General features: G+C 58.5%; 1 protein-coding gene across 1 annotated transcript; it reads right to left on the bottom strand.

Annotated features, from left to right (window-relative positions):
- Window positions 1-15,789: 15,789 nt before the first annotated feature.
- On the bottom strand, window positions 15,790-32,206 carry METRNL (meteorin like, glial cell differentiation regulator). Its single transcript, XM_030923506.1, has 4 exons — window positions 31,816-32,206; window positions 25,824-26,209; window positions 17,574-17,633; window positions 15,790-16,538 (listed from the first exon to the last, which is right to left on the bottom strand). The coding sequence occupies exons 1-4, from the start codon at window positions 31,983-31,985 to the stop codon at window positions 16,219-16,221; spliced, it is 936 nt and encodes a 311-aa protein (XP_030779366.1). The 5' UTR covers window positions 31,986-32,206; the 3' UTR covers window positions 15,790-16,218.
- Window positions 32,207-69,725: the final 37,519 nt, after the last annotated feature.

Genomic DNA, 69,725 nt, shown 5'->3' with positions numbered 1-69,725 from the left:
CTGGTTTTGTTATGCCGTGTTCCCCCAATGCATAATGGTGTCTGTACAAGGCACATTCTTGGTGCATGGCCATGCCTCCGTGCCAGAACCCCAGACGTCTTCCTGCATTCCTGGGCTATGACACCACCCCACAGCCTGGTGTGTGCACTCGGCCAGATGTGTGCGTGGAGCTGGCCGTGGTGGCCTGGCCGGGCCTGGGGCAAGGGGGGCCCTGTGAGGACGTGGCTGCAGGGCTGAGGGGCTGCCTGTGTCTTGTGGCCAGTGGGAGGCCTGCTGGGGAGCCTCTGGCCCCCAAACCCGGCCTTGACACATCCCGCCCAGATAAGAACCTGCCCCTGTGATGCTCATGGCCGGTGGCCCGAGGGTGGCCGTCCTGCTTTCCTGTTCAGCAAAGGGAGGCCCTGCGTGGTCTGAGGTCCAAGCACCCCCAGCGATCCCTGAGCAAGGGTGGCCAGCGGGACTGAGGCCAGGCCAGGCTGGGGTTGCGGGTGACCGTGCTCTGGGGGCTCTGAAAGGCGAAGTGAAGGGTGAAGACACGCCTCTTCAGGCAGCACCAACCAGGCAGATCAGGGTCTTCCCACCGTGCCCAGAAGGCCAGCCCAGAGAGGACCCCACAGGCACAGGGGGCACCTGCATGCCAGGCCAGCACCACCAAGTGATGTGACCCCAGGAGCAGCCACCTGGCCAAGAACTGTCTGCCTATCCCAGGGCCTCTGAGCTCCTGGGATGTGGGAGAGGGGCGGCCTCTCTTCTGAAACCCACTGAGGGGACAGGGACTCAATGGTCAACGTGGCTCGAGATCCATCACATCCAGTCCATGTGTAACTGTCCCAAAGGCTGGATGAGAATTCCTAGTTCCCCCCTCACAGCTACGTGCCCTGGGCCAGTGGCTCACCCTCTCTGTGCTGTGGTTCCTCCCTCGAGCAGTGAGGAATAATGGTGCAGTGATCATCTGTAATGATCCTGCAGTGAGGACTGATCCTGCAGTGAGGAATGATCATGCGGTGAGGACTGATCCTGTGGTGAGGAACGATCCTGCAGTGAGGAACGATCGGGCAGTGAGGACTGATCCTGCAGTGAGGACTGAGCGTGCAGTGAGGAATGATCATGCGGTGAGGACTGATCCTGTGGTGAGGAACGATCCTGCAGTGAGGAATGATCGGGCAGTGAGGACTGATCCTGCAGTGAGGACTGAGCGTGCAGTGAGGACTGATCCTGCAGTGAGGAATGGTCGTGCAGTGAGGAACAATCCTACAGTGAGGAACGATCCTGCAGTGATCATCTGCAATGATTGTGCAGACCTCATTGAGCGGTTGCGCCACAGACATAACATGGGTCCAAGTGCACTCAGCACCAAGCGGGGCCTTCCAGTCACTCATAGTCATAATCCCATTTACCCAAACAGAGTTCAGAGGCTGAGAGATCTGGTCTGTCCTGCTGGTAGAGGCTGAGACCTGCCTGTCACATGGTGAGCCTCCCTCTGCTTATTCTCGCCCAGAGCCCCGTGCCCCCCTGCCCCCACCAGTGCCCACACTGCCCTCGTCCTCCACCCAAAGCAACAGCTTTGTCACTAAACTCCCCAATCAGAAAACCAGAGAGTGCTCATCTACTTAGGATGCTCAGAGCCACTGTTTAACTCGGGTGCAATTTTAAAATGTCATCTGTGTTTATCTCTAGGTGATGGGATTTTAGCTAACTTTGAAAATTTTGTCTTTCTTTCACAGCATACTTTGTGCTGTTTGAAAATTACAAAGCCCTATTTTTAAATCCTTCTGTATCTTCCTCTCCCCTCTCCTCATAGACCTTCTCTGCTCTGGTCAGCCAGGTCCAGGGGCTGCCCCACCCTCTGCGCTGGCCCTCAGCCCACTTCCTGTCCAGCCCCTGCGTGTGACACCGCGTGCCCGTCTGCCCGCCCCCCTCAAGCCTGCAGTGGTGTTGCTGGCACAGCTGAGTCCACCTGGAACGTTCCTCATTCTCCACGGCGGCTCCCAGAGGGGCAACAGGTGACGGCAAAGGAAGAAAACTCAGGCTGGGGACGAGCCTCATCCCAAGCTCCCCAGGCTCCTCTCCTTTGAGACTTGGATATCCTGAGTCCATATGTTGTCCCGAGGCTCCTGGACCCTGCCCCCAGCAGAAGCCCTAGGCTGGAATGAGGGCAGGATTTTACAAGCAGCTCTGTGTCCTGGGCAGCCCCATGAGGGCCCTCTCTCCCGAGGGCAAAGGGGACAGAGGGACCCCCATCCCAGCAGGGGCACCTTCCACTCCTGCACCAACACCCCCCGAAGCCCCCACAGTCCTGCTGTCCAGCATCCAACCCAGTCAGGTTCCCGAAGCCCCCAGTGCAAGGGTCTAATCCAATACGGCAGTGAGTGGCCCCGTGCGTGACTGTCCCAGCACTGCTGGCGCAAATGACCACAAACAAGGTGGCTTAAAACAACAGAATTGTGCCGTCTCACGGCTCTGGAGGCCAGAGTCTGCAATCGAGGAGTGGCAGGACCACGAGGTGTCTGCCTGAGGGAGCTCCCCACGGCTGCTCTCAGGGGACCCTGCCCTGTGTCTTCCTGCTTCTGGTGGATCAAACGCTCCTGGCCTTTGGCCACAGTGCTGCAATCTCTGCCTCTGTCTTCACGTGGGCCTCACCCTCTGTGTCTCTGTTTTCTTCTCGGAAAGACACCAGGCTTATTGGGTTAGGGCCTGTCCTTATGATATCATCCTAGCTTGATTACGTCTGCAGAGACCGTGTTTCCAATACAGCCACATTCACAGGCCCCGGGGGTTAGGACGCGAACATGTCTTTTCAGGGAACACAGTCACACATAATTCCCTCCCATCACCATGTTGAATAGCAGATCCAGTGACTAGTGAGTTTTAACAAAAGGAAACATCTGTAAAAGGTACAATTAGGCAACTGCAAAACCCTACCACTGGTGCAATGCTTTATTCTCTTGGGCTGGTCTTTAGTTGCAAACAATTAACAATTCTTAAGGTCTACTAAATTCTGTTTTAAAGATCTTCAAAATCAGTTTCATGAATGAGCTAAAATGTGCACCTTTACGAAATAAAAACCACGTCTCAGAGTTTACACTGTCACGCTGTTTAAATGTTAAACACAAAAGTGCTGAGGTCACAACAAATCAGAAAACGGAAATAAGTTGTTTCTTCACTTTTCTAGTCACAGTGCTGTCGCTGTTTATTTCTACTGGACTGTTTTGACACAGAAAATGTGGTATTGAGGTCGGAGACAGGCAAGCCTGGTCCCCGGACCGACCAAAGACAGGACAAACTGGAAGGGATGCCGAGGCCACCTCCAGTCGCTCACTGCCTTTGGCAACACCTGGAAGCGACTGCCCATCCTCCAGCTATATCTGAATAACCTGCCCCCTAATTAGCATGTCATTAAAAGTGGTTATCAATATGACTGCAAGTTGGTCCTGGGCGGCTGCACTCTGCACACTGCCTGAGGGGCAGCCCCGCTCTGTGGGAGCAGTCGCAGAGCCGGACCACCACCCGCTCACCAACCTCAGCCAAGCTGCTGGCTTCCCCACCACCTCGCTCCTGAGTCCCTTCCGGAGGGAGCCGAGAAGCCGCCCAGCATCAGTGCCCCAGGGCTGAAGACGCAGCCGCACCCAGAGCCAGTGCAAACGCTTCTGTGGCTTCGAATTTACTCCTAAAACCAGTGCATGTCGCTGAACCCCACTGGACTGGGACAGCAGCTCTAACTGGGAGTTCTACAACTAAACACCACAGAGAATGTAGTGTTTACTGAAGCCTACATGTAATCCTGTCATTGCTTGAACGTGTCTCCAGGAAAGATAAGATGAAGTCCTAACTCTCAGTACCCACAGGGGGAGGCCTCACTTGGAAATCACATCTTCAAGCAAATTCAGATTTACATTCAATCAAATTCAAATTAGGTCATTAGAGGGGGCCTAAGGCAGGGTCCCGGGCAGGAGGGGTGGGGGCCACATCCCTGCCTCCTTCTCAGACAGGACCTGGTCTCAGGGCTCAGCCTGTGAGCTCTCTGCCCGTGCTGCTGGCCACTCGGAGAGGCTCTCCGACACACACTGGTCAGCCCCTGCTGGCCAGCCTCACCCTGAGTCAAACCCAGGAGAGACAGTGACAGAAGCCACCCGGCGAGGGTGGGGCTGAGAGGGAGGAAAGGCCCAAGGGAGCTGGCGGGGAGGGTGGGTGCCGGGACGTCTCTCACAGCAGGCTGCTCCCTTTGCCCTCGTTTTCTGCCCATGAAGCCACTTTCCAACTCGCCAGGAACGGGGAACCCTTGGTAGGAGATGGGACGGGTGTCCCAGAGCCGGGACGAGCAACTGCAAGCTCAGATCCCTTCTGTCTCCTGTGACTCTCACTGTTTTGAACCCAAAAGGCCCACAGATGGCTGTAACTGTGACCACATCTCCCAGAGTCACCTGGGTCCCAGGCCCGACCACTCTTTGGGAACCGGCTGCCACCCGTCCACTGTCATCGGTTCAGACTCAGCAGCCTCATTACCTGGGATGAGCCAGGGCGTTGTGTCGGGAGCCGGGGGGCTGCATGAGCCCCAGTCCCTTCCAGTAAGAAACCCCTCCTGGTCCCCACGCTCCAGCCTCTAGGCTGTGGGACTCACCCTTCAGGTGGCCAACACTCCTATGGTGGCGTGATCCTTTCCTCTCCCCATGCAAACAGACGGCGCAGGGACCTCGTGCAGGGCCATCACCGCCCAGAGGACAGTCCGTGCCTTGCTGCTGACCGGGGGCCCTGAGGCATCGGGCGTCCTCCCATGCATCCCTCTCCCCTATGCCTGGGCCTTCCAGGCCCCCACCCCCACCGCCTGGACCGGTGGACACCTCCCCATCGCCCCTCTGATCCACAGCCAGCACAGGGGGAGGCCCCTCCAGAGGGTGGAGGCCGTTGCCCGAGTCTAGCTGCCAAGAACAACAAGGAGAAGGGGAGTGGGGCTCCCCTCCCCCAACTCTCCACCCAGACCCCACTCAAGGGGCACATTCACCGAAGACAGGAAGCCCCACATCTGATGCCTGCCGGGCCTGCTCACCGCTTCCCGGAACGTGCCCCTATCTCATCAGGAAACACCAGGCCAGGCCTCTCCTGTCCACGCTCTCTGAGTGGGAAGAGGCAGGAGCTCCTCTCTCAGGGCCGGGGCCCATGAGCAAAGTGCTTCGCTGCGGACCCTGGCGAGGAGGCCCCTCCAGGGCAGCTCGGTGGACCCTTCCTGCAAGTTTCTGCCGATGCCTCGATTCCTCCGCTTCCAGCCTCCGACCCAGGACGGCACCAGCCCTCCACCGCAGCGTGATTTCTGAAAAACCAGGATCCCGAGACGCCCTGCACTAGTGCAGACAGGGTATGCCCTGCCTGTTTCCTTCGATTCCGTGTCCAGTGCTGGTGCACAGCCTCAAGTCATCCGCCCGCCTCGGCCTCCCAAAGTGCTGGGATTATAGGCGTGAGGCACCACACCCGGCCTCCCAAATTCTTCTGCAACCACCATCCTCCCGGTGCCCTCGGCCCTGAGTAGGGAGGCTGGACCAGGAGGAGCACAAGTGGAGGGGAGGGCAGGTCCTGTCCTGGGAGAACAGATTCCAGACCCCGGCCAGGAACGGGTGGGATTCCTGGGAAGGGGGCCAGGGAGTGGACAGAAGTGAGCCTTGGTCTGCCTGGGGCCCAAGTGACCAGTAGCGACCCGAGCTCCCTCTCATCGACTGGGGAAACTGAGGCATCCACCACCCATGGTGCCCCAGGCAGAGCCCAGCCTGCCCCAAGACACTGCCGCTTTGCTGTACGTGGGGCTTTTCAGGCGAGGCCGGGGTGCGTGCAGGAGATCCAGAGGGGCAGGGCCCTGGGGAGATACCACGGCCCATGGGGCAGTGCCACAGCCCTCCCCAGGCTTCCCTGCATGGCAGCCCTGGCCTGAGGCAGCCAACCCGTGGGCTTCCATCTTCACAGCCAGAGGGAGGAGTGAGCAGGGCTGGTCTGCAGCAGGACTGGTGGAACCTGGGCCAGGGCCTTAAACAGTCACAAGACCCTGGTGGGTCACAAGGATCACCCACACCCTTCCCAGTCCACCAGCACAGGTGGTGCTGCGAGAAGACCGATGGACGCCCCGTGTGGCGGCCCCTCGGCTCTGCAGCAGGGACAGCTCTCAGTGTCTCCTGACCAGGCCAGTCCCAAGGCCGTTTACCATCTGGGGGACCAGGGTCCTGGCAACACAGGACGGGGCATCATCACCACCCGGGAGCAAACGCTAAGCCACACGTGTTAAGACCCTGCAGGGCCCCTGGAATGATCGACCTTCCCACGGTGACCTCTCAGACCCCTGGGGCTCAGTTTTGGGAAGTAGGTGGCACGTCTGTGACAACAAGGTCCAGCAGCCACCACCCAGGCCCTGCCCAGCATCATGCCCACACACGGCAGCTATCTTGGGCGGCTCGAGGTGCCACAGCTGCCATGGGGGCTGGGGCTGAGCTGAGGGCCATCATGTGTGGGGCCAAAGGCCGCAGGGGCCCCCTGGGAGAGACCCACCTGCTCATTTTCTTTTTTTTTTTCTAGACGGAGTCTCGCTCTGTCGCCCGGGCTGGAGTGCGGTGGCGCAATCTCGGCTCACTGCAAGCTCCGCCTCCCGGGTTCACGCCATTCTCCTGCCTCACCCTCCCGAGTAGCTGGGACTGCAGGAGCCCACCACCGTGCCTGGCTAATTTTTTTTGTATTTTTAGTAGAGATGGGGTTTCACCGTATTAGCCAGGATGGTCTCAATCTCCTGACCTTGTGATCTGCCTGCCTCTGCCTCCCAAAGTGCTGGGATTACAGGCGTGAGCCACCGCGCCCGGCCCCACCTGCTCATTTCTAACCTTCAGTATCGGCCACAGCAGTGTTTGAGGTTGAATTCTACATTTTTATGGTTTCTCAGCAAAGCAACGCTTCCTGCTCACGGTTTGGGCTGAGCCCCTGGGGTTTCAGGGCGTCTGGAGCCTGTGCTGGGATGGGGCAGGGCGTCCACGCTATCTTCGTCTGAAGGGCTCTCGCCAGTGGACGTCAGCCTGACCTCCCGTCACTCTTGCGGCCCTGCCACCAACGCTCCTTCCCTCTGCAGCTGGGGCCACTCCCCCTTCGCACTGCCCTGAAGCTCTTCCTGCGGGACCAGCGCCAGGCCATGGTGGGGGGTGTCCCCGGAGGAGGTTTCCCAGATGCACCCCAGTCATGGCCGCATCTGGGCCCTCCCTGGAAGTCGCCCATTCTCTGTCCTCAGTGTCCTCCGCCCTCAGCAAACACCACAGGCCTCTCGCAGACGGCAACCCACGTGCAGCAGCCATGATCGGCACTTCCCAGCACTGCGGGGCCACGGCCTGGGGTAATACCTGGCCCCAAGGGGCTGTTCCACGGCGGGGAGCAAGCCCTGGGAGGCAGCTGGCTTCGGGAAATCAGACAGAGTCTGCTCCACAGGGAAAGCCGCATGCAGCTCAGCTAGACTCAAGCTCAGGGTGGGGGGAGGCAGCTGAGGCGCCTGAAGGCTGGGCTGGGGCAAAGCAGCTGGAGGCCGGAGAGAAGGGCAGGCCCTGACAGCAGGCGAGCGTGGCATGGACCCACCAGGTTCATCTCCTCACCGGACTGAGGCCCTCCCTTCCCCACCAGGCTGATCTCACCGGACTAAGGCCCTCTCTTCCCCAGGTCCTGGGCCAGCCTCCATGTCCTACACCACTCAGCTTCGGTGGGTCACTGGACAGACTGCAGGGACAGTCTCTGCCTGCCTTGGGGTTTTTCCTCCCCAGGTTCCAGTTCTCCCACAAACGCCCTCTGCTCACCTCTCAAGGTACAGGAAGAGCCGTGCTCAGAGGTCCCACTGGAGACCCCTCCAAGGCACGGCAGGTGCCAGCAACAGCAATACCAGGGCACCCTGCCTGGAAGTGGAGCCAAGTGAGCAAGTCTGGGGGCTCTGGAGGTCCAGACAAGACCTTCTGGGGGCAGAAAAGTCAAGTGTCCTGGTCAAGGACACACCGTGGCTGGGACCAGGGACCCCTCCCCACCACCCTGGGAAGCACAGCTCCCTACGCAGAAGTCCAGACCTGAGTGGAGCTCAGCTCGCACCGGAGAGGCAGAAGCCCCAGCAGTGACTTCTCCCTGAGCTGCAGCTGCAGCGAGGCGTCCCCGGCACAACCCCACGGCTCCAGGTGGAACCAGGTAGAGGAGGAGCCTGGGAACCACTCAAGAGGAGCCGGGCGGGGAACACGGCCCCTGCAGCGTCTCCTGGGCAGAAGCAGGTGTGGTCAGGATGAAGGAAGCACCTGGTCTGTGGCCCAGACAGTGTCTCCTCCTATCCACATCCAGAGCAACACTGAGGTTGAACAGAGGCTCTGGTGGACAGAGACCCGTGGGCACCACCCGGTCTGCCCCTGCCCAAGCTGCTTCTTACAGAGCCCCACTGCACGGCACACACATCGCCTCACGGGTCCTGCCACCCTCGTCCACCCGCCCACAGACCCACCACGCCCCTCACGGGTCCTGCCACCCTCGTCCACCCGCCCACAGACCCGCCACGCCCCTCACGGGTCCTGCCACCCTCGTCCACCCGCCTACAGACCCGCCACGCCCCTGTCAGGCCCAGGGAAGTGCAGCGCCTGTGGGTGGGCCTGGCAGACCCAGCCAACGTGGCCAACACCCAACCTGGCAGCCGCTGCAGCCAGAGACCAGTTATCTACCATCAAGAATGTGCCCTTGACTATTTTTATGTCATCTGTGTTTTCTTTATTGCCTCAGTTTTTAGTAAAGCTCCTTGTTGGACATGTTAGTCCAGCTCAGCAGTGCTAAAAGGGGAAAGGAAGGGGCGCTGGGCTCTTTCTGGGCGGAGAGCGCTGGGCAGAGTGGCTCCCAGCCCCTCACCCTCCCTGGGCCCTCCGCCCCCCCCCCCCCCAGCGCCCTCCCCCTCACTGGAGCCTGGTGTTTTTTTGTTTCTTTGTGTTTTAGCGTATTTTTCATCTTGCCCCTGATCAAGCTGATGGCCAGGAAAGTATGTGGCTTGGTAAGCAAAATTCTTCTGAAGAAATTCCAGAGCCCCCAGCCGCCGTGACCTCACCGCCCTGATACCAGCCAAGCCTCCGCTGTTTTTATAAATCACGGCCCGCCTGGGTGGCAGCACACAGTGGCCCAGTGTTGACTCCAGATTCCTCACGTTCCCTGGCATCCCCCGTGGGGCCCCTGTCCCAGCAGTGGGGGGAGCAGAACAGGCAGCTCAGGGTCCCTGGGCAGCCATCCCCTCCCCGCTGGGTGAGCCGGCGTCCTCCCTGCAGGTCTGCGTCCCCACGTCCCGCTCCTGGCTTCTGCCCCTCAGAACCCCTGCCATAGCTGCACTGCCACGACCTCCTGCTGTTAGTGGCCGCCCCCACCTCCGGAGCCCAGCCTACTCTGCTCTGAGGTTGCCTGGGTGGGCACCCACCTGGAACCAAGGGTGAATGGCAGAGCCCGTGCTGGCTGCAGGCCAGACACCAGCAGGGCTGACCAGGCCCCAGGCCGCTCCTCCAGCAGGGGCAGCACCCACTGCGTGCTGGCACAGGGGCTGCACTGGGAACCAAGGCTCGGCCCTTCTCCCAGGACTCAGCCCGGGCTGATGTCCTAGAGGGAAGACCTGGGGGTAGGGGCATGGTGGGGGAAGGAATGGCGTGAGGGGAGGGGTGTTGGGGGAATCCCACAGGAGAGGAAGGAAGAGGCTGAGGTCACAGGCGCAGAAAATCCCAGGATAACAGAAGGCTCTTGGGCCTCTGAGCGCTGCTTCCTGGGCCTCTGCTCACAGCCCCGTGCCCTCCTGGTAATGAGGAACCCACCTGCCATCCTTCACAAGGGCTGGTTTAATCCCAGCAGGCAGGTTCCCGGGAACAGTAGGCCTCCCTCCATGCTTGCCCAGTGAGTGGTCAGGGAGGAGGACCCCAGGGTCTCACCAGCTCCTCTCAGGACCCTCACCACTTTTGACCACACAAAGGAGCAAAGAAGGGTTCCCGAGGGCGGCCAGGGCCGAGACCCCACCAACACGCCTGACGGATGAACTCCGGGGGCCGCTGCCTGCACAGAAGGGGAGCGGATGGCCCGGCTGGGGCCAATTCCCACCACGCCGGCCTGGTTTCTAAACAGTTTAATCAATTAGCGAGGTGGACGCCCTCAGTGTCAGCTGCAGTGCTAATGAGGGGCCCCGCCCCCACCCGTGGGACCTGAAGCCAGACTCTGGCCCCTCAGCAGGTCCTCCCAGTGCAGTGGGGGCCGGGGGGGGGCCAAGGAGGGGGTCTGGGAACCCAGCGGTGCAGCCTCCACCAGAGGCTCAGCCACAGGGTGCCCAGTGCCCGGCCCTCCCTGCAGCCAGCTTTCCTTCTGGAACCACAGGGAACCTCTGACAAAGCCCTCGCAGCAGAGGAAGCTCAACTCCTGCGAGAGCCAGGAAGGGGGTGGCTCCATACGTGGGGGGAGTCGAGGTCGAGGGAGGCTGAGGGGTGAGCCGGGACTGTCTCTGCCACCCCAGCGTCCCAGCTGACGCCTCTCTCTCACACACACAGAGACACATGTGAACACGGGCCACATTCCTGCCCAACATGACATGGCTTGCACACGCGGGGCCTCGGCCAGCCCCATGACAAGCGGGAAACCGAGTCACAGCTCCCATGGGGCCCAGCGTTTGCAGATGGGGGACCAGCGTGGAGCTGTGGGCTGCGGTTGCTCTCAGCTTCTCTGTCGTGGCCATCAGTCAACTGGACCCCCAGGGTGAAAGGTGGAGGTGTCTGGGCATCCAACAGGCAGGAGGCCGCCCACCACCCAGCACAGGCTGCCCCCTCGACCCGGAGAGTTCTTGGAAAACCTCCAGGGCTCCCCGGAGGGAAAACGGCAGGTGGAGGGGGCAAGTGGGGGCCGGAAAAGCAGAGGCGATCCTCACTCTGGGAGCAAGGAGGAGCCTGTCAACCCCCCTCCCTTATGGGGGGACTGACAGATATGGGGCTACGGGGAGAAGCCACCACCCCCAAGGGCTCCGAAGCCTCCGACTTGTCTTGGGAAAGTCTCGCTGCTCTTGGAGCACGTGGGGGACGATGGGGGCCACCCTGGAGGGGAAGCAGTTGCTGTCCAGGGCAGGACCAAGTGTTCAGCGAGGACAGCGCGGGCTGCGCTGCACTCCGATGGCCTTTCTGGTCGCTCTCTGGAGACGAGTCACCCCCTGAGCCCCGGCCTCCTTGCCTTTGTGTGGAGCTCCCCAACCCTCTCTGGTGGCAAAATCCAGTGAGCCAGGACCCCCTGCATTGGTGATGACCTAGTGAGTCTCCCCCTGGTCACCTGCACCTGCCCCCACTGGGCTCCCTGCCACCCACCCTGGCCTGCCCAGGTCAGATGCCCCCAGCAGATGGGAACCCTCAGGGCTGGGTGTCGTGTTCACCCCTGGGGTGTCAGGCAGGACCATGATATCAAGTCCCCAGGAAGGAGCTGGGGGTGCAGATCTGCAGGCAGGGGGGTCCTGCAGAGGAGAGAGCTCAGGGAGAGCCCGGAAGCCACTTCCAGATGCCGGGCTGCAGGCGTGGCTCAAAGCCCACCTCCTCTGTGAAGCCCACCTCGACCCTCATAGTTAGAAGTGAGTTCTGCACCCCTTAGCACCCACACACTCAACCCTGACCCTCTCTTTTTCCTCGGAGGACATGTGGATCCACTGTGCGCATGTTCACGGCCGTGGGCTCCTGCAGGAGGGCAGGTCCCAGAGCTGAGCAGGCAGCTGGACCTCACAGCCCTGTCCTGGCCCAGTGAAGAGATGAGGCCCCAGTGCCATCAGGGTGTCCTGCTGCGGCAGTGGGGCATGGGGGGTCCACACATGGCTCTTGGGGCTCCCTGGCACCCCAATAAGCAGGGCAGGCAGGCGTGGGTCCCCCAGGGGCCTGTGCCAGGGGCCCTGACTGACGCTGCTCGGAGGTGGGAGGAAGGCGGACACCCCTGAGCATCCATGAACTACAGGGGCCTGAGGCATCCCATGGGTAGGAGGAGAAAACTGGGTCCAGCGTCCTCACGAGTCCCTCTGTCCCCAGCTCTAATGTGGGGCCCTGCCTGGCAGGGTTGTGGAGGAGAGGTGAGGCTGCCCCTCTGCAAACAGACCAGGGAGTGCAGTGACCACCAACTACTGGGCAAACCCATCAGGCTGGGGCTCCCTGCACTAGCGTGTTTGAAGAATGTGGTGAGAAAGGCGTCCGGGCCTCTTAAAACCTTGGGATTGGACCAGAGGAGGTGTCGGAGGAGCAGGACAAATGGAGCTGGCACTAAGGGAGGGTGGGTCCCTGAGCGCATTGTGGCCTGACACCTGGAGGCTCTGGGCAGCAGGAGGGCATGGGTCAGAGGGAGGTCAGGCGCTTTAGCTGCTGGGAAATGTGGATCTTCCCACTGCCCTGCAACCAGCAGCCGCTGGGGGAGGCTCCCTCGTGGTACTAGGCTCACAGGCCAGAGAGGAGAAGGTTCTCGTGTGCCAGCACCAGGCGCCCACCCACAGGCCCCGAGGCTGCCTCTCACAACAGCCTCCTGGAGCCCTCCCACCTCAGCACCTGCCCCCCACCCCGGAGTGGAGACTTTCTGGTAAGCTTTGCCTTCCCCTAGACTCTGGACCAAAAGCCCCCCAGCCCACAGGCACTTCTTAAAACACAGTAGCCTCCCATGAAGCGTGACCTCTACTCCACCTGACAGCAGGCTCTGGCCTACCCCAGCATCCCTGTAATTAAGGAGAGGCCGCCAGCCTGAAACCTGACCTTCTTGTTCTGCAGCCTCCTCCGGTCAGTCAACACCCCCTGGAGCCAGCCCAAAAAACCCAGGTTCCAGGAGCAGGTTCTCTGCCTCCCCACTGTGGGCTGGGCACCTGCGCTGTGGCACCCTGTTGGCAAAGGTGGGCGGTCCAGCAGCCACAGTGGGACCTGGCCCAGCCCCAGCCTTGCTGCTTCAAGTCCTCATCCAGAAGCACCTGCTTCTTGTTGTGACCTGTGGGAGCCTGTAGACATGTACTGGCTCAGATCTGACCCGGCGCACACTGGAGCCGGTGCACACATGAGCTGGCATACAGTACTTACCCGGGGTACCTGAGCATTTGGCATGGCTGGCATGGTGCCCACTGACCACACCAGCCTCTCCCAGGTCCCCTTTGCTCTTAGCAGCTGCACAGGAGGAACTGCCTGATTCATAAATGGGGATACAGTCTTAGGTCTGGTTAACTGACACTCCCAGGGACCCCTGTGCTGGGGCATAGCGTACCCCAAATTTCATGTCCACCCGAAACCGCTCAGTGTGCCCTTATTTGGAAATGCGGTCTTTGAGGACGTACTCAGGTGAAGACGAGGTCACTGGTGTGGGCCCCAATCCAGTGACCAATGTCTTAGTTAGAGAAAGATCTGGACACAGACACAGGGAGAAGCCATGTGGCCACAGAGGCAGAGACGGGAGCGATGCGGCCACCATCAAGGAGCACCTGGAGGCCCGGAGACCGAGGAGAGACGAAGGGCCCTCCCCGGCTGAGGAGAAGATGAAGGGCCCTCCCCGGCTGAGGAGAAGACGAAGGGCCCTCCCCGGCTGAGGAGAGATGAAGGGCCCTCCCCCGGCTGAGGAGAAGATGAAGGGCCCTCCCCCGGCTGAGGAGAGATGAAGGGTCCTCCCCCGGCTGAGGAGAGATGAAGGGCCCTCCCCCGGCTGAGGAGAAGATGAAGGGCCTCCCCCGGCTGAGGAGAGATGAAGGGTCCTCCCCCGGCTGAGGAGAGATGAAGGGCCCTCCCCCGGCTGAGGAGAAGATGAAGGGCCCTCCCCCGGCTGAGGAGAGATGAAGGGTCCTCCCCCGGCTGAGGAGAGATGAAGGGCCCTCCCCCGGCTGAGGAGAGATGAAGGGCCCTCCCCCGGCTGAGGAGAGATGAAGGGTCCTCCCCGGCTGAGGAGAGATGAAGGGCCCTCCCCCGGCTGAGGAGAAGATGAAGGGCCTCCCCCGGCTGAGGAGAGATGAAGGGTCCTCCCCCGGCTGAGGAGAAGATGAAGGGCCTCCCCCGGCTGAGGAGAAGATGAAGGGCCCTCCCCCGGCTGAGGAGAAGATGAAGGGCCCTCCCCCGGCTGAGGAGAAGATGAAGGGCCCTCCCCGGCTGAGGAGAGATGATGGGTCCTCCCCGGCTGAGGAGAGATGAAGGGCCCTCCCCCGGCTGAGGAGAGATGAAGGGCCCTCCCCGGCTGAGGAGAGATGAAGGGTCCTCCCCCGGCTGAGGAGAAGATGAAGGGCCCTCCCCCGGCTGAGGAGAAGATGAAGGGCCCTCCCCGGCTGAGGAGAGATGAAGGGTCCTCCCCCGGCTGAGGAGAGATGAAGGGCCCTCCCCCGGCTGAGGAGAGATGAAGGGTCCTCCCCCGGCTGAGGAGAGATGAAGGGCCCTCCCCCGGCTGAGGAGAGATGAAGGGTCCTCCCCCGGCTGAGGAGAGATGAAGGGTCCTCCCCCGGCTGAGGAGAGATGAAGGGCCCTCCCCGGCTGAGGAGAGATGAAGGGTCCTCCCCCGGCTGAGGAGAGATGAAGGGCCCTCCCCGGCTGAGGAGAGATGAAGGGTCCTCCCCCGGCTGAGGAGAGATGAAGGGCCCTCCCCCGGCTGAGGAGAGATGAAGGGCCTCCCCCGGCTGAAGAGATGAAGGGCCCTCCCCCGGCTGAGGAGAGATGAAGGGCCTCCCCCGGCTGAGGAGAAGATGAAGGGCCCTCCCCCGGCTGAGGAGAGATGAAGGGCCCTCCCCGGCTGAGGAGAGATGAAGGGTCCTCCCCCGGCTGAGGAGAGATGAAGGGCCCTCCCCCGGCTGAGGAGAGATGAAGGGTCCTCCCCCGGCTGAGGAGAGATGAAGGGCCCTCCCCCGGCTGAGGAGAGATGAAGGGCCCTCCCCCGGCTGAGGAGAGATGAAGGGCCTCCCCCGGCTGAGGAGAGATGAAGGGTCCTCCCCCGGCTGAGGAGAGATGAAGGGTCCTCCCCCGGCTGAGGAGAGATGAAGGGCCCTCCCCGGCTGAGGAGAGATGAAGGGTCCTCCCCCGGCTGAGGAGAAGATGAAGGGCCCTCCCCGGCTGAGGAGAGATGAAGGGCCCTCCCCCGGCTGAGGAGAAGACGAAGGTCCTCCCTGGAGCCCCCGGAGGCTGAGGAGAAGACGAAGGTCCTCCCTGGAGCCCCCGGAGGCTGAGGAGAAGACGAAGGTCCTCCCTGGAGCCCCCAGAGGCTGAGGAGAGATGAAGGGCCCTCCCCTGGCTGAGGAGAAGACGAAGGTCCTCCCTGGAGCCCCCAGAGGCTGAGGAGAGATGAAGGGCCCTCCCCTGGCTGAGGAGAAGACGAAGGTCCTCCCTGGAGCCCCCAGAGGCTGAGAAGAAGATGAAGGGCCCTCCCTGGCTGAGGAGAAGATGAAGGGCCCTCCCTGGAGCCCCTGGAGGGAGAGGCTCTGCCTACACCACGACTTTGGATTGTGGCCTCAGGAACTCAGAGCGAGGCTGTCTCAGCCTGCAGTTGGTGGTGATTTGTTCTGGTAGCCACATCCTCTGGGGACATGGCGTCACCAATTTAGGTTCAGACCAGCTCCCAGGCATCCAGAGACTTGCTGTGGGCTCCTGCACTTTGGGGAGGCTGGGGCCACAGGGCAGGACCTGAATTAATGGAAATGCAGCAGCAGGCGCTGATGGACAGTGGCCGGGAGGAGCAAGACACGTCTGCTGAGGCAGGGTGTCGCCTGTGGGGTATGTCTAGCGCGGCCCTGAACGAGGGCCGTGGGCACCGAACCTGGCAAAAGATAGACTGGCTCCTAGCTGGTCGGATCCTGGTCTTTATTCTCTGGAATGGAAACAACTAGCAGCCCGAAAAGGACTACAGCTGGCCAAGCTCATTTTTTAAAAATAAAATGAAAATAAAAAACTTATTATTTGGCTCCATAAACTTCTGTCATGAGAATAACAACTCTGAATGGCACCTTTTCACACGTCCACTGTGCCCAATGGCCAGCGCTTCCCCCAACACCAGGCCGGACGCCGTGACTCAAAACGTCTTTAGAGAACAGTATCAAATGGCACACCAAGGCATTTTAAGACACAGGAGCTGGTTTCCTATGGACATTTCTTTTTTACCAAAAAAATATAATAACTTAGTTTGCATTTTACAGCATTTCCAATTGGCCAGGGTGTCCTTGGCTGGGAGCTCATGGCGTTGAGTGTGGCGAGAACGTCCACAGCTTGGGCACCAGGGTCAGTCCGTGCCAACCTCGCACGGGTTCAGTCCCCTCTCCTGGGCGTCCCTGTACATCCTCTGGAAGTCTTTGAAGCGCGGGGCACAGCCGAGCCGCGCCTCCCCAAAGTGCATGTGGCCGGTGAAGAGAAAGTCGCCATGCCCTGGCCGCACGCCACACTCCAGCAGCGTCCTGACACGCCCCTGCCAGTGGCCGTCGCCCTCGGGTGCCGGCTCGAAGACCCTGCTTTTCTGCCGATAGAGTCTGCTCACGCGCAGGTGGATGGCTGAGTCCTGCCGCTCCGGCTCGTGGGTGACTTCCTGGATGGAGCCTCGAACGGCTGTGCGGGAAAGGAGATGGAGACAGGAAGTGAGCAGGCATACGGCAAGGCCACCGCCCCTCCGCCATCCCCCTGCATCGTCGGGCACTGGAACGGGTAGCTGACCCCAGACTCTGCCATCTAGCATGGAAATTCCCACAGAAAAGTACAAGGTAACAGCAGGAAGCTGCCAAGGGGTGTCCCAGATAGTTAGACTTTGTCAGAGAACAGGTGCTCTCTCTACCAACGGCCAGACACGTAAGTAGGAAAACAACAAACACCATGGTGTGTATCAGATGCTTGTCAAGTCAGAACAGCTGACACACAGGGTGCCCCTGCAGTTCTGTGTCCTGATCAGACAGACCCGGTGCTGCTCAGAGGAGAGGGTGGGCATGGGGGCAGCCTTAGGGCCGCACTTGGAGACCCCTGCCGGGCCCCGATTCCATGCCAGGGATCGGGAAAGCAGTGAGAAGGGGCCCGTCCTTGAGCTTGGAGGTGGAGTACAGAGTGGAGGCCCTGCAGGACACGGCTTCCACGGCACCACACGGGAGGCCAAACCTTTCCCAGAGAGCGTCTGTGCAAATGCCACAAGCAAAGGGGCTGCAGCCCTGGGACCCCAAAGCTCCCCCTGCAGAGCTGCAGAGCCACCGGGAGCCTTAGGCATGGAACAGCGTGAACTCTGGTAGGGGCAGGGAGTGTCCAAGGCCAGGGTTGCTCTGGGCTGCTGATAAAATGCTGTTTACAAAGCACTTCAGCAAGACAAGCTGCTGGGAAACAGCGGACTTCAAGAGTCCCCTCGAAGAGCAATGATCTCATTTACAAAATGGGAAAATGCTTGACAATCACCTAAAACAACCCCCAGCTCCCTCCAAGTGTGGGCAGTGGAGTCCCTGTCCCCAGGGCTGGTGGAGGGCCAAGCCCAGGGCTTCCATGGCGTGTAACCCTCCAGCAGGGTCCACGCAGCACCGGAAGGCTGTCCTGGGCCATGGGCCCGAACAGCTCCACGTGGCAGGAACCAGGCACACAGGAGGTTGAAGCTACCAAGCAGACACTCACCGAAGTCACTGGTGCAGACGGCTAGGAGCACCTCGGTGTCACTGCAGGGACGGCACGGGGCTGGGGAAGAAAGGCAGAGTCAGGAAGCAGCCTGGATGGGGCAGGCTCTGGGATGCCACCCACCACAGTCAAAAGATCGTCACACTCAGCAAAGCCAAGTCAGGGAGGTGTCCACGTCAAGGCACCTCTTGGCCAGCGCCACTTCCAAGGTGAGTCAGCGGCACGTGCTGGAGGGGCCGGCAGAGCAGGAGACAGAAAACACAACCTCAGCCACGCCAGGTCTCACCCAGGGGACCCCTCAGCCCCACCTGGACCAAAGGCACCTGCAACTCGGCCATGATGGGCACGTGCCCTGACAGCAAGACCCTCAGTCCAGCCACGTCCCAGGGCCTTCGTGGGGAGGGGTCTTTGTGCTGTTTCCCCACTTACCTCCTCAGTGCAGCTGAGCCGGACTCTGAGAAATCACTCTCATGCCTGATGCAAATGCAAAGCCCCGGTTCCCGGGGCTGAACCGAACCCACGGGACAACAGTTACCCCAACCTACCCCACGGCCCATGACGTCGGGACCACTCTCACTTCCCAGAATCACCCCTAATCCACCTCCACGGCCCACAATGCCAACGCCAGGACCACCCTCACTTCCCAGTCACCCCCAACCCACCTCCACGGCCCCCAATGCCAACGCCAGGACCACCCTCACTTCCCAGTCACCCCCAACCCACCTCCACGGCCCACGATGCCAACGCTGGGGCCACCCTCACTTTCCGGAGTCACCCCTAATCCACCTCCACGGCTCATGACGCCGGGACCACCCTCATTTCCCAGAATCACCCCGAATCCACCTCCACAGCCTACGATGCCAACACCAGGACCACCCTCACTTCCTAGCTCTCTCAAACCGTGCCCCTCACCACCGGACAAGAGTCACTCCCAACCCACCTCCACAGCCCACGATGCCGGGACCACCCTCACTTCCCAGAGTCACCCCCAACCCACCTCCACGGCTCACAATGCCAATGCTGGGGCCATCCTCACGTTCTGGAGTCACCCCTAATCCACCTCCACGGCTCATGATGCCGGGACCACCCTCACTTCCCAGCTCCCTCAAAGGGCAGACACTCCCCACAGCTGTGCTGCCCACTTCCCTGGGCCATGACGGCAGCGGCACCTGAAAGGAGGGTCACATCCTACAGGATCCCTCGTGCGGCTGGAAGGGCCAGCAATGCCGAGACTCCAGGAAGGGGATCCCTGAGCAGGCAGCGACACGTCCGCCTGCCCCTGGTGTGGGGCCTCACCCAACAGGGCAGAGATCCAGTCAGGGCCATCGACTCAGCCCCTTCTCCAGACGCCACCTGGCCGTGGGATGAGACACACACCCCAAACGGCTCTCGAGCCAAGCCCTGCTCACAGAACCCCCTCTGAAGCCCCTGAAGCCTGCAGGGCCCAGCCTCCCCCAGAGAATGCAGAGAGCACAGCGGTGTCTCAGAATGAGCTCCCGCACCAGCCAAACCAGGCTTTCTCAACAACCTTCTCCCCGGGGCCCAGCCCTCGCCCTGCCCTTCGCCCCAGTTACTCAGACGGGCGGGCCACTGTGAAACAGAAACCTGCACCACGCGTCCCTACACCCGGGACGGACTTGGGAAACACGGTTTTATTATCTGCTCTTATTGCAGGTTTCAAGGCCTCACCTCCCCGTTCTGAGCCTCCTAACTCAACAGAAGCTTTGAGATGTGAAATCTCAATGACGCTGGTTTCCCCGGTGCCGTTTCACCTTCTGAAGGCTCTGAAATGTCCCTGGCCAAGAGCTGGGACAGCCTTGACGTGGGGTTCGCCGGCCCTGGAAGAAGCTAGCACCGTCTGCACCCCTGGCCGGCTGTCCTTGCTGGACTGAAGTGAACTGAGCTCTCGCCTGCCTGATGAGTGTGGGTCTGAGCTGGCTGCTGGTGACTGGCGGCCCCGGGGGACAGGGCAGCACACATTCCTGGCACCTTGGCCAAGGTGGGGACAGCTGCTCAGAGAGGCCATCTGGGGTCAGGAACTTCCTTCTGGGTCAGGAACTTGCAGGGACCCTCAGGGCCTGCACATATGGTCAATGGAGACCCTGGAGTCTACACTGCCCTGGGCAAGTGCAGGTCTCTGTGGGCCCCTCAGGGTGGAGGTAGGAGGGACCCAGAGACAAGGCCAGCACTTCCCACCAGGCAGGGGTGAGGGCGCCTCCCAGCCGGGCTCAGTGCCTGACTCACCGGCCCACCCACCTCCTCCTGCATTTGCTTCCATTAAGTTATCAGGAAAAAGAAGCTGCAGAGCGGGCACAGACTGCTGGGCGCCTCAAGGCCGGACCAGCCTGGCACCGGGGGCGCCTCGAGGCTGGACCAGCCTGGCACCGGGGGCGCCTCGAGGCTGGACCAGCCTGGCACTGGGGGCACGAGGCTGGACCAGCCTGGCACTGGGGGCACCTCGAGGCCGGACCAGCCTGGCACTGGGGGCGCCTCCGCCATCCCAGCAACCCTGCAGAACGGGAGCTTCTGGCCAAATCCCCTTCCCGCTGCTTTGTACAGACTCACACTGCAGCCCCCACCACTGGGGCCTCCTGACTCGCAAGCTGGAAGCTGCCCGGTGGGCTTTTCTATGGGGGCCCCGGGGTGTGGCCCACCCTCGACACTTGGTTCACCTATGTGGACCCCCATCCCACTCGCCGGCTGGGAGCCTGCAGACCATGGTGGGCCTGACGCAGACACGTGCTGGACAGAGGCCAGGGAGGGCCAGGACAGCGCTGGGGGGACTCAAATTTCAGGCAGCATTTTTATCCTTCACAGGTGAGACTGATCCCCGGCCAGCACCTGCCCCGTGGCCACAGGGCCAGAGGTCCCAGCCCAGGGCAACTCATGTGACTAAGGGTGGCCTCAGTTGAGAGCGAGCTGGTCAACAACAGATGCCTGGTGACCACAGCCCACAAGAGGGTCCGCTCACTGGGCAGCACCCTCTGGCTGGGCAGCCGTGGCAGCTGGGCTGGGCCAAGTGGTCCTGCAAGGGCAGGAGGCAGGAGATGCCCAAAGCCCATCCTCACAGTCGGCAACGCAGTTGGGTGTGTGTGGTTCCCACCCTGGGGCGGGGGGTCTGTGTGTCTCCCACCCTGGGGCGGGGGGTCTGTGTGTCTCCCACCCTGGGGCGGGGGGTCTGTGTGTCTCCCACCCTGGGGCGGGGGGTCTGTGTGTCTCCCACCCTGGGGCGGGGGGTCTGTGTGTCTCCCACCCTGGGGCGGGGGGTCTGTGTGTCTCCCACCCTGGGGCGGGGGGTCTGTGTGTCTCCCACCCTGGGGCGGGGGGTCTGTGTGTCTCCCACCCTGGGGCGGGGGGGTGTGTGTGGGTCCCACCCTGGGGCGGGGGGTACTATCTGGGTCCCACCCTGGGGCGGGGGGTCTGTGTGTCTCCCACCCTGGGGCAGAGGGTGTGTGTGGGTCCCACCCTGGGGCGAGGGAGCCCACAGACCCAGCCGCACACGTCCCACCCCGGGGCCTGGGCGTGCGAGCGTATCCAAGCCGTAGCTCATCACCGTCTGTGAGTCACGGCCCCACGACCTCAGCGGATGGCTGAGGGGGAGGATGGAGATGCTGCCCTCACGTGCCCTGCGTACCCCGCCCTGGCTCACCCGGCCAACAGCGGGGGTGTGGGGCCCGGGGGCGGTCAGCACCTGCAGCCTCACCTGCTGAAAGCCTCTGGAGACGACTCATCGACAGCTGAGCTAGTAACAAGCACCCTGGAGACCTCCCTGTTCTGATTCTGAGCTTTACAAAGCAGAGGTCACCTTCACGGAGAACACAGGGTGGACTCCAGGAGACGATCTGGAGACAATTATTAACACGAGCCAGGCTCATAAAGGCTGCAGAATGCGCTGGTCATGGACCCATCACGTCTAGTTTCCAGGTGGCGGGGAGGGTCGGCAAAGGGTTGGAATCCTGGTCCATCCTCGTTGGAGGGGAGGGCTGGGGTGTGGACATCTCAGGACGGTCACTCGGGAGCTGGCATGAACAGGGTGGGAGGGACCAGCAGGGTGGGGTTGGGGAAGCTGCTGTGGGGACTTAGGTTGGGCAGCAGGTGGAAGCGGAGAGGCGGTGCCGTAGTAAAAGCAGGACCGGCTGGTTCCGAGGAGAGGCTGAGAACGACAGACACCGACCGGTCTGGCAGGACTGTCCAGGTAAGGACAGCCAGAGGGACTCACACAGTTCTGACGGGAAACCTCTGTGGCCAGGACTGCCGGGTCTCCCACGCAGCTGATGACGGGGGAAGGCGGGGACACGTTGCTTTCAGAGGAGCTGGTGACGGGGACAAGGTGTTTTCACAGGAGCCAAGAACAGGGAGCAGTGGGTAGGGGTGGAGGGTGGGCTCCCGTGGGCTCAAGGACCCAAGGCCGAGCTCCCAAGGCTGCCATTGTCACCGTCGCAGTGAGGCCGCACTCCAGGCTGCAGTCCATTACTGGGGGGCCCCGGGGGTGTTGGCCCCACGGCCCCTGCCCTTCCCCCGCCTCCCTCTCTTTCTCCCTCCCTCTTCCTGGTGAGGAAGCTGGCAGGGGCCACACCCTTCCTCTCCGCAAGCCTGGAGATGGTCAAAATGAAAATTACAGTGGCTGGAGAGAAGCCACCAAGCAGGAAGCCAAAGATGGACGAGAGATGGGACGCCTTGGAAAAAATCAGCCCCTCTCCTCTGCCTCCAGGAAATAATGAGAATTACCTTCCACACTTTTCCACCCATCCCTCCCACCATCAAGGACTTCTCCAAACTCTGAAGCTCCCGGAGGGGGCTCATCGGCAGGGGCTCCGTGCCCGCCGAGCTGGTCATTCACCTACGGGCTCAGCCAGGGCAGGACTGTAAAGGGAGGGGGCGCTGAGGCCCCTGAGACGCTGCAGGACTCCGGCATCCTGGAGAGCCAGGGATGGCACTGTGTGTTCACCATCAGCATCAAGGCTGCGTCCCCTCCTCTCCCACTGTCTGTGTCCAGGACGCCGCTGACCGGCCCTGGGCACCTGCTCACTGGGGCCTGCACCCCAAGCTCCAAGCAGACATGACCAACCCAGGAGCACTTGACACATGGCCCTGGGAGAAGCTGAAGGACAGACTGGAATCCTGGGACCTGCCTGGACTGCTCCGGGTCTGTGTTCCCCAGAACCAGACAGAGCCCCCACCCACACTCCCCAAGCCACTGAGCGGTGCCCGTTTCCCGGATGCACTGGCGTGGGAACAGCAGCCCCACACAGCCTCAGCCAGGTCTGCTGGGCACAGGTCTGGGCACGGCCTGGAGTTGTACCTGTCCACTCTCTGCCCCTCCCATCCTGCAAGATTTCCTCAGCATCCAAGGAAGGCATCCGTGTCGCCTGCAGAAGCAGCCAGTGCGGGGGTGGGAGGTCCTGCCCACAGGTAACCAAATCCCAAGGTCCTGGGGCCGGGTCCCCTCCCGCCTGGCCCCGTCTGTGCCCCTGCAGAAGCAGCCTGCCCGTGTTCTGGCCAACTCCACGTTATCAGTGCAGAGTTTATTCAAGGAAGCCGATTACAGAGCACGAAGGTGCCATGATCATGCCTACAAGATCCACCAGAGCAGCAGGTTTCCTCCTGGCTGGGCAGGGGATGCGGCTCACACCCCATCTCTTGTCTGGGTTTCCAGCCCATGGAGCCTCTGTCCTCCTAAATCAGCACAAACTGGACCTTCTGACTCACAGATGAGCTCGTCCACCTCTCAGCAGGTTGCCCACGCCAGGCCAAAGGCATAGGAAAGGCACAGGCACACCTCAGGCTCAGCGGGGCTGGCGTTGCCCGGCTCAGCCTCCATCGGTTCTCACAGCTGCAGCAAGTGCAGGAACCAGAGACAAGGGAAACCGCGGCGCTGGCTGGACAGAGCTGGGGAGCCGGCCTCGCCCAGGGGACAGCGCCACTGCTGCCAGATGGCCGGCACCGACATTCCACATTATGTACCCATTCCTGCGGCATTAAGGGCTTAGGGGCCCCCGTTTCCTGATGAAAGGCGAATACCCTGGGGACAGGCGATAATGCATCAACCTCCTCAGATCCCTGCTGCCCCTCGACCCCATCAGGACAGGAGAGGCCTCTCGTGAGGGTCCTGGAGGTGCTCAGCCCAGGGAGGGGCCCTGCACCTGTGCCTGTTCCTGTGGAGACGCCAGGCGTGGGTCCCAGCTCCGGGGCCCCCGGTGAACCTCCGAGTCTGGGCCCCTGTCCTCAGTTCCGACGGTCCCTGCACGTCTGCTTCCTCAGATAGACAACCCGTCACGCACAGAGCCCTGGAAATCACCTCAGGCTCGGTTTAAGCAGGTGCCACAGGGTCACCAGGTGTGAACAAGGAAACCCCAGCACCTGCCTCACAGGACACAGCAAAGTTCTGGGACCCCCAAGCCAGCCTGACACGTCCTGGGCCACAGTCCTGCGCAGGACCCCACAGGCCCAGGAGGCCCACGGAGGGCGAGCGAGAACCCATGGCCAAATGACTGCTCTGGTCCCTCGGGGCTCAAGTCACTCCTCACGAGAGGCCGCTGCCTCCCTGCAGCCCCACAGGACCCAAGGCAGCTCAGCCCCGACCCTCCTGTTCCTCTCCCAAACCCGCCCACCGCCCCAGGCTACACAGGGCCTGGAGGCCTCGGACTCCACCCCCAGAGGCAGGAGAGACAAGTCTGTGTTCCCAAAGGAGCTCACAGGCTCCATAAGGGTCTCCCCAGCTGACAAGCAGAACCATTGACTTTCCACTGGAAATGTCGAAATCGGGCCTGTGCCGCGTGGACGTCCAGGCGTGCATGGCAGGGACTGACTGTGCTGCAGCCTCTTTAAGAATCTCACCCAGAAGCAGAACAAAGCTCAGGCCACAGAGCACGTGACCTGAAGCCCAACGTCTTCAAAACCAATCATCACTTTAATCAGCAGAGTGTTCGCAGGTTCCTAATATCTGGCCTGGCACCTTCACCTCCGGTTAGAAAGACTGAACTTGGTGCTTGGGTTTCTCTAGGTTTTGTCTCATTGTGAGTTTTTCTCCAGGACCCCCAGAGCAAGGCTGGTGCCCCCTCCCCCAGATCTCCCACCCACCATAACTGTTGTTGACCGAGATAAAGGCCGCTGTGGTTAAAGTTTTATCCAGCGTGCAACCAACCACAGCACAGCTGAGTTTGCACCAGCGTCCAGCCCTGCGGGTGCTGAGGCCCAAGGGGCAGTCAGAGCTCATGGGCCAGTGAGGACTCCAGGCAGACGGTCCTACGCTCACTCTGTAAATGACCAGTCCATTTGGGAGAGATTTTAGAGAGAGATGGAAAACTGATCTAGGCCAAGAACATAGAACACAAAAACGTGGGCTCCCATTCAGGATAAAAGTCTGCACACCCGAGGCCGAGGCCACACAGACCATGGAGGTCACACAGCCCACAGGTGCCTCCCAGGACCTCATGCCTCCTGGTGTCCACCCTCAGAATTTTCTAGAGACCAACGCAGCCCTCCACAAAGGACCTCTCCCCCAAGCACAGGCGTCCACAGACGCCACGTGACAACTCCACTCCCTGCTGGCCACACAGGGAAGGTGTCTGCTTATCATACCCACAAGACCCCTTGGGGACGGGGCTGGCCCCACGTTCTGGGCATCACAGCTGAGCACCGCTCCAGGCTGAGTCAGTCTCAGCTCCCACCCAAAAACTGACGTTTCAGGGTCTTTAGCCGACCAGAAACACCCAGCCAATTCCCAGGGCAGTTTGAATGATAAAAGCACCCGTTTCAAAGGCACTTCACCATCCACAAGCACGGGGGCATGTCCGACCCAGCACTGGCCCAGCCGCCCACAGGGGGATGCTCGCCGTGCTCCCCAGACACACCTCCCGGGAGACAGGCCCCGCTTCGCCAAGCCCATGCCACCCAGAACACTAACCCAGATGGGCCAGTCTTTTCAAAGGTGGTTTTAGTTGGAAAGGCTGCATTTCAAAGATGGTTTAGTTTGGACGTCCCGCACCCCCTGACACCATGTCACACCCCTAGGAGGGCCCCTCTGCGGGCGCCAGTGCCCCCAAACCCCAGTCGCCCGTGGGGTTCTTTGGGTAAAACGTCATGTCCGAAGCACAGACACAGGAGGGTTTTCACCAAGGCTGAGCAGACGAGGGGGCAGGAAGAAATCAGAGACACCTACCAATCACAGTCCCACAATGACAAGGCCCGCTGCCCCGGACAGGGGAGCCCGTGCCAGCCCGCTGCCCCCGCCCTGGGCAGGACACTCACCAGACAGCTCGTGTAGGTCTGACGCCCTGTGCCTCCTAATCAGCTCATACTGGAAGCCCGTGGTCCTCCGGCCGATATCCTGCTGCGGCGTGGCCTCCACGAACAGGCCGCCCTGCTCCAGGCCAAAGCACTGCACCCGGCCAGGCCTACCACCCCCGTCCGGTACCAGCAGTCTCAGTTCTCCAGTTTTTTCCAAATAAATATTGGCCCCCGAGGAGTCCCTGAAGGGCTTGATGCACACAGTCAGGTGCCGGGCAGGCGAGAAGGTGTTGGGCCGCAGGTTAACGATGAGAGCACCTGTCGGGTACATCCACTCCACAGCACCCGCCGCGCAGCGCAGATACACCTGCTCCACCTCCTTCCTGTGCATCTCGTGCGTCAGCCCGCTGCAGAGGAGAGAGACGTCAGCCAGGCCAGGAGCTGAGGCTCCTGCCCCCAGCACACACCCCACCCACACCCACAGACAGCCAGTAAGGACAACACCTCTCAAAATGATGGCAGCTCACGGACCCACCCGCTGCCAGCCACAGGTGCCACACGGACCCCTGCCCGTGAGCAGGCCGGCGCCATCTCTGCCCTTCGGCACAGGGGCCCCACCCAGTTCCTTCCAGTGCATCTGCACCAAGAGCCAGGGTGGGGCCGAGCTCCCAGGAGTGCAGGTGGTGCTGGCCCCCGGGCTCTCCAGACACCCTCCAACGCTCAGAGTCTGCGCCTCTGCTGCCATAGTGTCAAACACCAATCTCTGCAGTGTTCCTGAATCAGGGTGGCTGGAGGTGCCGGGGCAGTGGGAGGGAGCCCCAAGGAAGGGATGGATTCCTCCGGAATATCACGGAGTATCATGGAAACACCAGCAGGCCTTGTGCACCAACTCTGGTTCCAGATGACCACAAGGGCTGGGACGCTAGAGGTAAAGTGACGGTGGGACCCCACGCTAGAGGTGAGTGAAGGAGGAACCCTGGGATGCAACTTGCCCAGACAGCAGCTTTTAAATTAATCCAGAGGGTTGGCAGTTTAGGCGGAAGGAGATTCTAGATGAGTTTTGTTTTTAGCACCTAATTAAGCATAGATGTTTGCACATTTTTCAAAGTAATGATTTGACCGTTTTCTGCAAGCCTGAAGACCCTGCACTGCCGACAGTGTTTGTAAAAATAAGCTATCATTAAAGCAAGATTCACTACAAAAGCGAGGTGAACTTCCTCCACAGGGTGAGGATTCGGGTGGGGGACTACTGTGTGAGGAGCAAGCTAAGTTCACCCCATAAATGCTAAACAGAAAAAAATGAAGTGTGCTACACCCTTGGAGACGCAGGTCCTGAATAGAAACAGTTATATTTTCGAGAAACTGAAACATCAAAAACCTTACACTTCTTCTCCACACTTTAATGTAAATGCCAGCTCGTGGCTAACAGTCACATCACAACCACCAAGTGGGCCTGGAACTAACCCAGTGACTTCAACTAAGTGTTTTATTACATGAAACTGGGTTCTGAGCAGATCTCAGACAGGTTCACCCACATTCTTAGGATTTTTATGTGAAATAAGCAATGCTCTTTCCAGAGCCCTGGCCTGAGCGAGTCACCAGAAACTCTTTCCGCAGCAGAGAAAATGCATAACATATGGTTTGCATTTACTGCTGCTGACTCACACTCTCGGCCCCCAAACCTCACTTTTCATAGGCTGCAGGCCACATCAGAGGGAGGTGTCGAGGGGTGCACCCCTCCTCACCCTCTCCCCACCCCCACAAGACCCTAGGTCATGAGTGGCCAGGTCGCACCGGCTGCCAGGATCACACACCCAGAACAGACTCACAAATTACAGTCCATAAAGCTCACACAAGCTTATCTAACACGTATGTGGGGAAGGGCATGATGATCGTGCTGTGTGGAAACTGGACTCAGTGAAGAGTGGCTGACACACTCGGCTACAGTCAGTTCTCTCCTTATGCAGCCTCATCGTCGTGTCCCTCCCTCCCGTCTCTGGCATCGAGGCCACTGTCCTCCTGCCCCTGCTCGTGCACCGAGCCTCAACCCTCTCTCCACATACACCGTCCTGACGCGCTGCCTCCTCCCGGGGGGTCCTGAAGCTCGAGGGAGTGGGCTCTGGTCACCTCTGACAGTACTGCCTTCATCTGAGCAGGGAAGGGGAACAGCCACAAATCAGCAGGGGCGGAGGGCACCCTCCTGGGGACAGGCAGCCAACCCACCTCTGCCCAGGGGGAGGCCAACTTGAGCCTTGGGGCCATCCTAGCCTAGCACATGCTACCCGCATCTGGTGGGCACACCTGGCTCCACCCACTCAGAAGACACTGGGCAAAAAGAGGATGAGGACAAAACGAAGGTGGACACAGAAGAAAGAAGGCACCCGGCTACCTCACCCTTTACCTAACGTCTTCTCAGCCCACTCAGAGGGGTCTGCACCCAGCGCAGGGCCTGCTCCCCTCTCTTCTCACATTCTTGCGAAACATCCAGACCAACGGGACTCCAGCTAGGCCCGTGACATGGGAATTTTCACATTAAAATAAGTAGCATGTGATGCACAAGACCCGTGTAGATTTAAAAAACAAACAAAAAAAAAGTAAAACAATGCGTCCTTCAGCCTGGGACCCAGCAGACCTCGGCACGAAGTCCAAGACTCACGGTCTGTGCTGGTTCCTACCAGAAAATCGAGCGCCTCAAAGTTCTCACCTCCAAATATCCAGCGCCTCAGCAAACCTGAAAACAGAGTCTGTTTATGCAAAATTGCTGGCATTGCAAAAATGTGACATATTTAATGGTCATGGATGAGGGCATTTTGTGATTTTCACAGGAGATGCAGGTGACACACACTCAGTTCTGTTGTGATAAAACTAAACCGTGCAGACAAAATTGTGGTTCTGTCCAACTTTAGGAAACTGGCAAGATTGATTTGATGTTAGACAAACAGACTCAACAGATGCATTTTTAAAAGTCAGCAAAGGTTACCACCCAGGTGGATATGCTTGTGGGGCACCTTCATGGAAATGAGGACAAATCCCAAGTGAATCAAGGGACTCGCTGAAGGAGGCAGTGCAGGTGCACTGGAGGGTTGTTGAGGCACCAGCCCACACACCACAACTCTGAGTCACCAGGACAAAATGCCCGGCTCCTGTATGAAAGTCAGGAAGGGCTTTGAACCCACTGGCAGGTTAACTTTCCTTTCCCCACCTTGCATGAGAGACAAACCAGGTGTGACCGCACCTGCGATGCCTGGGCTGACACAAGTGGGAAAGTTCATGGTCCACCTTTATGGCCACTGGCTGATAAAGACGGGACGCTGGTCCTGCCTCCCCCCACGGGAGAAAGGTTTCATCATCTCCTACTTAATTGCTTAGAACAAAAACCCAGCAACAGAGGCTGTCAATGCCGTGGCCAGTGTCATGAGGGGCAACTTTCCTGCTATCAGTGGATGAAAATCCACCCAGCACACCAGTGCTCGCTCCACCCTGTGCTTCTTCAGGACAGCTGATAAAAAGTCACAAACACTGGAGGGTCGCAGGCAGGCCAGTGCACTCCAGTTTCGACAGCGAGTCTCTGTCACTGATTTGTGAAGTGTGTGGATCAATGGGGCAGTGATTACAACAAAAGGAAGCCTCACTTATGCCCCAGAAACACAGCCAGGCCCCGTGTCCCCTCCAGATCACACCTGCACTACAGCAGCCCTCACAGCTGCCCTCTGCCAGGCTCTGCAGGTGGGGGTGGGGGGCCCTCCGGGGAGTCTGAGGCCAGCCTCCAGGGAGACCGGAGGGTGCACAGGTCCTGGAGAGCAAAACACTCCTGTCCCGCTGCTATCACCCGGCTGGAGGAGCCGCCCGCCCCTGGAGGTGAGGGGTGGCCTCCCACCCACCCTTGGCTGCCTACTGCGCCCTCTGGGCCCCAGGAGACGCCCCCTCCTACCGGGCACACAGTCCCCTGACACCCTGAAAAGGCTGCCGGCTCCTTCTCAACAAACTCAGCCCGGGCGGCGGGGCAGCGTTTCTGGTTTCGGTCTGCTGAAGCAGAACGCCCCAAGGCCTCGGTTGAGGGGTGCACTGACCCGCCAGGCAGAGGCAGCGAGCCGGAATTTAATCACTATGCGGGGACAAGGGCGGCCCCAGAAGAGCTGTCAGCCTCGGAGGCTCCCAGCCAGCTTCGTGGCGCCAGCATTCCCGGCCGACCCTCCCCCAGACCTCCATCCGCCCGCGGCCCAGCCTCAGCTCCCGCGTCCCCGCTCGGCCGGCGGGGAGGCTTCTCCGAGAAGGGAGGCGGCCGCTCCCGGGACAGCCGGGCACCGCCCACGGCTCTCAGGGGTGACTCTCCCTCCCAGCGCCACGCCCCTTCCCCCGGGAGGCTCCGCTGGGGGGTGACCGCGGGGCCCCTTCCCCCGGGAGGCTCCGCTGGGGGGTGACCGCGGGGCCCCTTCCCCCGGGAGGCTCCGCTGGGGGGTGACCGCGGGGCCCCTTCCCCGGGAGGCTCCGCTGGGGGGTGACCGCGGCGCCCCTTCCCCGGGAGGCTCCGCTGGGGGGTGACCGCGGGGCCCCTTCCCCCGGGAGCTCCGCTGGGGGTGACCGCGGGGCCCCTTCCCCCGGGAGGCTCCGCTGGGGGGTGACCGCGGGGCCCCTTCCCCGGGAGGCTCCGCTGGGGGGTGACCGCGGGGCCCCTTCCCCCGGGAGGCTCCGCTGGGGGCGCTGGGGGGTGACCGCGGCGCCCCTTCCCCCGGGAGGCTCCGCTGGGGGGTGACCGCGGGGCCCCTTCCCCGGGAGGCTCCGCTGGGGGGTGACCGCGGCGCCCCTTCCCCGGGAGGCTCCGCTGGGGGGTGACCGCGGCGCCCCTTCCCCCGGGAGGCTCCGCTGGGGGGTGACCGCGGGGCCCCTTCCCCCGGGAGGCTCCGCTGGGGGGTGACCGCGGCGCCCCTTCCCCGGGAGGCTCCGCTGGGGGGTGACCGCGGCGCCCCTTCCCCGGGAGGCTCCGCTGGGGGGTGACTGTGGCTTCGCAGAGACCGAGAACGGAGGCTGCGGCTCCGGGGAGACCCGCGCCTGCCCCGCGGACACCAGCCCCGCACCGGCTCTGCCCCGACCTTCTCGGAAAACAGCTTCGCTCGAAATAACCGCATGACTCGGGGCCCGGCGGGGCCGGCGGCCGGCGGGCGGGGGACCGGGCCGAGGGGAAGCGGGACCCGGGCCCAGGCCGGCCCGGCCACGGCTTTCCGGGAGGCGCGCGTCACTCGGGTCCCCGCGCATCTGCGAACTCCGGAACCGGCGACTCCGAGGCTCGCGCGGGGCGGGTTCGGCCGCGGTGCCCTGGATTCGCGTGGGAGCAGCGGCGGCTCCCGAGGGGCACTCGCGGCTGGCGCTGCTCTCGGCGGCCACACTTGAGTTAAAAAAAAGTCCTCGGCGGCCACCGCGGGTGGGCGGGGGGTGTCGCCCAGCGCAGCGCGCGCCGCGGCCAAGGGCGGCCTGACCTTCACGGGGCAGGGGCGGGGGGCCCGGCCGGAGCCGCACTCGGCCCGGTTCACAGGTGCCCGCCCGCGGCTCCCCGAGACAGAAGTGGCCCCCGCTGCGGTCCGTGCCCGTCCCCCGAAACCGCCGCTCCCTCACGCGGCCGCCCCTTCCCGCTCTGGCCCGGGACGGCCTCGGGGCGCGCAACTCCCGGAGCCTGCAAGGAAGGGCCCGAGCACCGACCCCCGCCTGCCCCCGGGATGGGGTCGCGGGACCGGCGGCCCCCGAGGCTCGGACACGCGCGGAGCCGGGACCGACCCTGCCGCGCTGCAGGCGCGCCTCCCCCGGGCGTCCTCCGGGCCAGGGACCGGGACGCCGCAGGCTCTTTTGTTCTAGAACCGGGGGCGGGGGACAGTGGACACCGGACTGGGCCTGGAGAGCGGCCCCCGGAGCCTCTGTCCCGCGCTCGCCCCTGGCCGCGCCCCCGCACGCTCGGCCGGCCCAGGACGGGAGGGGACGCGAGGGGACGGGGCCGGGCCGGGGTCGCGCCGCGCACACTCACCTCCCCTTCCAGCTGCACAGGTCGCTGGAGTACTGCGCGCCCGCGCCGCCCAGCAGCACGGCCAGGAGCAGGAGCAGCAGCAGGAGCGGCGGCGGGGGCGGGCCCGGGGCGGGGGGTCGCGGCCACAGCTGCCCCGCACGCCCCCAGGCCGCCCGCGCCGCGCCCCGCATGCTCTGGCTCCGGCTCCGCCGCCCGGCCCCGCGGAGCCGACCCTGGAGCCGGCGAGCCGGGCGGGGGCGGGGCGGGCTTCGAGTCCGGGTGGTCACGTCGCGCGCCCCCCGAGTCCTCCGCGCGGCCGCCCGCCCATCCCGGCCCGCTGGAGCCGCCGGAGAAGCTGGAGCCGCCGGAGCCGCGCGCACTGGTCCGCGCCCGCCGCCGCCGCCGAGCCTCTGAAGTTGACGAGTCCGAGTCCGCCCGGCCGGGCTCAACTGGGGGGTGGGGCCCACCCGCCGCCCCGCCCCGCCCCGCCCCGCCCCGCGCCGGAAACTCCTCCCGGGGCGCCCGGCCGGACGCGCAGACACCGAGTCAGCAGCGAATCGGGGGCGCGGGCGCCGGGGCGGGGGCGCTGCAGGGGGAGGGGCCGCGCCGGGCCGCGAGCGGGGTCCGCAGGGAAGAGCCCGGCCTGGAAAGCGGAGTCCGGGGCGGGAGGGGGTGCCAGGCGGGGGCGGGGTGGAAACCGGAGACCCCCGAGTAGTGGCCGACGCGAGCCGCGCCCGCCCCCGCCGACCCCCGCGAGGCGGTGCCGGGGCCCCATCCTGCGCCCCATCCTGCGCCCCATCCTGCGGGCAGCCCGGCGCGGAGCCGTGAAGGAGGCCCCGGCCCGGCCGGTTCTGGGTGCCCCGCGCCTCGCCAGCCGGCGGCGGTCAGGGGCGATCCGGGCACCCCGAGCTCCGCAGAGTTGGTGCCGCGGGAGTTCCCGGCTCCCTCCTGACCGGGGGAGGCACGGCGGTGAGCCCGGCTCCCCTCCCCGCTCCCGGGGGACGTGCGGCCGCCGCGCCGGGGCCTCCGCCGAGCGCTGCCCACGCCTCGCTGCGGACACCTGGGGCCGCACGGTTCTGGGGTGGGGACCTGCCGCGCCTGGTGGGATGTTAGCGGCACCCTGGCCCCCGCTCTCTGGTTGTCAGTAGCAACCCCCGCCCCAGCTTTGACACCTGAACTCCAGATTTGGCCGAACCCCGCCCCGCCCCGCCCCCGTGCCCGCGGGGCAGAATCACCTGCTCGAGTGTGGTCCTTCCCCGGGTGGTCACCGCGGCCACCACGTGCCTGAACCATTGCGGGGGACAGCGGAGACCCGCGCCCGGACTAGGGAGGCCCTACAGACTCAGGCCGGAGAGGGGGAGCCAGAGGGTGCCGAGGGCCCACCAGACGGGAGAGGCCGAGGCTGGCCCTCCAGGCCGTGCCAGCTACGATCACAAAGCTGGCTTCTCTGTGCCGCGGGTCAGTGGCCCTGCCCGAGACGGGTCAGCTCCAGAGCTGAGTGCAGCCTCCAGCGGTGGGGAAGCTTGGCCTTGTCCACTTATCCAGCCAAGATACCTTCCAGGAGGACTTGCAAACGACCTGTGCAAGTCTGAATAACTGGGTTGTGACTACCAGAGGAGGTGGAGAGAGGGCTTTGAAAATTGTGGGTCTGCAGGGATGGAAGTCACCGGCAAAGGTGAGTGGAGCCGAGCCCCCAGCCCAGGAAAGCTGGGACAAGGGTGAAGGCCTGAAGAACTGGAAGGCGATGACGGTGACCACTGAAGGTAGTTTCATTGTAAGGATCTGTTTAGTGCACCTACTCCATCAAAAACCTGGAGCCAGGACCTTGCGCAGCACATCAAGTGACATCACACTGAGGCTTGAGGTCTGGTTGAGGTGCATTTCCGAGCTTGGAGAATGCCGCACCCACCCCCAACTGCTCTAGGATTGCCCCTCCCACCACCCCCATCACTGCAGGTACCAGGGTGCCCAGGCTGCGGTGGAGAGGGACCTGTGGCTTCACACCTGTGCACAGCAACCACTTTCCGTGTCCTCCAAGCATAAGACAGCAGCCCCCCCGGCCCGGGCCACACTTGAAGGGCCACATGGCCTGTCAGGGTCCAGATCATCACACCACAGAAGCGGCAGGGGCAGTGCTGGGACCTCTTGAGTTATAGATGCAGACATGGGGAACTCACGCCCTGTGGTGGCCTGCTCAGGGTCTCAGAGCCCCTGGTGGCTGCTAGACCGAAGGGGAGAGGCTGCCTCTGAGCAGCAGGCAGCTGGTTCCAGCCTAGGCTGGGGCAGAGATCTGCCACCTGGTGGGATGCCCAGCCTCCTGTGCCCAGCGGGCTGTCCTAAGACTGGGATGGTACAATGGTGAGTATGGGACCCATGTGTGCTTTTCAAAACCCATAGAAAATGCAACACAAGAGTGCATCCTGATGGAGACTTCAGACGTTTGTAATAATAACGGATCAATATTGGTTTTTTGCCTGTCACACGCCTACACCCCAATGAGAGAAGGTAATCATAGGAGAAACTGGGTCAGGGAGAGGGGGTGTGGGGGACCTCTACCATCTGCTTGGTGTTTTTGTAAACCTAAAACATTAAGTCTGCTAATTAAAACAAAACAAGACTAGGGTAAGAATGCTTGTTGGCCAGTATTCTTGGAAGAAGCTAATCTATCTTGGGAAAGGGGCCTGGCCCTTTCCACCCTGGGACTGTGGTTCCCCAAGCTGTTCCCCTGAGGAGGTTTACACCCCAGAGGCGTTGGGTCCTCCTGAGCACCTCTGCTACCCCTGTCCTGGCTCAGCAAGGCCACCTACAGGTGAGACGGCCCCTGTAGACGGGGTTCCTGGTGTCAGGAGGTATCAGGCTCCTAGAGGATGCAGGCTGAGATGGTCAAGGCTGTCTGGGGGTGTTCCCAGTCACTGCCCCTTGTACCTCCAGACCCTGAGGGGCCGATTATGAACCAAAAGGATCCCAGCCAGTCGTGGCGTGTGGCCCTCCGCGTGGTCCTCTGGGAGGCTCTGCGAGGAAAGGGCCTTGGGTGTTATTGTCCCTGGATGTCTGGGAAGGGGCTGCTCCCAGTGAGCGTGTCATGGGGCCACCCAGGAAGGGGCCACAGCATCGTCCCCCCCACCCACTTGTGGGAAGGAGCTGGTCTTCGCAGCTTTGCATGAAGCTCTGATACTTCCTGCCTCAGCTGGAACATTGAGGCTGAGCTGTGGAATCGGAAAGCTCCAGAACCCCCCGGGATCATGCCTGCCTGTTCCCTGTACCGGCAGGCCCTGCAGTGATGCTTCTGCATCCTGGGAGACGGCAGCTAAGGGGCCTGGGCCGGGGGGGCCTGTGGCCCAATCCTAGGTCTACATCAACCCTCTCTCCTTCCTCATCCATCCATTCCCTCGAGAAACAGCTCTCAGGCGCTTCCTGGGCAGACGTCTGTGATAGAAAGTTCTGGTGCACCCTGGGCAGTCCTTCTGTGCCCCACCAAGGTCTGAGGCCTCAGAAGGCAGGACGTGGCCTCCCACGTCTGAGGACCACGACCCACTGTTAGGATCGAGGGACCTTGGCAGGGTCACCTCTGTGTATTTGACCTGGCAGTTTTTATCACATGCATTGCAGGGAACCATCACCTGGAAATTCGCTGGGGTGGGGGGCTGTGGGACTGGACCCCTTTCTCAGCCTTTCCTATGGCGGGTGCCTGCAGGCCCTCTCGGGGTGGTGGACGGACGTGGCTCGGACGTCAGCTCCCGGCTCTGGGTCACGCGTGTGGCGGGGCTGGAGTCTGTTTCTGAGCCTCAGTTGCCTGCAGAGTGGGTCTGTTCTTGATTCCCAGGGCATTGTGGGGTTTGTGACGTCAGCATTCAACGCCACATCCCCAGATGGGAGCTGGTAGCCGAGGGCCTGAGTTCAAAGGCACCACCGGGCTGTCGCCAGGGCTTGAGGCTGTCGCCAGGGCTTGGGGCCCTTGTGGGGCTGGGCGGGGGGGAACCCCCTCCTGCCGTGCTCCCCATGGCTGTGAGTTCTTTGAGCCACTGGTACAACCCAGTGGACTTTAATGATTTTATTTTTTTGCCCAGTCTTGAGGTTTTCAAACAGCCAGTGTGCTGCCCAAGATAACCAGTCACCTGAATCCACTCGCTAAAGAAGCAGCTCCTCCCGGAGAAGCTGGATTCCTCCAGAAAAACATTAAACGGTTTCCCCTACTGTGTCCGGGACATTTTCTCTTTAAGCATTTGAAAAATACTGGAGAACGTCCACCAGTCTGTCGTTCACGTGAGAACAGTTCATCCCACGGCCCCACTCAACCACCACCTCCCAAGTCATTTGCCACCCATTTCCCCTCCCAGGCCATTTTCGCCGACCTTCTCGTGGGGACGTAATTATCATAATTGTGGTTGAATGATACGTGGAGAGCCTATGCTTGTAACTTAACATTCAGCGACTTCAATGAGCAACATGTAATTACTACACGAAACAGCCATGGACGCCAGCCAGCCTCCACCTGATACCCTTCAGTGTGTAATTCTTCCTGAAACCCCTCCTTAACCTAATTTGCTGTCATGTCTTGCTGTCTGTGCGTCAGAGAAAAGTGGGAGGGGAGAGTTTCCAGGAGTCGGATACAAGTCCAGGCCAATGCTGGCCGGCTATTTGACCTTGGGTGGTACTCGCCCCCAGGTTGGCCAGCGGGAAAGAGGCTGCTGGCTGCCAGCTCAGCAGTGAGAGACAGTCTGTGTGGCACGCTGACCCCACACTGTCCTAGCTGTTGTTTGCAGCAGCTGCTCTGGGCAGCATCTCACCCTCTGCCCCACTGTGAGCCGACCGTGGGCCCCAGGGGTGGTGAGCTGTAGTGACTCTGCCGTCTCAGACACTCAAAACCCACAGGAAGGAGGGGTCCCCGGCCACTGCAGGGTGGTGTCAGGAGGGGCCATGTACAGGACAAGGTGGATTTGTACATGGAGGTGGACATCTGCGTGGACCCTGGCCACGGCCGGTCAGATGTGCTCAGGCAGGACCGTGAGCCCAGTGATGACATGCTAAGGTCCGGCCGGCCAGCCACACGCAACAGGCCTGTGGTCACCCAGGACATCCGCTGAGGGCCTCAGCCCACTCGTTCTGGAGGACGCTCATGGCAGAAACGCCTCGGAAGGAACCAGCATCCCCACTGCCTTGGGGAGAGGGAGTGTCTCACATGCCAACTACCAAAAGCCTGAAGCTCAAAAACGTTGAAGGCCAGTGTGCAGGGCACCCACGCATCCTCTGGCTCCGGCCGAGGGCTGCTCCTCTGTTTTGTGCACACACACATTTTCCCCTGAGCCATTTGGGAGCTGCAGAGGCTGTGACCCTTTGGCCCTAACCATGGGAGCAGGAGTCACCCCTCAACGGGGACCACGTACGGTGCCATCCAGCGCCGTCGGCACACCCGGCTAGCCGTGTGGAGACGGTGCCCCTCCGTAGAGTAAATGCACGCCGCCTTGTTCCCCGTGAGCCCCACACTTGTCTGCTCCTAACTGGGCTGGGCCCCCCCGACAGGCTGGGCAGGGCACAGGGTGGTCCCTCCCAGGGTTCACTGGTTGGCACCAGAGACCAGAGCCCCGCTCAGTGGCCATCCTGGCAGCCCGCCCCACTGGCATCTGAATTCTGGAAGGCACTTCTAGGGCCACCTTGGCCACCCTCTAGAATAAACAGAAACGGGGGGATCTGCAGCGTGGGACTCCTAGTGAGCTGAGATCGGTCCGCATGTCTCACTGAATGGATGGGCCTCCTTGTTCTTGCAAGTTTATAATTGAAAGGAAGAACTTGTTTTTCTCTGCGTCTGTGGCCTTTGGTTTTGTGCTACAGGAAGGCATCTCCCAGACCCCGGGGAGCCTGCTGACAGCGGGGGTGTGTGGGGGTGTGCGAGGGGCCGTGCCCTGCTCTTGCTGTGCCCCTCTGCCCCTGGCACCACCCCAAAGGAGGCAAGGCCTTGTCAACATCTGTTAAGCTGGGAACCAGGGACCGCCCAGGGTCAAATGGGCTGGCGTAGCCACGTGGCAGGAAGCTGAGGGCACACAGAGCTCTCTCCTGCCATACCCCACTGGGGTGTCCTGGGAAGGGTGGACGTCCAGATGCTGGAACATCTAAGCTGGGCCAGGGTGGGCAGCTGCCCAGTGCACGGGGAAGGGCAGGACCGTGGATGGCTCAGTCACCACCTGGGACCAGCCCAGCCGGGCAGGGTTTAGCCTCCTCCTCCAGTCCACAGGGTGAGCCTCCACTGACAGCCGCAGGGACAGGCCCTCCCCACATCGACGCTGCACCTGGGTGACTCAGCCCAGGTGGGCGGGGGCGGCGGTAGCACCATCACAAGGAGCCTGTCGGGTGGGGCCCTCCCATGCAGGTAATTAGCCCGGCTGTCCTGCCCCCATGCGCTGGACAGCCCAGAACTGCCCCCGGTTGGAGGGGCTGAGAGCTCTGGCTGTGGAGTGTGGGTGGGATATGGAGGCCGGGGGCACAGGGCAGCTCTCTCGTGTGTCCATGTCTTTCTGCCCACGCTGAGATAGTGAAGAAGGCCTTGACTGCCATTTGGACAGACGGTCCCACCCAGAACGAGGAGAAGCAGGCGACGCCCAGCTCAGCGCAGCCGGTCAGGCACACTGGCAGGTAGGGTCTGGATCTGTCTCCAGGTCACCTGTGTGCCAAGACGTCCCCAGACCGCAGGGTTTGGGGAAGGGTGTCACTGGGGCTGGGCATGCAGGGAGCATCCCGGGGCCAGGTCACATGGACTTGGCAGATCTTGGAGAGAGAACTGGACCCCGGCAGTGCCCAGTAGAGAGGGGCCCAGCGGGTTGGGGCCCGAGCAAGTGAAGGCAGGGGTGGGGCAGGGCCTAGCTAGAGTGCACAGGATCACCCGGGGATGCTGGCTTCACACTCTTCCTGCAGCCGTGCCTGCCTAGACTCAGCGGAGGAATCACTCCCTCCAGAAACCCCTCCAGGCAGGCAGGAGCGAGGCCAGCTGGTGGGCTTTCTCCTCAGGCGTGGAGGGGTCCCTCCCATCCACACAGCAGGTGCTGAGCCCCCCATCCCAACCCTGCCTGCTGCAATGTGCGGGCCCAGCCTTGGCACCGGCTGTCCCAACAAGGACCTGAGGACTTCCAGGTGCCTTCTCCTGGAGAGGTGGCCGGGCCTGTGCCGTGGCTCCACTCTACTCTCCCAGCTGTGCCAGGAGGCCCCTGCAGCCCCAGTGCCAGTGCTGTGCCTCTGCTGAAGTTTGTGGAAGTGAGATGGCCCAGAGGGACCCGCTGTCCAGACCCAGGATGGTGGACTGTGCGTCCTGGGCCTCAGTTCAGGCTCATGAAAGATGACTGAGCCCCCTCCTCCCCATACCCTCCAGCCCCCGCACCCCGCCATGCCCTGCACCACACCAGCTGCCCCCATAGATGCTCCTCCTTGTCAGCCTGGGCCAGAGCTAGACAGGACCCACAGAGGCAGGGACCCCTCCCCAAATCCTAGCTGGCAGTCTCAGCCTTTAAACACTGTCTGGGGGGCTCAGTCAGTGTTGGTGGGGTGCACTACTGTAGGGCTGCCTGGAAGAGGTGACCTGCATGCTCGTGCACCTGTTCAAGCCAGGGTGAGGAGGAGGAGGAGCAGCTGGCACTGCGCACTTTGGGGGGGTGCAACAAGGTCCAACCCAGCAGAAGTCAGAGCAGGAGGCTTGGGGCAGCCTGACCCCACGTGGAGGAGCTTGGGGTCATGAGGCTGCTGTCACCAGGCTCACAAGCGACTCCAGGGAGAGGGTAAGGCGATGAGGTCACGTGAACTGGAGAAACAAAACCACACATCTCTAGATGCAGTGTGGTGACAGTGACAGGAGCCGGGGATGTCTCCCTCAACTCCGCGGTGGAATTTTAACACTGTCCCCATTTTTTCTACAATGACTAGGTATTGCTATGAAGATGAGAAAACAAATTACTTAAAAAGGAAGAAAATAAGGGAGGAGGAAGAGAGGGAGGAAACAGGGAGGGAAGAAGAGAGGGAAGGAGACGGAGAGATTGTTATGAATGATGGGGGGGACACAGTTTACCCAGAAAACAACTACAGCCTCATGGGGCCTCTTGGGGGCCCAAACCCAGGGCATGGCTGACAGGGAGGTGGGCCTAGGGGCACTGGGAGCCCATGCTGGGCTTAGTGAGGTGCTGCAGGGTGACTTGAGGAGCGTCCACTGTTAAACTGCGTTACTTGGTGGCGATCAACCCTCCAGCTCCCCATCTGGGAGCGACTTCGTGATGTTAACCCCACAGGGCCCAGTTCAGTAGGAGGGAGGCTCCGGCTTCCTGTATAATTTGGAGCATGGGCCTCCCACTCCAGCCTCGCCACTCCCTGCCTCGACCTCAGCAGCCCTGTCCCTGTCTCCTCATGGCAGTGGCTGTAGTCACTAGGATCTGCCCCTTCCTCGCCACCCTCTGGCTCTGTTCTACCCTCCGCAGCATGAAGGACCGTGGGGCACTTGGTGTCTGCGTCCTGTCCAGAACATGCTGGGGGAGGGCGTCTTCCCGCCAACCCTCCTGAGTGTGGGCAGCCTCCTGCTTGCCGGCCCTTTGCGTGTCACAGAGAAAACAAGGTGAAGAAGATGATGATTTGACTCTAGAGAGCTCATTACAATGTTTTAAAACAAACTTTTTAACTACAAAAGTGAGGATGCTTATTGACAAAAAGTCTGTTGTTCTGGGGTTTCTGAGAGAAAAAAGAAAAGAGGGATTTCCCCTTTGACCTCCCGGCCCTGTCCAAGGGTTGGTTTGGGCTCCCTGGGACTCCCTGGGTGTTGTGTGCACGTATGTGTGCAAGTGTGTGTGTGTGTGCTCGAGTGTGCATTGTGAGGGTGTGTGTGCTCGTGTGTGTATGTGTGTGCATGCCTGTGTGCACGTGTGTGTGCATGCGTGAGTGTGCATTGTGAGCGTGTGTGCTCAGGTGTGTGTGCATGTGTGCGTGTGCACATGCGTGTGTGTGGTCGAGTGTGCATTGTGAGCATGTGCGTGCTCGTGTGTGTGTGTGTGTGCATGCCTGTGTGAGCCTGTGTGCACCAGTGTGTAGAACTCCGCATGGGATTTGGCACACAGTAGTTCCCTTTTGACTCTCATTTCCAGCAGAAACTGCAGAGCTCTGGTCCGCAGCCGCGACGCTGGCACCAGTGCCTGTGGGGCAGGATCTGGATTTCAAACTCAATTTCAAAAAACAAACCATGGCTGAGTCCACTGAAAGGCAATGGGAAGATAATGAGTGGCAGAGTGGGGGCTGGGTGGCAGGACTTTATTTTTCGTGGTCCAGTGGTCACCTGGGGGGTGCCGGCCTTGGAGGGTGCGGACAAGAAAGGCCTACGAGTGTGTTGATGTCAACAGGAAGTGTTTTTGTGGGTGTCTTCGGGCATCGTCTGTTCTCACTGCTTTCAAGTTCAGTGAGGGGCAGCAGAGCGGCTACCAGCTCCCTGAGTGACCAGCATCTGAATGTCCCCAGGCTGCTTGCCGGGCCACCTCCCAGCCCTGCCCACCCATGGTCCCCTCCTAACCCTTTCTAGGCGTCTCAGGCCCCCAAGGTCCCACAGCCTCCCCCCTGCCAATGAGGGGTCATCAGCGCAGCTCAGCAGGGACCCTGAGAGGCCAGAGGCCAAGCCACCACGCTCAAAGTAGAGGTCAGGCCCATGCTGACCGGCTGGGCTGTGGGGAGCCGTCCCTGTCCTGTCCACTCCCTGTACCCTCTCCCCCAGAAGCCTCCACAGTGGCACAGTCCCAGCCTGTGCCCCAGACTGCAGCCCCCTGAAGCAGACTGTCCCAGTCACCTTTGGGCCCAGCACACTCCCTCCCAGCCCTGCACACACGGGGACTCTGCAAGCTTGTGCAGCAGCAAAGGGTGTCATGCAGCAGTGGGGGCCCCGGAGATCAGGGCTGCAGTGGAGGCATCCCACATGGCTCACCTCAGCACTGGGTGTCTGCCTTTCACATCCTGCGGCTCCTGCCAGGTAGGCCCCGTCCACCTCAGGGCAGACACCTCCTGGCAGGTTCTGTGGGCAGAGCCTGACAACTACAGGGGCAACTACAGCCCCTGACCCCTCCTTCCCTGGCTCGGAAGAGGGGCCAGAAGCCACTGGACAAAGGGGCGTGGCAGGCGTGTGAGAGCATATGTGAGCGTGTGTGAGCATGTGGAAGCGTGTGTGAGCGTGTGTGAGCGTGAGGGAGCGTGTGAGAGCATGTGGTAGCATGTGGGGGGAGCATGTGTGTGTGTGAGCATGTGGGAGCATGTGTAAGCATGTGGGAGTGTGTGGGATCATGCATGAGCGTGAGGAAGCATGTGTGTGGGAGCGTGTGTGTGGGGAGCATGTGGGAGCATGTGTGAGCATGTGGGAGCGTGTGTAAGCGTGTGGGAGTGTGTGTGTGGGAGCATGTGGGAGCATGTGTAAGCATGTGGGAGTGTGTGGGAGCATGCATGAGCATGAGGAAGCATGTGTGTGAGAGCGTGTGTGGGGGAGCATGTGGGAGCATGTGTGAGCATGTGGGAGCATGTGTAAGCATGTGGGAATGTGTGGGATCATGCATGAGCGTGAGGAAGCATGTGTGTGGGAGCGTGTGTGGGGGGAGCATGTGGGAGCATGTGTGAGCATGTGGGAGCGTGTGTAAGCGTGTGGGAGTGTGTGTGTGGGAGCATGTGGGAGTAGGTGGGAGCGTGTATGAGAGTGTGGGAGCGTGTGTGGGAGCATGTGTGAGTGTGTGGGAGCGTGTGTGAGCGTGTGGGAGCGTGTGTGTGTGGGAGCATGTGGGAGCAGGTGGAAGCATGTGTGTGAGCATGTGTGAGCGTGTGGGAGCGTGTGTAAGCGTGTGGGAGTGTGTGTGTGGGAGCATGTGGGAGTAGGTGGGAGCGTGTATGAGAGTGTGGGAGCGTGTGTGGGAGCATGTGTGAGTGTGTGGGAGCGTGTGTGAGCGTGTGGGAGCGTGTGTGTGTGGGAGCATGTGGGAGTAGGTGGGAGCATGTATGAGAGTGTGGGAGCGTGTGTGGGAGCATGTGTGAGTGTGTGGGAGCGTGTGTAAGCGTGTGGGAGTGTGTGTGTGGGAGCATGTGGGAGTAGGTGGGAGCGTGTATGAGAGTGTGGGAGCGTGTGTGGGAGCATGTGTGAGTGTGTGGGAGCGTGTGTGAGCGTGTGGGAGCGTGTGTGTGTGGGAGCATGTGGGAGTAGGTGGGAGCGTGTATGAGAGTGTGGGAGCGTGTGTGGGAGCATGTGTGAGTGTGTGGGAGCGTGTGTGAGCGTGTGGGAGCGTGTGTGTGTGGGAGCATGTGGGAGCAGGTGGAAGCATGTGTGTGAGCATGTGTGAGCGTGTGGGAGCGTGTGTAAGCGTGTGGGAGTGTGTGTGTGGGAGCATGTGGGAGTAGGTGGGAGCGTGTATGAGAGTGTGGGAGCGTGTGTGGGAGCATGTGTGAGTGTGTGGGAGCGTGTGTGAGCGTGTGGGAGCGTGTGTGTGTGGGAGCATGTGGGAGCAGGTGGAAGCATGTGTGTGAGCATGTGTGAGCGTGTGGGAGCATGTGGGAGCGTGTGGGAGTGTGTGTGTGGGAGCATGTGGGAGTAGGTGGGAGCGTGTATGCGAGTGTGGGAGCGTGTGTGGGAGCATGTGTGAGTGTGTGGGAGCGTGTGTGGGAGCATGTGTGAGTGTGTGGGAGCGTGGTGAGTGTGTGGGAGCGTGTGTGTGTGGGAGCATGTGGGAGCAGGTGGAAGCATGTGTGGAGCATGTGAGAGCGTGTGGGAGCATGTGGGAGCGTGTGGGAGTGTGTGGTGGGGAGCATGTGGGAGTAGGTGGGAGCGTGTGCGAGTGTGGGAGCGTGTGTGGGAGCATGTGTGAGAGTGTGGGAGCGTGTGTGGGAGCATGTGTGAGTGTGTGGGAGCGTGTGTGAGCGTGTGGGAGCGTGTGTGTGTGGGAGCATGTGGGAGCAGGTGGAAGCATGTGTGTGAGCATGTGTGAGCGTGTGGGAGCGTGTGTAAGCGTGTGGGAGTGTGTGTGTGGGAGCATGTGGGAGTAGGTGGGAGCGTGTATGAGAGTGTGGGAGCGTGTGTGGGAGCATGTGTGAGTGTGTGGGAGCGTGTGTGAGCGTGTGGGAGCGTGTGTGTGTGGGAGCATGTGGGAGCAGGTGGGAGCATGTGTGTATGAGCATGTGTGAGCGTGGGGAGCATGTGGGAGCGTGTGGGAGTGTGTGTGTGGGAGCATGTGGGAGTAGGTGGGAGCGTGTATGAGAGTGTGGGAGCGTGTGTGGGAGCATGTGTGAGTGTGTGGGAGCGTGTATGAGCGTGTGGGAGCTTGTGTGTGTGGGAGCATGTGGGAGTAGGTGGAGCGTGTTGAGATGGGTGAGCGTGTGGGAGATGTGGTGTGGGGGTGTGAGCGTGTGGGAGTGTGTGTGTGGGAGCATGTGGGAGTAGGTGGGAGCGTGTATGAGAGTGTGGGAGCGTGTGTGGGAGCATGTGTGAGTGTGTGGGAGCGGTGTGTGAGCGTGTGGGAGCGTGTGTGTGTGGGAGCATGTGGGAGCAGGTGGAAGCATGTGTGTGAGCATGTGTGAGCGTGTGGGAGCGTGTGGGAGCGTGTGGGAGTGTGTGTGTGGGAGCATGTGGGAGTAGGTGGGAGCGTGTATGAGAGTGTGGGAGCGTGTGTGGGAGCATGTGTGAGTGTGTGGGAGCGTGTGTGAGCGTGTGGGAGCGTGTGTGTGTGGGAGCATGTGGGAGCAGGTGGAAGCATGTGTGTGAGCATGTGTGAGCGTGTGGGAGCATGTGGGAGCGTGTGGGAGTGTGTGTGTGGGAGCATGTGGGAGTAGGTGGGAGTGTGTATGAGCGTGTGGGAGCGTGTGTGTGTGGGAGCATGTGGGAGCAGGTGGAAGCATGTGTGTGAGCATGTGGGAGCGTGTGGGAGTGTGTGTGTGGGAGCATGTGGGAGTAGGTGGGAGCGTGTATGAGAGTGTGGGAGCGTGTGTGGGAGCATGTGTGAGTGTGTGGGAGCGTGTATGAGCGTGTGGGAGCGTGTGTGTGTGGGAGCAGGTGGGAGCAGGTGGAAGCATGTGTGTGAGCATGTGTGAGCGTGTGGGAGCGTGTGGGAGCGTGTGGGAGTGTGTGTGTGTGGGAGCAGGTGGGAGCAGGTGGAAGCGTGTGGGAGATCCAGCAAGTTGGGGAAGGACTGGCCCTTGTCCCAGCCCCAGCTCACCATCAGTTGGTGCCCTGGGGCTCTGGCACCCATGCTAGCTTTTGGGAAGGGACACAGTTTCTAGCCCCTTCTGAGAAGGGGCCTGTTTGAGAACAGCCAGACCCTGCCAGCCCCCCGCCCAGCCCAGCCGGCTCTCAGAGCGGATGGGGCGGGACCCCACGCCCAGCGCTGGCCACCTTCGGGCTGCTCTGACAGTGTGGTGTGGTGGGCACCGAGCCCTGCCCGTGGGGGTTGGCACCTGACCCCGTCACCCTCATCACCCATGACCCCCGCACCACTCCCAGGCACCCCTAGGAGCGCGGGGTCAGGCCTGTGGCCGGACCTGCCAAGCTCTCTGCATTTCATTTTGCCCGCCCTCCCCCCCATTCTCTCTACTTGTGCACATGTGATTTCCACAAATGACAAGCAGCCTCAACCATTTCCTGAAATATCGTGATTTTAGGTGAACCTCAGGGATGCTTTCCTACTGAAAAAGGTGAAATTAGGGAGATGTCTCCTCTAAGTCCAGAGGGGGACTCTGGCAGGGCGGCCGCCAGCCCTCCCTCCTGGGGTCACCACGGGAAGGTGCCAGGTCCTGCTGTCCTCACCTGAAGATGCGATTTCCACCCTGACAGCCCCCACGGCTGGGCTTCCTGGGCCAGTGTGCGATGGGGGAGCACCCGACTTCCAACCTGCAACTCCCACGGATCTCACCCTGGGAGGACCCCCGTTATCGCCCCCGCTGTCACCTCCTGTGACCCCACTTATGGCCCCACCATCGCTTCCCGTGACCCGTGTTATCGCCCCAGCTGTCACCTCCTGCAACCCCCGTTATCACCCCAATGTCACCTCCCGCGACCCCCATTATCGCCCCCGCCATCACCTCCTGTGACCCGTTATCACCCCCAATGTCACCTCCCGCAACCCCGTTATCGCCCCTGCTATCTTCTCCTGCGACCCCCGTTATCGCCCCCGCTGTCACCTCCCGTGACCCCCCTTATCGCCCCCACTGTCACCTCCCGCGACCCCCGTTATCGCCCCGTCACCTCCCACGACCCCCGTTATCGCCCCCGCTCTCTTCTCCTGTGACCCCCGTTACCAGCCCCGCTCATCCCAGAGAGGACTGGAGGGGTTGAGGCAAATGCCTGCGGGGCAACAGTGCCCGATACTTGGGAGGGGCGTCTGCAGAGGGGCAGCCTGTGGGACCGAGCCCCAGCCTGCGGGGTCTGTGCTACCTCCAGGCAATGTGAGAGTTGAACTGAATTGTGGGATACCCCGTTGGCATCCACGGAGAAGTACAAAGCTGCTTGGTGTGAAAAACCTGCACGTTTGGTGTGAAGTGATTTGAGTGTAGAGAAACAGACATTTTCCGCGTTAGCCCGGGCGACCAGCCTGGGCCCCGGATGCTGGGGCTTTTACATCCTTGTGCCCACCTGCCGGCTGGTCAGAAGCTTGGTCTTGTCTGCCCAGCCCCCAACCTGTCTTTTCTTCCCCCGTCTGTGGGACTGGGATGGGGTTGCTGGTAACAGCTGGCCGTGCCCAGGCCCAGACTGTGTGGGCTGCAAGCTGGGGCTCGGTGACCAACCCACAGGGCATGCTGGGGACTGAACACTTCTTGGGACTCAGGACCCGCCCTGCTAACATCAGGAAGGTTCCAGGCCAACTGGGATGAGTTGATCAACATCGGTTCTGCTGAAGCTGGGGGGAGTTCAGCCTCCAACCTTTGGGGTCACCAGGTTGGCAGGAAGCTCAGTTGCTCCTGGCTGCCGTCCAGGCCTCCAGGGGAGGCAGAGACCCATGCCCACCCAGAGAGGCGTCACGGGCAGAGGCTGGGGCTCTATGTCCTGTTCGCCTTCCTGTGATGTGGGCAACCAGCCAACCTGCCTGACTTCAAACCAGTGCGAACCAGTTCAGCCAGGAATCCTGACCAACACCCTCCAAATTCACGTGTCGGGAAGACGCCAGCCCCAGGTCTCATGGCCAGATTTGGCCCAGAACGTTCTGTGAGGCTCCCTCTGACCAAGTGCCCCACAGGCACTTTCATTTGCCACCTGGGGGGTCCAGCACCCACCTGCACCCTGCACCTGCTGTCATCCTGCTGGCATCAGCATTTCCAAGGTGAACTAGAACTGGTTAAAATCAGCATGCAGCCCTGAGCACAAGGCCTTCACCACCGGCTGACCTTTCTCTCTGGAGGCCTGGGCGAGGGTCTCATGGGGTCCTCGGTGTCTGACATCAGGGCAGGGCTACAGCATGTGTCCCCCAAGCTGCCCCCTGAATCCTCCATGGATCTCCCAGTCTCCAATCCCTCCCTCTTGGCATCTGCACTATTTAGGGGTGCAGATATTAAACAGAGGGAAAGCAGGCTAAGTCCCACATGACCTGTATGACAAGTGGGCTAGGACCTGACCCACCTGTGCTGGCCCACGGGCCCCTCACCTGCGGTCGGCTTGGTGCCCTCTAGCTCCCCAGGCCTGGACCTGGCTGCAGAGGTAGCTGCCCCGGGGAGAGATGGTACAGGGGCTGCAGGGCTGGGTGCTGTGGTGGAGCACCTCCCTCCACGGTTGGGCCACTCCCAGGGTGAACAGGGAGCCAGGTCTGAGGCCGGGCCTGCACAGACGGCAGCCAGGAGCCTCTCAAAGGCACCAGAGGCACGGCCAGCACCTCTCTCAGCTCCGGAGAGCTCTTAAGTTCACAGCCTTAATAGAATTCCGCCCGTTTGTCCCGGGGGACAACGTGGCTCGGGAAGGAGCGAGAGAACGGCTCCCGCTCCGCCCCCGCCAGGTACCAGCAGAACAGTGTGAGCCCGTAGTTACAGACGGTCAGTTCCAAGAGAAGCCCGAAATCCAAACGTGGGTTTATGTGGAATTACCTGACATTTGGGTCACTCTGCAGCCTGCACAGGCATGTGGAGCCAGACGGAGCCAGGACGTGGGGAGGGGGCGCGCTTGGTTTGCAGCCCCGCCTTGACGGTAGAACAGGACAATGGAAACTCTGGGAGGCCTGAATTATTACCTGACTTCACAAATCAAAATGACCAGATAATCCAAACCAGCAGTATACACCTGGCATTTGGCAATTCCACACCCACCTGTGAAATTCACTTAAGCATTTTGGAAAGTTTGAGTTATTTCAATAATAGAATCCATATCTAACTAGATGTAGGTGTGAGGTCAGTCATAAGTGTTTGCTGCAAGAGCCGATTTGCTGGCATTCTCTCAGGCGCTCCTCCTTCAGCCCATCAGCGGTTCCTGGGCACCAAGCTCTGCTGGCCGCCACCCGCATGGTGCACAGCAAAGCCACGCAGCCATGGAGATCCTTTCAGAACCAACCAAATAAGCAGCAGGACTTTAGGAGCCACGGTGAGGGGGAGAGCAGGGAGGGGGACCTCCCTGTGTGGGGTCTCTGTGCTGTGTGGCTGTGGGCCATGTGATAACAGGGCTGGAACTGCCCGGACACGGAGCCTGTCCTGGAGTCCACGCCTGCCGTCCCTCCTTGCAGATGTGGAGAGCCTAAGGCCTTGCTTCTCAAGGAGCTTAGTCGGAGACCCTCCCACACCCTATCCTAAGGAATCGTCTCCCTCCTCAAGCTGCTGCTTGGGATGTTCCCAGCCACCTCATCCTGGCGCCGTAGCCGTAACCGGCTCACGTGGTCACTGGACTCTGCCAGCCACGGGGAGTTGGCAGTAGACAAGAAGACCCTGTCCCTGCCCCAACAGGCAGTCGGTTTAGGGAGACAGAGCTGGAGACCACTTAGCAGAAGGACCTCCTGCAAAAGGGACAGGCAGGTGCCAGGGACGGCCCTAAGGCACGAAGGGGACAGTGTGTCTGTGCATGAGCTCGAGCTTCATAAGCTGGGCTGCCAGGTTGCCTTTCGTGGCTTAGGACAACTCGGGTTGGATGGCCCCAGAGCCAGGTCCTGGGAGTCAGGAGTTGGTCGGGGTACCCCAGGCCCTGCAGCTGTGAGGACAGGGCCCAGCCCCGACTGTGCTGGACGCCGTCTGAACTGTGCAGGGGCCTGAGATTTTACTTTCAGGCTAACAAGCCTGCCTGTTTCATGGGTGCTGGCAGGAGGCACCAGACTGCTGGGGCCAGAGACAGAGGATCTTATCACTCACGGCAAAAGCAGAACCAGAGGGTCAGCACGCTTGAGTGGGCTCCCAAGCCCCTTCCCCAGCGGCAATGTGCGGGGGCCCAGACAGATACTGCCCGTGCAGGGGGCTGCCCACAGGGGAGGCCCTCAGCTCTGGGAAGCCTTTGCTGTCCCGCAGGCAGACAGTGTGCCAGCTCTTCGTCCCGGAGACAGGCATCGGTCACCATGCACACACCCCTAAGAAACGACCCCGGGAACAGCCGTTGGGGTTTGCATTCCTGGCCCAGCAAGGTGGGCAGGAGCAAGGGCTTGGGGAGGAGCGTCTTCCAGGAAACACCGGGCAAGCTTTGACACAGCCTCAGACAGTGGGGTTCGGGGAAGCCGCTGGGGGCCAGGTGCTGACTCTCCCCGGCACGGAATACCGTACAGGCCACGGGTTTCCGGGTGGCTGCTGGCACAGTTCCCCATCAGCAGGTGCGGGTCCTACCTGCCTTTATGGCCCTGGTGGCCTGTGGAGGGGGCAGCGTCACTGCCCAGGGCTAACAGGAAGCCTGGTTTAGGGCTGTGGGCTGATGGTTCCTCCCAGGGTGGACCGTTAGGCTCTGCTCCCTGCCTTCCCCATGCTCTCGCTGCACCTCCCTGCCCCAGAGGGGAGACCGCTGGGTGGGTCCCACGGCCAGAGCCCAGCTCTTACGCTCTGCCTTTCCCCAGCTCTGCACACCTGCCTCAGGAGGGGGCCATGCGCCCCCGGGCCTTCTGCCGCCAGACTCCGTTGTGCCCAACGATGCTGTGAGTGTCTGTGCTGAGGCTTCCTCAGGAAAATGTGGAGAAGATATTAAAATGGGTGAGGAGGCTTCTGGGCACCCTTTCAGTGGAGGGCCAGGCGATCCCCCCGGGTTCTCCGGTGCTGCAGTGGTCAGCACCTTCCTCATCTTTAACAGAGCTGTGAGACAAGCTCCCTGAACACCTGAAAGGGGATGGCCACACACAGGAGCCCACAGAGGTGCAAAGAAACTCGTCAGTGGAGACGCTGCTAATTTCCACCAGCGGAAGAGAGAATCCGAAGGGGAGGTTTCAGGCCCTGTGGATGTTGGCTGGTTTGGTGATGACTTGGAAGACACGTTCCAAGCGCCCCAGTGGATGCCTGAAACCCTGGATAGTATCGAAATTTGTAGAGACTGTTTTGTCCTATATGCACATCCCTTTGATAAATTTAATTTGTAAAATAGGCACAGTAAGAGAGTAACAATCACCAATCATAAACAGTAATTATAACAATCCACGGTAATAAAAATTATGTGACTGTGGTATCTCCCTCTCTCTCAAAATATCTAACTGTGCTGTGTTCACCTGTTTTCCGGGGTGGAGCACAGACAACTCCAGTCGGGGATATGGGGGACGACTGTATTAGCAAGTTCATTTCAGCCCGATTGCCTAAACCTGTGGATTTTTCTTTGAACCAGTTTTGATACCTTCCTGCTTCCCCCATGAATTAGTAAGTTAAAGAAAACTTTTGACATAACACGTGTATTAGTCCATTCTGGCATCACTATCAAGAAATACCTGAGTCTGCATAATTTATAAAGAAAAGAGGTTGAATTGGCTCAGGGTTCCACAGGCTGTACAGGAAGCACAGCGGCTTCTGCCTCTGAGGCGGCCTCGGGGGCTTCTACTCGTGGCGGAAGGCAACGTGGACGCGAGTGTCTCACACGACAGGAGGAGGAAAAGCGAGGGGGAAGGGGCCACACACGTTTAAACCAGATCCCGAGAGAACTGTCACAGGACAGCACCAAGGGGATGGCACAGATCCAAACCATATCAACGTGTGTTCATTTTATATTTGCATGTCAATATGTTACTTTTTTGAATTGCAGCTTTTAACACTTCATTGTCTGATACAACAGAGTCTCGCCAATTAAACTTATGAGAGACCCGTTTATAAACCCCCGCCAGGCCCTTGTTTATGAAGGATATTATGAGACATTTCGTCATTCAACGACACATGAGCACCTGCCGTGTGCCGGCGATGAGCAGAACAGTTTCTCTGCATGGGCTACCAGAGGCTTCTGAAACCAACTGGAAGTCAGAGAAGATCCCCGGAGGAGGTGATGCTGGAGCCTGCTTTTGAAGGACAAGTAGGAATTCACTTTAGGTCCTACCTAAATGAGGGGGTGTTGAGAAGGACAGGGACTGGGTGGCTGCAGCTGTCACCAGCTGAGCCTGGATTCAATCTGCATTTTGTTTGTTTTTGAGACGGAGTCTTGCTGTGTTGCCCAGGCTGGAGCGCAGTGGTGAGATCTCGGCTTATTGCAACTTCTGCCTCCCGGGTTCAAGCAATTCTCGTGCCTCAGCCTCCCAAGAAGCTGGGATTACAGGCATGTGCCACCACATCCTGCTAATTTTTATATATTTAGTAGAGACGGGGTTTTACCATGTTGGCCAGGCTGGTCTCGAACTCCTGACTTCATGTGATCCACCTGCCTCGGCCTCCCAAAGTGCTGGGATTATAGGCATGAGCCACCATGCCCGGCCAGACCTGCATTTTGGAAAGATGGCCCTGTTCACTGTGGATACGCAAGAAGGTGAGGCAGGGAGACCCAGAGGTGGATGTGCCAGGCAGGCCTGGCCCTGCAGGGACCGTGGCATGGGGCAGTAGAGGTGGGTTTTAAGGTGGTGGATCTGCAGGTGCTGGGTGTGCCGGGTGGCGGTGGCTGGAAGCCTCCAGGCCTGTCCTGGTGTGGGATGCCCAGGAGGTACCTCAGGTGTGTGGAGCAGGTTTTGGGAATTGGGATCAGGGTTGTGCCTCCTACCTGGGGGTGCTTGGGCCAAGTCTGCCAGAACAGGGGCCTAAGAGTTCAGAGGGCACCAGAAGAATGCAAAGACCCACTGGCACCAGGCAGGTCATGCTCCATGAATTTGTACATTCAGGCTTTTGGTACCCAAAGTCGGTGTTTCCACGGGGACAGGACCCAAATGGCCATTGAACTCTCCTCTAGCCTGCAAGAGCCAGTGTGGGTCTTGGGCAGCTGACAGCCTCCGGAGGGTGCATGGACAGGCTGGGCAGGGGCATCTTCCTTGCTGGGCACGGCACAGGGGACCAGGTCAGGGTGCAGCTGCATTGGCCACACTGTCTGCTGCGCAGGTTCTGAAGGGCCGTCTACATGTGCGCTGGGGACAGGGCCTTCCCCCAGCAATGGTGCCCCAGCAGCCTGCTGTGAGCCCCGCCTTCTGCAGCAGTGTCAGACTCACACCGTCCTCTTTGGGTCACCAGGGACTTTGGGCTGAGCCCTGCACCTTTAGTAGCTGAATAACCTATATTTGTTCTCAAGGCCTGGCCTGGGCTCCCCTGCCCCAGCCTCTCCGGCCCCTCTCATGTCCCACGTGGGCTCTTAGGACTCCCTGTGTAGACAGCACCCGCCACCCCACATTAGAACTATGGACTCATCTTTCCCTCTAGACTGTGGCAGGCACCACAGTGAGAAATGCGCTTTCTATCTCGGTCCAGCGCACTCTGGCATAGAACGTGCAAAACCAACACAAGCTTTACAAATCAATGCAGCTCTTACTATATGAGACAGACTCAGATTTTATTTTTAGGAATTGCCAGTTAGAGCCCAGTGTACTGACCCCTTGACCCCTGGTATAACAGCTACGACCTGCAATTTGCAAACTACCCTGAGCCCTGGCACCGATCCCATCCCGGAGAGGATGCACAGGAACGTTTGAGGACTCCATCCAGTCACGGGGATGGCTGGGCAGCCAGCTCCTTCGGTGATCCACGCCAACACCGCCCCGCCTCCCTGCCGACTTGGTGGGCCAGGTGCATGTGGCGGCTTCTCAGGCCGGCGGTCATGTCTGTGCACTGACTGTGTGAAGCCGTGGCACTGAGCACCCCTCAGTCAGCAGCGCAATGTGGGGAGGGGTGGTGCGGCTCCCCAAGTCGGCCAGGCGTCTCGCCCGCATCGGCCAAAGTGGACTTTTGCCTCCACTCTGCCATGAGGAATGGATGCCTCTGTGGGCACCATGGCTGGCATGCCAGGGCCACTTGGCCAGGACGTGGCAGAGCTGAGAGCAGGTCCCAGTGTGGCCCCTGGACTGGCTTCACGCGCTGTCCAGATGTGGCTGCTCCCACGGCCTGGCATCACACCTGCTTCTCAGCAGCTGTCTTTCACGTGAGCTGACAGGGCCATCTGGGGAGGACGCCCGAGGGAGGCCGAGGCGGATGCAGGGGCGGCTCCAGCTTTGACAGTGACGTCAGGGGCACCACGGGGCCCTCACAAGGTCTCATGCAAGACGCAGAGGTGCCCTGGAATGTCCTGCTTCCCATTTATCCTCAGCATTCTCTCAGGCACCAGTCGATCCCAGACCTTTCTCCCACGTGTGAAAAACGTTGCATATCTCACGAGAGTGAGTTCCATAAATCTTGCTTGCAGCCCCCATGAGACGCCTTCCGCTCCTGTTTAGGAGGAGAGCGTCTCATTGAACAAGGAACATTGTTCAGCACAGGCCTTTCCTGTCCACGTCAGCTGCTAACACAGGTGGCCCCACATTGAGCATGACTGGGGCTGCACCACTCAGTGTCCGCAGGCACCTGCCACCCACCGCAGATTCTCTCCAGACTTGAAGAGCTGTGGGCTTAGATCACCTCCGAACCCGTCTCGAGGGCTGAGTGTGCAGCAGGGCAGCTCCAGCTCACGAGGCCGTCCCTGGAGGTGAGGCTCAGTCTCATTGCAAGTCTCCTCCTCCTGCCAGCCTGACAGCCCGCTCCTCTGAGTCAGCCCGTCCCACCCTCCGGGTCCTAACTCCAGTTTCTGGAGAGCGGCCTCCGCTGTGAGAAGAGCCTCAGGCCTCGGGACACCTGTGGGATCCTGTAGTCACCACCCCAGGGCCAGGGGAGTAAATGCCCTGAGGAGCACCTCCAGCTGACAACAAGCAGAGGCTCCTCACTGCTCAGAGGGAAAATTCTCCAGGCTTGTGGAGGTCCAGGGTCCGGCCCTCAACGCGGCCCTCAGCACAGGACGCTGGTCCTGGCCCGCTCGCTCCTTCCTGGCCCCTGCCCCAGCCTCCTGGGCACGAAACGCTCCATGTACAAGCCCGACTCCGGCTCCGCGTTCTGGGCTCGGGCGGGACGGGGAAATCCAAGCAAACATTGTCCCTGGTACTCGATGCTCCCCTAGAATCCACAGCCAGCATCTGCCTGGCTGATCACAGAACGCTTCTTGTGACAGGAACCCTCATCCCTTCCTGCAGGCCTGGGAAGGAAAGCAGACTCTGGCTTCAGTTCAGTCATGCAGCACTGGGCTTGAATGAGGTATTTGCAGTGCTTGGAAGTTTGGAGAGGCTCAGCCAGTCGGATCTCCTCTTTCCAGAAGGCCTGAGGGTACAGGTTGGTGGAGCCAACACTGATTGCCGCCTTGTGCAAGGCGCTGGGCAGGGCCTTGGTCCCTTCAAGGGGCCACATGGGGCTGTCCCTTCCCTCTGACATGTCATAGAATTTCACGGATCTGCAGAACGCCATCACCTCGACTTCTCTGTCCAGGCTCTGCAATTCACAGGCTTGACTTTCCTTCCGTCGCCCCCAGAGCTCCCGTCCAGTACACCCACCCCCGATTCACCATCATCCCCCTGAATCGCCATAGGGTTTTCCTGTGCCATTCGAATCCCCAACGGGTCTGAATCCTAGGAATGTGGGCCACTAAAAAATGGAACTCGAGGGACCACATCCGCACTTGGTCTACTGTCCTGGAGACCTTTTCATTTATTTTTTGTAGATTACCTTTTTAAAAAGCATGGGCTGCAACTCCTCGATGAGACATTAAATCCACATGGTGAGTCACAGTCAGCCTTTAAATACCTGAGACAGAGTAGAAGAGATGACCTCAGTGCACACGGCCGAACAGCCCGGCTGCCCTCGTGGGCTGCTTTGTTATGGGGGTGCTGTGGTCACCACGCGCAGCCTCGTACAGTCTCAAACGACCCTGACCTCCAGGCAGCACCCACTGCCTAAGGGAGGTCGAACCAGGTCTGCTGAGGTTCATCCCCTCTGGAGACAGGCACACGAAGGTCTTGGGGATCAGGCTGTCTCAGGAACCCATCTGGCTCTCGTCTTTCAGGCTTGAACTCATCCCTCACTAGCTGCACTCATGGCAGAATCATTCTTACTGGGGACCCAGTGTCCCCCAAGTCTAACACCGTCTGTGCAGACCTGCAGGGAATCTCTGCCTCCCCACCCAGCACTGACGGGCTGCTGTGCAGTTCCTCGATTTGGAGACCTGGGGTCTTGGTCCATTTGTGCTGCTGTAACAAAATACCGCAGACCATGTGATGAATAAACAACAAAAAGGTGCTGCACACAATTCTGGAGGCCAACAAGTCCAGGATCCAGGCGTCAGCAGATCTGGTGTTTGGTGACAACCTGTTCCCCAGAGATAGCACCAAGTCCAGGATCCAGGCGTCAGCAGATCTGGTGTTTGGTGACAACCTGTTCCCCAGACATAGCACCTTCTACGGGTCCTCACATGGAGGAAGGACACAAGAGCTCCTTCAAGTCTGGTAGAGGGGCACCCATCCATCTTGAGAGGAGAGCCCTCACGGCCCAGTCACCTGCTTAAAGCCCCATCTCCTAACCATATCACCTTGGGGGTTGGGGTCAACATATTGTTTGGGGGGACACACACATTGAGACCACTGCACCTACTCCAGGCCCCTGGCAATTGGTACTGAGGCCTCTCCATATAGCCAGTATTCACCAAAACTTTTGCATAAACAATTAAAAATAAAGAAAACTGGTCATCTGCAATGGCTGTCATTGGTAATCCCAGCAGTCTGGGAGGCCAGGAGCTCGAGACCAGTCTGAGCAACAGCGAGACCCCATCTCTACAAAAATAAAATAAAATAAATAAATATAACTGCCCACTCAGTGAACCCAAAGCTGTGGGGCATCTTGTGTCACTTCCTCCGCTGCTGCCCACATGACGCTGTTCATCTTTCCTCACCACCTCACTTCCCTCTGAATGAAGACCACACAACCTCAACCCGGCCAACTCTGAGGTCCCAGGCCCCCTGTCCTGTGCCTCTCCAGGGTAGGGTGTCAGTGCCTTCGGTCCAGGCCCTCTGCCAGCCTCTCCCTGAGGATCTCCCTACTGCCAGGGCAGTGATCTCAGGCCCCACCACCTCTTGGATTTCAGGACCCCGCCCCTGCAACCTTGCATTTCTGAAATGCACCTTGGCACTTTGAATGTTCCCAAAGAGGAGATTCTAATCAAATTTGAATTAGGGGGAAGTCAGTGAAAAGCAAATTTCTGGCAGCAGGAAATGTGCAGGAAGGAAGGTGGGAGGCCAGCCTAGTTCTGGATACCGTGTGCTGTGGAGGTGCAGAAGCCATCTGTGGCCCCTCACCTCTGGCCCTTACCACCTTGTCATGAGCCTACAGTGCATTCTGGCAGCTACAGGGCTACTTTTTACCGAGTCCTTTACAATGAAGTGACTCCTCGTACCCCAACCTCTGGAGAACATGAGGTCCTTGGAAGCAAATTCTCAGGTTGCTTTTGCTAAAGTGTAAATAAGGCTGCATTTTCACTCATGTGACTTAAGCATTCCACTTGCCAAACAGGCTTTGCAGACAAGGAGGCAATTTAAGGAAAAAGAATCATCTACGAAGTGATGCTTAACAGAAGTTTGGCTTTGTTGTAACGGTTAATTGACAGAATGGTTTGCATTCAATCTTAGTTTTACACAGTCAAGGATTTGTCCAGCAAGGGCTGCGTACAGCCGTGCTCATTAATTGTGAATTACTCATTACTTCAGATCAGCTGGAACAAATCACAAGTGGGCTTAATCTCTGTGTGCAGGCAGCACAGGGCTAATGGCAGCAGTCCCTTTGATTGACCCCCACGGCCCTGTCCCCAGTCAACCTCCTCCAAGCAGGGAGGTTCCAGAGGCCTTACAGCCGCCTGGGAGACCTCTCATGGCAGGCCGCTCCCCTGACAAGTTCAGGACTGCTGGGGTTCCCGGCCGCGCGTTCAGGACTCACATCTGGAGATATCCGCTCTGTGCTCCTCCAGTACAAGGTTAGATACAGATGGGGCCTGGCCTGTGTTCCCGGCCGGGAAGGCCACCTCCAAGCTCCTCCAGATTCTGGCCGCCTTCTCCGGATTCCCAGCAGTTCCCAAGGCTGCATGGGGAGGCGGAAATGAGGGCAAAGGTGGAGGGTACCCGGAGCCACTGGGCTCATGTCTTTCCTCGGGCACCCCTCCTCCTGGGGGGCCTCCTGGTGGGGTCAGGGCCTCACTCCTGAGCACCCCTCCTCCTGGGGGGCCTCCTGGTGGGCTCAGGGCCTCACTCCTGGACACCCCTCCTCCTGGGGCACCTCACGATGGGGTCAGAGCCTCATTCCCGGGTACCCCTCCTCCTAGGGGAGTTAACCCTGGGCACCCCTCCTCCTGGGGGACCTCCCAGTGGGGTCAGGACCTCATTTTGGGCACCCCTCCTCCTGGAGGACCTCACGGTGGGGTCAGGGCCTCACCCCTCACCCCCATCCTGGGGCCGTCGCGTGTCCTGCACGCCCTGCTGTCCCCACTCCCCTCGTCCTTCCCGGTCAGGTGGCACAGCCCGGGTGAAATGCAACGACTCTTTTACACATCAGCCTCGTTTGAGGCTTTACAGCAACCTCCAGGCCGCCTGGCTTGGGTTTGCAGCGCGGCGCCCTCGCACAGCCCCGCCTTCCCCGCGGCGGCGTCTACTGGGGACCAGAGATTGGGACGCCCGCCCGAGGGGAGGGCAGGAGGCTTCCACGGACAAGGAGGAGGCCCCAGAGGTGACCCGGGGCCGGGGCGTGGCCCAGGGCGGAAGGCGGAGGCCGCGACCTCCCGGCCCCGCCCCACGCCTAGCAGCCCCGCCCCTACCCCGCCCCTCGGGCAGGCCCATCCCGATGGACGCCGCTCTGCACCAATCGGAGGCTGTCTGGTCTCAGACCCGCCTCCTGGTGCCGCCTGCGCAGGCGCTGTAGGCCGAAGCGGCGGGGCAAGCGCAGCCGGCGTGGGCGGGGCGTCGGAGGAGCGCCAGGCCATGCAGGCCCACGTGGTAGGTGCCATCGGGGAGGGCGTCCCGCCGCTCAGCCTGGGTCCTCGCGTCCCTCACCCCGCCCTCCAGGCCTCTCCCGTTCCGGGGTCCGCAGCCCCGCACCGCCTCTCGGGCTCGCCTCCGGGGCCTCCACCCTGAGCAGCCCTTAGGCCCTGCGGGCGAGCGCGGCTGCGCGTGCGGGGGCGCTCGGGATTGGAGCCCACGGGGCGCGGCCGAGATCTGCAGCTCCGGCTGCGCTTCCTGCTCCCAGTCCCGCGAACGCTGCCTCCTCACCGACCTTCCTCGTTATGATTTTGAAGCTTTGGGGCTAGGAGCTCAGGCAGTTCCCAGTTCTCCCTCACCTGGTCGTGGGGTGGACGGAAGGCCCACCTACCTCGTCCCCGCCCGCCTGCCTGCCTCGCGCTCCTTCCCCGCGCCGGCACACCTGCCTCGCTCCCGCCTCACCTGCCTCGCTCCCGCCTCGCTCCCGCCTCGCTCCCGCGCACCTGCCCCAAGCCTGCACACCTGCCCCACACCCCACACTCGTGCCCCGCGCACCTGCCTCGCCTCCGCACCCGACACACCTGGTCTGCACACCTGTCCTGCGCTCCACACACCTGGTCTGCAGACTTGCCCCACACCCTGTACGCTGTCCGCACCCGCACACCTCCCCATGCCCCACACACCTGCCTGCACACCTGTCCGTGTGCCCCCACACAACCCCGTGCCCCACACATCTGCCCTCACACATTCCCGGAACGCTTGCCCATGACCCACATACCTGTCTTGTGCCTGCACCCCTGCTTCACACACCTGCTCTGCGTCCTGCATACATGCCCGTGCCCTACCCTTGCCTATGCACCTGCCCTGCACACCTGACTGCATATCCCACACACCTACCCGCAACCTGCTCAGTGCCCACACACCTGCCTATGTGCCCAGCACTTACCCTAACACCTGCCCTGAAAACCTGCCCACAAGTCCCAGACACTTTCCCCATGCTGCCGGGAGAGGCAGAAGCAGAGGGCCTCGGGGTTCAGACCCAGCCAATAGACTGATGCAGTGAACAACCACAGAGGTGTAGGATCAGCAGTCGCCCAAAGGCTCAGCATGTTTCTTGTTTTTGTTGTTGTTGTTTTTTAATTCCAGCCTTTTTTCTTGTTTATTCCAGTCTTACTAAAATTGGGGACTGATTAATCAAGATCTATCTTTGATAGAAGCATTATATTTTGTAGATCTTGAGAAAAATTATTTCCTTCTTTTCCTTTAAGTAAATCCAAACTAAGGTAAATTTGTAAATAAATTAGGGAACTCGTTTTATTTATTTATTTTTTTTTTAACAGAGTTTCACTCTCGTTGCCCAGGCTGGAGTGCAGTGGCGCGCTCTCGGCTCACCGCAACCTCTGCCTCCCGGGTTCAAGCGTTTCTCCTGCCTCAGCCTCCTGAGTAGCCGGGATTACAGGCATGCGCCACCATACCAGGATAATTTTGTATTTTTAGTAGAGATGGGGTTTCTCCATGTTGGTCAGGCTGGTCTTGAACTATTGACCTCAGATGATCCGCCCGCCTTGGACCCGCAAAGTGCTGGGATTACAGGCGTGAACTACTGCGCCCAGCCAGAACTTGTTTTATTCATATAAACTAAGTCCAGGAAGGGATAGAGTGAGGTTTCATTTATAAAGAACTTGACTAAATTGTGTTTTCAACACAATTTCAACTTTTCCTTTCTGGATATAAATTAAGGGTGAGGACAGACTAATATCTGAGTATTGCTCTGTATCACTTAATGTTATAATGTATAAAATTAAGGCCTAACTCCTGTTAAGTCAGTTGTTTTGTTGGCATTGGGTTTCACCGGTTTTGCTCCATCCCACTTTAGAAGTTTTTGTTTTGGGCTTCATGAGAAAAGGATAATGCTAGTGCCAAGTCAGCCCGAAACGAAGGCAGAACAGAGGAATCCAGAGATGGACCTCAGGACTCCCGTTTGCTCAGCTCGGTTCTCTGAACACCGCCTGCCCGATACTTTGTTAAAACATTGTTTTTTGTGGGCCAGGGGTTACTTAAAGGGGTTACTTTGTTGCAGATTTTCTAACATGGTTTGCTGAAATGCTTATTCCACCTAGAAAATGACCAACCAGTTATTTCCATGAGTGGGCTGGAAGATACCCAGATACTTGTTTCAACCAAAATGATGTTTCTGATCAGTCATTGGAAAACTTATGATTTACCATTGAATTGGGAACAGTTTGATGCCTTTCAGTTTTTTTCTTGTTTTTGTTTTTGTTTGTTTTTTGTTGTTTTTTTTTTTTTGAGACAGAGTCTTACTCTGTCGCCCAGGCTGGAGTGCAGTGGCGCGATCTCAGCTCACTGCAGCCTCCGTCTCCCAGGATCACGCCATTCTCCTACCTCAACTTCCCGAGTAGCTGGGACTACAGGCGCCTGCCACCATGCCTGGCTAATTTTTTGTATTTTTAGTAGATACGGGGTTTCACTGTGTTAGGCAGGATGGTCTCTATCTCCTGACCTCGTGATCTACCCGCCTCGGCCTCCCAAAGTCCTTTCAGTTTTTTTTCCCCCTTTCAAAAGCATATGGAAGGCAGTTCAGGGAAAGCTAAGGCATAAAAAATCTTATGAGCATGTTAAGAGCCTGGAGAGAAGGAGTGGACACCTTTTGTTTGTCACGGCATATGTGCGGATGGGAGGTAAATTAGAGCCATGGAAAGGGAACTAAGTTTACACACTTCTATTAATCCATTTTTTTTGAATTCCAGTCTATTATCCTCCCAGTCCACAATGCTGAACCATGGCTGGATGAATGTTTGAGGTCTGTTTTGCAGCAGGACTTTGAAGGCACGATGGAGCTGTCTGTTTTCAATGATGCCAGTAAGGTTTGTATCAACTTCCTGTCGGGTGACTCAGCCCCAGTGTCAGCAACGGTTGACTGTTCTGAGGGCAGTTTCCTGACCTGCCAGCGTTCTGCTTTCAGGACAAGTCTGGGGCTATCATTGAAAAATGGAGAGTGAAACTGGAAGATTCTGGTGTCCACGTGATCATTGGGGGGCACGATTCTCCTTCTCCCCGAGGCGGTAAGTAAACATGCTTAGATTATTAGACTATAACTCGTGGTTTCTTATCAACTTACATACTGAAACAGTTTCTTGTTGTTCAAATACTGACAAAAAGTATCCTAGTGGTAACTGGGTCTGCCACTTATTAAGAACCTAGTAGAGGCCAGGCGCGGTGGCTCACAACTCTAATCCCAGCACTTTGGGAGGCCAAGACAGGCAGATCACTTGAGGTCAGGCGTTCAAGACCAGCCTGGACAACATGGGGAAACCCTATCTTTACCAAAAAATACAAAAATTAGCCAGTTGTAGTGGCACATGCCTGTAATCCCAGCTATTTGGGAGACTGAGGCAGGAGAATTGCTTGAACCCAGGAGGCAGATGTTGCAGTGAACCAAGATCATGCCGTTGCACTCCAGCCTGGGTGACAGAGCAAGACTCCATCTCAAAAAGGAGAGAGAGAGAGAGAGAGAGAAGAGAGAGGAAGGAAGGAAGGAAGGAGGGATGGAGGGAGGGAGGGGAGAAAGAAAGACAAAGAGAAAAGAAAGAAAGGAAAGAAAGAACCTAGTAGACCTAAAATTTCTTCTTCTTGGGTAGGGATTTACTACTATGATCTGAATCTCTGTGTCCACCTCCCCGCAAATTCGTATTTGAAACCCCTGTGGTGACAGTATTAGAATGATGTTAGGTGGGAACTTTGGGAGGTGATTACGACATGAGGGTGGGGCCTCATGAATGAGATTAGGGCCCTTATAAAAGAGGCCCCACAGAGCTCCCTCACCCCTCCTGCTCTGTCAGAACACAGGGAGAAGGCACCTGTGTGAGCCAGGAAGTGGCCCTCACCAGACACTGACTCTGCTGGAGCATTACTCTTCGATTTCCCAGCCTCCAGAACTGTGAAAAACCCCTTCTGCCACCCAGTCTGTGGTGTTCTGCAGTGGCACACCAGTTCTTCTGTCCCCAGCGACCACTCATCTGCTTTCTGTCTCTGTAGATTTGCCTATTCTGGACGTTTCATATGAATGGAGTAAGGTTACGTGTGCTCTTTTGTAACTGGCTTCATTTAGCAAAAAGAAATTTTTTTTTTTTGGAGACAGAGTCTCGCTCTGTTGCCCAGGCTGGAGTGCAGTGGCGTGATCTCAGCTCACTGCAAGCTCTGCCTCCCGGGTTCACGCCATTCTGCTGCCTCAGCCTCCCGAGTAGGTGGGACTACAGGCGCCCACCACCTCACCCGGCTAATTTTTTGTATTTTTAGCAGAGACGGGGTTTCACCGTGTTAGCCAGGATGGTCTTGATCTCCTGACCTCGTGATCCACCTGCCTCGGCCTCCCAAAGTGCTGAGATTACAGGTGTGAGCCACCGCGCCCGGCGCTAGCGAAATGTTTTAACGTTCCTCTGTGCTATGGTGTGTATCAGGGCTCCGTTCCTCGTTACGGGAGGATAACACTCAGTCGTGCGTGTGTACCAGGTTTTGTGTAATGTTTTAACGTTCCTCTGTGCTGTGGCGTGTATCAGGGCTCCGTTCCTCGTTACGGGAGGATAACACTCAGTTGTACGTGTGTACCAGGTTTTGTGTGTCCATATTTTAGGCAACGGACGTTTGGGTTGTTCTCCTCTTTGCTGCTGCGGATGGTGACAGTATGAACCTTTGTGTACGGTTGTTGTTTGAACCCTGGTTTTCAAATCCTTTGGGTATATTCCTTGGTGTAGAATTTCTGGCTCATATTGTAATTCTGTGTTTAACATACTGAAGAGCTGCCAGACTTTTCCACAGTGGATGCATTTTACATTCCTACCAGCAATGTATGAACGTTCCAATTTCTACATATCCTCATCAATACTTGTTATTTTCTGTTTTTTTAATTACAGCCATGCTGGTGGGTGTGAAGTGGCATCTCATTGTGGTTTCAATTTGAATTTGCTTGTTGACTAAAGATGTTGTACCTCTTTTCATGTGCTTGTGGGCCATTTGTATATCTTTCTTGGGCCAGGTGTGTGGTGACTCACGCCTGTAATCCCGGCACTTTGGGAGGCTGAGACGGGCGGATCACCTGAGGGCAGGAGTTTGAGACCAGCCTGGCCAACACAGTGAAACCCCATCTCTACTAAAAATACAAAAATTAGTCAGGCGTGGTGGTGGGCACCTGTAATCCCAGCTACTCAGGAGGCTGAGGCAAGAGAATTGCTTGAACCCGGGAGGCGGAGGTTGCAGTGAGCCGAGATAGCACCATTGCACTCCAGCTTGGGTGACAGAGTGAGACTCCATCTCAAAATAAATAATAAAAAATAAATGGGCCGGGTTTGGTGGGTCATGCCTGTTATCCCAGCACTTTGGGAGGCCAAGTTGGGTGGATCACCAGAGGTCAGGAGTTCGAGACCAGGTTGCCCAATATGGTGAAACCCCGTCTCTACTAAAAATACAAAAATTAGCTTGGCATAATGGTCCCTGCCTGTAATCCCAGCTACTTGGGAGGTTGAGGCAGGAAAATTGCTTGAACCCAGGATGCAGAGGTTGCTGTGAGCTGAGATTGTGCCATTGGACTCCAGCCTGTCCACAAGAGCAAAACTCCATCTCAAAAAATAATAAATAAATAAATGTATGTATGTATATCTTCCTTGAAGAAATGTTTATTCAAGTATTTTGACCATTTTAAAAATTGAGCTATATGTGTTTTCATTGTTGAATTGTAAGAGCTCCTTATATGTTCTGGATACTGGAGCTTTATTATATATAATTTGCAATTTTTTCCCCATTCTTTGGGTTATCTTTTCACCCTCTCAAGAATGTCCTTTGATGCACAAAAGACTTATGATTTTGATGAAGACAAAAATCTCATTTATCTATTATTTCTTTTGTGGCTTTTGGTGTCATTTCTAAGAAGCCGCAGCTAAATCAAGGTCATGAAGATTTTATCCATATGTTTTCTTCAGAGTTATACTTGAAGCTCTTATATTTAGGCCTTTGATCCATTTTGACTTAATTTTTATATATGGTTTGAGGCAAAGGTCCAGCTTCATTCTTTTGTATGTAGATACTCAGTTTTTCCAACACCATTTAAAAGACTATTCTTTCTCCATTGAATTGTCTTGGTCAAAAATCCATTAACCATAAATGTATGGATCCATTCCTAGACTCCAAATTCTGTCTTGTTGGTCCGTATGTCTGTCCTTACACGACTGTCTCATTGGTCCGTATGTCTGTCCTTACACGAGTGTCTCATTGGTCCGTATGTCTGTCCTTACACCAGTGTCTCGTTGGTCCGTATGTCTGTCCTTACACCAGTGTCTCGTTGGTCCGTATGTCTGTCCTTACACCAGTGTCTCGTTGGTCCGTATGTCTGTCCTTATACCAGTGTCTCGTTGGTCCGTATGTCTGTCCTTACACCAGTGTCTCGTTGGTCCGTATGTCTGTCCTTACACCAGTGTCTCGTCGGTCCGTATGTCTGTCCTTACACGACGGTCTCGTCGGTCCGTATGTCTGTCCTTACACGACGGTCTCGTCGGTCTGTATGTCTGTCCTTACACCAGTGTCTCGTCGGTCCGTATGTCTGTCCTTACACCAGTGTCTCGTCGGTCCGTATGTCTGTCCTTACACCACTGTCTCGTTGGTCCGTATGTCTGTCCTTACACCAGTGTCTCGTTGGTCCGTATGTCTGTCCTTACACCAGTGTCTCGTCGGTCCGTATGTCTGTCCTTACACGACGGTCTCGTCGGTCCGTATGTCTGTCCTTACACGACGGTCTCGTCGGTCCGTATGTCTGTCCTTACACCAGTGTCTCGTCGGTCCGTATGTCTGTCCTTACACCAGTGTCTCGTCGGTCCGTATGTCTGTCCTTACACCAGTGTCTCGTCGGTCCGTATGTCTGTCCTTACACCAGTGTCTCGTCGGTCCGTATGTCTGTCCTTACACCAGTGTCTCGTCGGTCCGTATGTCTGTCCTTACACGACGGTCTCGTGGTCCGTATGTCTGTCCTTACACCAGTGTCTCGTCGGTCCGTATGTCTGTCCTTACACCAGTGTCTCGTTGGTCCGTATGTCTGTCCTTACACCAGTGTCTCGTCGGTCCGTATGTCTGTCCTTACACCAGTGTCTCGTCGGTCCGTATGTCTGTCCTTACGACGGTCTCGTGGTCCGTATGTCTGTCCTTACACGACGGTCTCGTCGGTCCGTATGTCTGTCCTTACACCAGTGTCTCGTCGGTCCGTATGTCTGTCCTTACACCAGTGTCTCGTCGGTCCGTATGTCTGTCCTTACACCAGTGTCTCGTCGGTCCGTATGTCTGTCCTTACACGACGGTCTCGTCGGTCCGTATGTCTGTCCTTACACGACGGTCTCGTCGGTCCGTATGTCTGTCCTTACACCAGTGTCTCGTCGGTCCGTATGTCTGTCCTTACACCAGTGTCTCGTCGGTCCGTATGTCTGTCCTTACACCAGTGTCTCGTCGGTCCGTATGTCTGTCCTTACACCAGTGTCTCGTCGGTCCGTATGTCTGTCCTTACACGACGGTCTCGTTGGTCCGTATGTCTGTCCTTACACCAGTGTCTCGTCGGTCCGTATGTCTGTCCTTACACCGACGTGTCTCGTCGGTCCCGTATGTCTGTCCTTACACCAGTGTCTCGTTGGTCCGTATGTCTGTCCTTACACCAGTGTCTCGGTCCGTATGTCTGTCCTTACACCAGTGTCTCGTTGGTCCGTATGTCTGTCCTTACACCAGTGTCTCGTTGGTCCGTATGTCTGTCCTTACACGACGGTCTCGTCGGTCCGTATGTCTGTCTTTACACCAGTGTCTCGTCGGTCCGTATGTCTGTCCTTACACCACAGTCTCGTCGGTCCGTATGTCTGTCCTTACACCAGTGTCTCGTCGGTCCGTATGTCTGTCCTTACACCAGTGTCTCGTCGGTCCGTATGTCTGTCCTTACACCAGTGTCTCGTCGGTCCGTATGTCTGTCCTTACACCAGTGTCTCGTCGGTCCGTATGTCTGTCCTTACACCAGTGTCTCGTCGGTCCGTATGTCTGTCCTTACACCAGTGTCTCGTCGGTCCGTATGTCTGTCCTTACACCAGTGTCTCGTTGGTCCGTGTGTCTGTCCTTACACCAGTGTCTCGGTCCGTATGTCTGTCCTTACACGACGGTCTCGTTGGTCCGTATGTCTGTCCTTACACCAGTGTCTCGTTGGTCCGTATGTCTGTCCTTACACCAGTGTCTCGTTGGTCCGTATGTCTGTCCTTACACCAGTGTCTCGTTGGTCCGTATGTCTGTCCTTACACGACGGTCTCGTCGGTCCGTATGTCTGTCCTTACACCAGTGTCTCGTCGGTCCGTATGTCTGTCCTTACACCAGTGTCTCGTCGGTCCGTATGTCTGTCCTTACACGACAGTCTCGTCGGTCCGTATGTCTGTCCTTACACGAGTGTCTCGTCGGTCTTATGTCCTTACACGATGGTCTCGTTGGTCCGTATGTCTGTCCTCACACCAGTGTCTCGTCGGTCCGTATGTCTGTCCTCACACCAGTGTCTCGGTCCGTATGTCTGTCCTCACACCAGTGTCTCGTTGGTCCGTATGTCTGTCCTTACACCAGTGTCTCGTTGGTCCGTATGTCTGTCCTTACACCAGTGTCTCGTTGGTCCGTATGTCTGTCCTTACACCAGTGTCTCGTTGGTCCGTATGTCTGTCCTTACACCAGTGTCTCGTTGGTCCGTATGTCTGTCCTTACACGACGGTCTCGTTGGTCCGTATGTCTGTCCTTACACCAGTGTCTCGTTGATCCGTATGTCTGTCCTTACACCAGTGTCTCGTTGGTCTGTATGTCTGTCCTTACACCAGTGTCTCGTTGGTCTGTATGTCTGTCCTTACACCAGTGTCTCGTTGGTCTGTATGTCTGTCCTTACACGATGGTCTCGTTGGTCCGTATGTCTGTCCTTACACCAGTGTCTCGTTGGTCCGTATGTCTGTCCTTACACGACGGTCTCGTTGGTCTGTATGTCTGTCCTTACACGACGGTCTCGTTGGTCTGTATGTCTGTCCTTACACCAGTGTCTCGTTGGTCTGTATGTCTGTCCTTACACGACGGTCTCGTTGGTCTGTATGTCTGTCCTTACACCAGTGTCTCGTTGGTCTGTATGTCTGTCCTTACACGACAGTCTCGTTGGTCCGTATGTCTGTCCTCACACCCGTGTCTCGTTGGTCCGTATGTCTGTCCTCACACCCGTGTCTCGTTGGTCCGTATGTCTGTCCTTACACCAGTGTCTCGTTGGTCCGTATGTCTGTCCTTACACCAGTGTCTCATTGGTCCGTATGTCTGTCCTTACACCAGTGTCTCATTGGTCCGTATGTCTGTCCTTACACGACGGTCTCGTTGGTCCGTATGTCTGTCCTTACACCAGTGTCTCGTTGGTCCGTATGTCTGTCCTTACACCAGTGTCTCGTTGGTCCGTATGTCTGTCCTTACACCAGTGTCTCGTTGGTCTGTATGTCTGTCCTTACACCAGTGTCTCGTTGTTTTGATTACTTTAGCTTTGTGATAAGTTTTGTGAATTGTTTTCTTCATTTCCTTTGAGGTTGCTTATTTATAGTGGATAAACAACTGATTTTTCTTAGTGTTGACCTTATATCCTGCAATTTTTATTAACTCTAATAGTTTGTTCTTTGTGGGTTTTTATGATTTTCTGTATTTAAAATCACGTTATCTATGACTAGAGATAATTTTACTTCTTCTTTTACAATTTAGATTCTTTCTTTTTCTTTCTTTCCTTCCTTCTTTTTTTTTTTTTTTTTTGAGACAGAGTCTTGCTGTGTCGTCCAGGTTGGACTGCGGTGGCACAGTCTCAGCTCAGTGCAACCTCCACCTCCTGGGTTCAAGCAATTCTCATGCCTCAGCCTCCTGAGTAGCGGGGACTACAGGTGTGTGCCACCACAACCAGCTAATATTTTGTATTTCTAGTAGAGACGGGGTTTCGCCATGTTGGCCAGGCTGATCTCAAACTCCTGGCCTTTTTCTTTCTTAATTGCTCTGGCTAGTGCTTCCAGGACAGTGCTGAATAGAAGTGGTGAAAGTGGGCATCCTTGCTTAGGTTCTCCTAAGCAGTTTTAGGGGAAAAGCTTCCAGTCTTCCACCACTGAGTATGATATTAGCTGTAGGTTTTTATAAATACCATCTGTTATGCTAAGGAGGTTCCCTTTTAATTCTAGTTTGTTGAATTTTTAAATGATGAAAGGGTGTCAGATTTTGTCAAATGCCTTTTCTACACCCATTTGAGATGATCATATAGTTTTTTCCCTTTATTCTGTGAAGGTGGTATATTATGTTGATTGATATCCTGTGTTGAACCGTCCTTGCATTATTGGAATAAATCCCTCTTGTTCATGGTGTATAATCTTTCTAGTATACTGCTGGATTCAGTTTGCTTGTATGTTGTTCAAGATTTTTGCATATACATTCGTAAGGAATATTGGCCTATAGGTTCCTACTCAAATGTTATCTTTGTGTGACTTCAGTATCAGAGTAATACTGGCCTCATAGAATAAGTGTTTCTTCCTCTTGTTTTTTTGGAAGAGTTTGGGAAGGATTGGTGTTAGTGATTCTCTACACTGGGTAGAATTCATCAGTGAAGTCACCTGACTCTGGGCTTTTTTGTTGGGAGGTTTTTTTTTGTTTGTTTTTTGTTTTTTAAATTACTGAGTCAATCTCTTTATTTGTTATAGATGTGTTCCGATTTTTTTTTATTTCTTCTTGAGTCAATTTTGGTGGTTTGTTTGCTTCTAGGAATTTGTCCATTTCATCTAGGTAATCTAATTTTTTGGCAGACAGTTCTTCATACTGTCATAATCCTTTTAGCTTCTGTTCAGTTTGGGAGTGATGTACCACTTTCACTTTTTATCTCAGCATTTTGAATTGTCTTTCTTTTCTTCTTAGTCAAGTTGGGTTTGTCAATTTTGTTGACCGTCTTCAAAGAATCAACTTTTTCTGTTGATTTGCTATTGCTTTGTTATTGTTTATTTATTTTCACTCTAATCTTCACTATTTCCTTCCTTCTGCTAGTTGTGTGTTTAGTTTATTTTTCTTTTTCTGGCTTCTTAAGGTGTACTTTTAGGTTCTCGATTTTAGACCTCTTTTATGTAGGCATTTATAGCTGTAAATTCCTTTCTATGCACTGATTTTTCTACGTCCTGAAAGTTTTGGTTTGTTGTGTTTTGTTTTCATTTGTCTCTGAGTATATTCTAATTAGCCTTATGATTTCCTCTTTGATATATTGGTAGCTGAAGAGTATATTGTTTAGCTTTCATTTATGAATTTTTCAGCTTTACTTCTGTTATTTATTCCTAGTTTCATTTCACTGTGGTCAGAGAAGATGCTTCATATAATTTCAATCTTTAAAAAAATGTTTAAGGTACATTTTATGGCCTGACGTGTCATCTGTCCTGGATAATGCACCCTGTGCACCTAAGAATGTGTGTTCTGCTGCTGTCAAGTGGAGTATTCTGTGTATTTCTTTTAAGTCTAGTTAGTTTATAGTATTGTTCATGTTCTCTGTTTCTTTATTCTCTTCTG

This window comes from Rhinopithecus roxellana, chromosome 19, assembly GCF_007565055.1.
Source record: "Rhinopithecus roxellana isolate Shanxi Qingling chromosome 19, ASM756505v1, whole genome shotgun sequence".
Lineage (NCBI taxonomy): Eukaryota > Metazoa > Chordata > Mammalia > Primates > Cercopithecidae > Rhinopithecus > Rhinopithecus roxellana.
The sequence above is the reverse complement of the archived record's forward strand: the minus strand, read 5'-3'. Positions and strand labels throughout refer to the sequence as shown.

Coding starts and splice junctions, on each gene's coding strand:
- METRNL (XM_030923506.1), bottom strand. CDS start 31,985: ATGCGGGGCGCGGCGCGGGCGGCCTGGGGGCGTGCGGGGCAGCTGTGG. Junction 26,210..31,815: donor CTGTGCAGCTGGAAGGGGAG/GTGAGTGTGCGC, acceptor TCTCCTCTGCAG/CGGGCTGACGCACGAGATGC. Junction 16,539..17,573: donor CGTCTGCACCAGTGACTTCG/GTGAGTGTCTGC, acceptor TTTCCCGCACAG/CCGTTCGAGGCTCCATCCAG.